This window comes from Rosa rugosa, chromosome 6 (genome assembly GCF_958449725.1).
Source record: "Rosa rugosa chromosome 6, drRosRugo1.1, whole genome shotgun sequence".
Taxonomy (NCBI): Eukaryota; Viridiplantae; Streptophyta; class Magnoliopsida; order Rosales; family Rosaceae; genus Rosa; species Rosa rugosa.
In genome coordinates this window covers 48,295,882-48,357,050 of record NC_084825.1, presented here as the reverse complement: position 1 = coordinate 48,357,050, position 61,169 = coordinate 48,295,882, and the positions used below count along the sequence as shown (strand labels likewise).

Here is a 61,169-nt window from a genome sequence, read left to right as displayed (position 1 = left end):
TCTCCAAATGTGACTGATCCTGTTCTGTTCTCATCTTCAAAAGAAGCAAACCAGGATTTGTCTCCAGTCATGTGTCTAGAGCATCCACTGTCGACATACCAGAAATCTCGTCTCTTGTCAGCTAATGCAGTTAGGGCTACTAAACAAGATGCCTCAATGTAAGAGCTTTGTTGAGTTTTGCTTGCACAAGCAAAGAGACAAGTATGATCAGTTTTATCAATATGAGACTGAAGATATCTACTTTCATTTTTCTTAGTCCAAACAACTTTTCCTTTTTGAGTTGGAGGGTTTCTCTTTGAAACAATTTCTGTTAATTTGTTTATGAGTTCTTTTTGTTCTTTAAGTTCAAAACTTAGAGATTCAACAGTGCATTTTTCTAGAGAGTGCTGTGGTTTTGAAAATCTTTCATTACATCTAGGTCTGATATGGCCTATCTTACCACAGTGATGACATGTAGGAATAAAAGGTCTAGGGTTTGCGTACCTGTTTTGACCGGTGTGAGACTCTTGGTCAAGTTTTACCTGGAAGTTTTGATTTGGTTGACCTTCCTTCACATTTTTGACAGAATCATCAGTGGAGACTTCTTCCTTTTCAGCAGGTGGTCGTGATGCTCTTACGAACTTGGTACATTTGGAATTCTCTCTAGTGTATCCTAACCCACAAGTGTCATGAGGAGCTTTTCCGGATCCGAGTAATTTGGACATGGCAATAGAGCTGACATCGAACTTGGTGAACCTTTCTTGAGTCGATTTTAACTCTTCTTGCAATGTTTCGTTTTTAACCAACAGTTCCAAGTTCAATGCTCGTTGTCCTTTAACATCCAGTTCCAGTAATTTTATCTTGTTGAGATACTCATTCCTTTCAGTCTTCCAAGTCACTATTCCTTGGTCACCTTGTAAATCGGCTGCTTCACCTTGTAAATTTGCTGATTCCAATAATTGCTCCATTTTTTCTTTCTCGATTCTCAGAAAATCAACTTCTTTTTCCAAACTCAAGTTTTTTAGCAGGGTTGCTTTTGAAGCTTTGTAGAGTCGTCTACAGCGGATATTTGTTTCATCATCAGAGAAAAACTCGTCACTATCTGAATCAGGTTCATATGATGATACCAGTGCTACGTTTTCAATTTCTTGAGACTCATCATCACTCCAAGTTGACAGTAGAGACTTGTTGTTGCCATTTTCATGCTTCCTATTTCCACATTCGGTAGAGATGTGACCGTAGCCACCACATTCATAGCACTTTGGCTTTCCTGAGTGATTTCCTTTGAAGTATCCTTTTCCACTCATGTTGGTGTAGTCACTGTGATTGCCACTGCCGGTATAATTATTCTTTCTAGGAGCATTCGAATTTCTAGAGGAGTTCTTGCTTTTGAGAAATCTTTTGAATTCCTTTGTCAGTAGAGCAAGATCTTGTGTTTCCTCTTCCTCTTCTGTTCCTTTCACTGCCTTGAAGGCTACACCCTTGTTTTTCTTCTCAGGTTTTAACCTCATCTCATAGGTTTTAAGATTTCCAATGAGCTCATCAAGTGGGTACTCGTCAATGTCAAACGAGTCCTCTATGCTAGTGACTTTTGAATGAAATTTTTCTGGCAGGGCCCTGAGTATCTTTTTAACTATCTTATCTTCATCAAAAGGTGCTCCCAGACTACGACACTGACCGGAGATTTTAAGAATTCTACCATGAAAATCATCCACGGTTTCATCATCTCCCATAGTCATGGTTTCAAATTCAAATATCAGTGCTTGCAGTTTCTGTGCACGTACCTTCTTATTTCCTTCATACGTAGTCTGTAGAAGATCCCATGCTTGCTTGGCAGTGTCACAGTGACTGATTCTCAATTTTTCTCGTTCAGATAGGGCTGTGAAAATACTGTTCTTAGCCTTGAAATATGCTTGCAAATCACGAATTTCTTCCTCAGTCCAATCCTTCCTTGGTTTGGGAGTGGCAGTGGAGGAGCTTTCTCCTTTTGCTTTTACCATAGGCAAAGTCCAACCATTTTCTACAATATTCCACACATGTTCATCTTGAGCATAGAGATATGATTTCATGTAGATTTTCCACTGAGTATATTTTTCACATCCATCCTCGAACCATGGAGGACTATTTATAGATCCGCCAGCAGCCCTATCACGTGAATGTTCCATCTTTCCTGGGATCACTAGAAGATTCTAGAACCCGCTCTGATGCCAATTGAAAATACTCGATGGAACAAGTGTTGATGAATCACTTTACTTCTATGAATTTATTTAGAGAAAGTACAATTCACAACACGAGATTTGCTAAAGCAGTGTAAACCTCTCCACTGAGGAAACTTCACTGCGTGGCTTTTAACGTTGCCAACACGAATAAACAATCCAATATGAATCAAAGGAGTTTACAATATACAAGTAGTGTTGTTCATAACAAACACTTTCACTTAGCAACAAATGCCAACTTGATTTATAATTGTTCTAACTCCTAACTAACACAATAGACCTTTCTAGACAATCTATCTTCAATCCTTCCCTGCTCTTGATCGAATCACTGATCTTGAGAATGATTTATGAGCATGATTGATTATGCAAATGAACATATGAAACACATAAATGAGAGTTTTCAGAAAACGATTGAAACACGAATACTAATGATTCAATAACCACAATTTTTTCAAATGGAAAATCTCTACATCGAAAATAGTTTTCAAAACCTTTTATAGGGAAGCAAGACTCCCCCTCAATCAAATCTTATCTTAATTACAAAATAAGATAAATATAGAAAGGTTTTTAAAACTGTTTTGAACAAGTAATCGGATATGCATACAAAAAGAGATTTTGAGCATAAGTACAATTAATGCATATCAATTTAGAATCATGCAAATATGATATGAATTAAATACACCTCTATCTCAAGATCAGTGAATCAACCTCTTTGAATCTCTCTTCATGATATGATTCTGCGATCTTCTTTTCCTTGCTTTAGGTCACCGAGCAATTAGGAGAGATAACCTCCTTATTCTTTGCATGTCTGTTTTCCTTGAGATCTTGGGAAAGTCATGTGTTGAGGGGAGTAGTCCAAGTACTTACATCAACCCATAGCGAGCTGGGCTGAAAATGGAGAGCTTCGAAGAGCAGAGGCGGGTCCCACTGGCCCGGGTCATATCGGACTGCTCCAAACGGCGGTTTCAGGACACGCTCAAGGAAGCCAAGGTTGGTGACTCCGCAATGCAGATCTTGGTGGGCCAGATGTATCACAGTGGCTATGATGTTTAGAAAAACCCAAAAAATGGACATGCTTGGATGAGTAGAGCTTCAAGAGTCGAAGATTGGTTTGGAAAGTAAGCTAGAAGCAACCAGGTTACCACGCAAGTGATTCCGATTCGGATGAATTAGAAGAGGATGCAAAGTAAAGGCCAACTACACTTTCGTTTTGAAATTACCACGCCAAGTGATTCTGACTCGGATGAATTGGAAGAGGATGCAAAGTAAAGGCCAACTACACTTTCGTTTTGAAACTACTTTTGAGGTTGGGTTGAATTAATGCTTTCGTTCCTACTGTTATTGAAGAAGCCTTGTGGCTTTGTGGTTTGATTTTGATGTGATCTTGCATAACTCAGCAATATAGGAATTGATATCTACCGTTAAAAAAAAAAAAAAAAAATCCTCAATTAGTTGCTTTGAAAACCTTTCTTCTTCTTCTTGTACAATGAAGGAAGTAGAGAGAGAGAGAGAACGAGCTAATTCATTTTTCTTTTTTTTTAGGAGAATATCACAAATTGTCACTCAACTTTTACCTATTCGATACTTTTGTCACTCACCTTTTAAATATATCACTTTGGTCACTCAACTTTAAATCTATTATTCACTTTTGTCACTTCATTATTTTTTTTCATTAAAAAAAAATTATTTGCTACAATATTAATGATATTTTCATCAAACTAACTGTGAAAAATTGAGAAATCTGTATTAGAATGATTGGGAGAAGTGATTAAAGTGAGATAAAATACCCCTTGGGTGACTAAAGTGATTGACATAATAATAGTTGAGTGACTAAAGTGATATATTTGAAAATTGAGTGACCAAAGTGTCAAATGAGTCATAATGAGTGACCATTTGTGAAATTTTTTTTTTGTCTTCTTTATCAATCCTTGAAAAGACGGATTTGCCCTTACAAGTTTGATTAAAATCATATTGACTAACGATGGATGTAACCGCATGTACATATTTTCGGTTGAGATTATAAGTTCATGTACCGTTTTGATTTGTTTGAAAGAAAATATACCAAACTTCAAAGTCACCCATTTGTCAGGTACTATTGTTAAAAATTTCCCTATTCTCTTTGTTGTTCACATTTAGACTGTGTTAGTGTATCCATATTTATTTCTATAAAAACTCACTGTCAATGAATACAATTGTCGAGAATCCTATATACCAGGCGTCTTAGCAGAATCCTTGCACACAAGAAATCATAACCCTACTGTCAAGATTTTTCCTCCCTCGGTCAATAGTAACCACGATGAATTCAAATCCGACCAACAATCACATTTTAAGCTATTCGTTGGATCACAGTTGCAAGTTGGCTGCTCCCATCAAAGCCAAGACATGTCTTATCATAATCTCCTCGACTTGGTCAAACTGTCACTACTATTTACCATAAATGATGTAAAAAAACTAGTTCATCGACATTTTCTAGTATACAAAAAAATAGAAGTTGGCATGTGATTTAAGGCCTAAGCTCTCCCGATGCTTACGCATCGCAACATGGTTTACGTAGCTCGCATTTGAATATTTGGTTACTAGTTCATCACGAATCAAACCCAAAACCCTTCCTCAACAACAAACAAACAAATCAACAAAACTCTCTGATGTAAACATCTATCTACCCAAGAAAAAACCGCGGACCGCCAATGAATATTTCCTGCAGATATTATGGGATCGGCGAAGAAGAAACTGAAAGAAACCAAAAAAGCATATTCATCACTTTGTTTCCAGTCAGTACTCTGATTTAAAGCCGTGGGTCTCAAGCGCATAACTCAGGGCACAGAAACTGGTGGGAGGTAGTTGTAGGGATTGAATACCAGTATTAGCAGATAAATATTTGTAGCCATTGATCGATGATTGTACAATTTCATGAACCAGGGCTCCACCTGAAATTAACTTCCTTCTCCGTGCAAGAGCGGCACTGTGATTGATTCCGGTCCGGACTGCCATACATGCAAAAGGGAACATAAATTGACTAGTCAATTGTTGCTCAGAGTATCATAAATTAGTCATACACTGGTGGGCAGTGGCGGATATAAGATTCGAAAATGGGGTGGGCTACATATTCAAGTGTCTTTTTTTGGGCGAAGCAAAAAAAAATTTCGGCACAACTATGTACAAATATTGTAAGAAGTATCGTGTTATATTGACGTCGACGAAGGCCGGGAGGTAAGAGTATTTGGAAGAAAACAAGCAGTGACTGATAGGCTATAGAAACGAGAGTGAGAAACCTGAGAGAAGAAGAAAACGAGGACTCAATCGCTGATGAGTGATGGAATAGACGAAGAGGAAACTGGAGACTGGTCCCTAATTATTTTCGGGTGGGCTTCAACATCAAGACGACAACATTTTAATGATATTATATATATAAATATTTTTTTTCTTCAAAATTTTCGGGTGGGCTTGAGCCCTCCCCATATACTATGTGGATCCGCCAGTGCTGGTGGGTGTGAGATTTTACAAGAGAAATGAGGTTGTCTATGGCGTATATATTTGGCAATATATAAATTTACCTTGGAAGGGTTAGAGTTGGTATTTTATCCTGTAAATACACAGATCATGCACACATGCATGCATCACTCGAAATGCATAGGGACGTACGTGATAAGATGAATAGTTGATACTCTGTAAAAACCAGGGTATGAGTTTTGTGGAAGAGACTCCAGCTTATGAGATCTTAATTATTTATTATTCTTATATATTACCCTATACATCCCGTGTAAAAATCTGGTTATTAAGTTTAAAACCAGTTAGCTGTGGACAGACCTAAAATCTTATTTATAATTGTTTTGAAATGTTTAAGTTTTGGGACGTGTGATCTTCAGTTCAACAGGTTATGATGCCATGTAAAAACATGAATATTCAATTCAAAACTAAATTAGAAACCTAAGACATAAAGCATTATTTTGAATGTTCAAATTTTCGATGTGTGATCTATTTTTAACAGAGATGTACGTAAAAGTAGAAAAGAAGACAGCTAGCATGCACACCCTACTCTTTACTCCAAGTATTAATGGCTGTTTATTCTATATATGGTTTTCTTCACAATTCCGGCATTAAAGAGCCATGGAGGGAGAGAGTATATGACTCAGGACAAAGTCTCATTTATGATATAGTGATCGTTCATAACTAGATCCCACACTTTCTCAACTGTTTCTTTTGTTACGATGATATCATTTACTGATAAATGGTCCTGCTAATCCATGTCATCGATCAACCAGCCATTTTAATGAGTCTTCCAAAAACGTACTATTAATTGATTAGGTAGCTGCATGCATGTTGTGCCCGATTGATTCAAGGAAGAAAATTAGAAAAATACCTGAATAGGATCTTTTGCTAATCTTCCAATTTTGTGTTGATGTCCAAATACTGTTTCAACTTTTACATTTGGAAGTTATGTATTTTGTGTTACGGGTTTAAAACTATCATCAGCTACGGGTTTAACGTATAAGATGGGAAATCAACTAATTTTGTAGATACATACCACCTATATAGACTCAGATTAAGTCATATTTCATGACTAATACAACACATATTAAGTTAAATCATGTGTCATATTATTACTACAATATCTTCTTCTTTTTTGACTTTGTCAAGGGGAACTCAAAGACTTCATAGGCCCAAGATAAACCCCTTTGGGGCATGTGAAATGCTCCAACTATGTATTACAGCACAGTGCCTGACCACTTTGACAGCTTCGGGGTTTGAACCTAGGTTGGGGAGCACACCCAACTAGGTAAAAACCACTAGGCCATTTGCAGTGGTTTTTACTACAGTATCTTGATCCAGACTTAAAACAAATAGGATTAAGTTATTAGAGACGGTTAGAGCATTTCACATGCCCCGAAAGAGTTTATCTTGAGCCTAGGAAGCCTTTGGGTTCCCCTTGACAAAATTAAAAAAAAAAAAAAGTTATTAGAGGCGGTCCTCTTCTTCATGTGAGCTCTCTATGATTAGTATTTACGATGTGCATTAGAAAGATAACAAAATCATAATCTAGAACGGAATAGTTTGAAATAAATGATACAATTATAAATTTAGTGAATAATTAAGGTCCAAATTTTAAAAAATTTATTTAAAACAAATTATGTACTAATAAAACAGTTGTTAATAAAACTTTTAAGGTTAGTAAGTATTGAGTAGATATTGAGAATCGAGTTAAGATTAAATTAAGTTAGACTTCGATTTCCTAAAATAGTAGCCGTCAGCAAAGATAATCACTAGGGGTGGGCAGAAACCGAACCGGGAGCAGAAAACCGGCCGAACCGGCCCGGAAAATGGGTTCCGGTTACCGAACCGGAAGAAACAGTTAAGGAAAAAGCATCAAACCGGACCGAACCGGATAGAACCGGGCCTGAACCGGGTTCTTACTCTGAACCGACCGGAATAAACCGAACCGGCCGAATTTATATAAAATATTAATTTTTATTATTTTTAATACGTGTCAACTTCTGATTGGTTTCTGATTGGGTTTCATGTGAACTCGACCTTACCTGATCATAAAGAAAACCCTAACCTATTCCCGTTCTCTCTCTCGATTGATCGATCGACTCTCTCTCATCTCTCTCGGCCTCTCATCTCTCTCTCTCTCTCTCTCTCTCTCTCTCTCTCTCTCTCTCTCTCTCTCTCTCTCTCTCTCTCTCTCTCTCTCTCTCTCTCTCTCTCTCTCTCTCTCTCGGCCTCTCATCAGCCATCTCTCTCGACCAACACTCTCTCTGTCTCTCACAGCCACCGACCAACAACCACCACGCTGCGTCGCCGACCAACGCAGAGCTCGATCCTCAGCCTGCCGACGCCGCCTGCCGATGCCTTCGATCTGTACAACGCCAAGCCCGACTCTTCAACCTTCGATCTGCAACGATGATCCCAACTCTCCAACAACGATGAGCGACGACGCCGACGGCCCGAAACCGAACCGGGCCGACTTGAAAGTTCGGGTCACCCGAATTTTTCGGCCCACTCCATTAACATTCAGTTTCCGGTCTTCATATTTAGCCCACCGAAGAATACGGGTCGGATGCAGTTTTGGCCCAAAACCGGTCCGACCCGACCCGCGCCCACCCCTAATAATCACAATCACCGCTTCATTAACTCTAACCTAAGCTCAAGTCCATGTCCTATTAAGACAAATCCCGGAAATTAGTAATCACCATTTATTATAGATGCTTCTTCTATTATTGTCCCGTTCACTATATATACCTCTTATACGAGCAACTCTACAGTAGTGATGTGTGGATGGACCATAAATTAATGGGAGAGAGATGAGCATAGACTCAACTAACTAACCCACTCAACCATATCAACTAGTCTTTCAAGATATTTTATTCAATTCAAAATCTCCATCTTCGGATCTTGAACTTTCAGATCTGCTCTAGCTAGCTTAACAGACCCAAGGAAGAAAAAGCTCCTCGATCATCAGTTTCAAGTTTTCAACCAAACACAATGATGAAGCACAACGATGATCACAGAAACAACAAGGTCTCCCCCAAGCTCGTGGCCAAGGAGACCTCCGTGGCCAATTCGTCTTGCAGAGTCTACTACGGCGCCGCCGCCGGAGCGGTTCCGTTCGTGTGGGAGTCGCAGCCAGGTACTCCTAAGCACACTCTTTCCGAGACCTCTCTTCCTCCTCTAACTCCTCCTCCTTCATATTCCTTCAACACAACTCCGAAACACTCGTCCTCATCCATGCAAAGAAGCGGCTCTAGAGCTAAAGCGCTTCTGGACTCCATTTTCCCTAGGGTGCTGAAATGGAGGAAGGCCGCCCGGAACATGTCGCCGTCTTCTTCGGTGTCGTGGTCGTCGTCCTCATCCTCATCGTGCTCGTCGACTTCTTCAAAGGGCACCCAGAAACGTTACTCGGTTTCGAGGGTGCCATTTGGCTACGACGACGAGGATGAGGATGAGGATCTAACGAGGTCCGGATCGCCTACTTCGACTTTGTGCTTTGGGATTAAACGCAAAAGTAGTGATTACTTCAGAGGCTGCAATTCGGTGCGGAAGATCAAGTTTGCCTCCATGTCCATTGCTAGTCATGACCAATCACGCCGAGGTCGTACTGCTGAGAATTGATATATTCTATGTATGTTCATCGATTGTGTTAAATCTCTTTTTGTATTAATCTGTGGAACGGTATGTGTGTGTCCATTAATTGATGTCATATATCTCTATGATGTATTAATTCTCGAACATAATCCATGAAATTATTTTTGCACTTCTACATTCTACTGATCGAGAATTGAATCAAACTCTTGTCATAAGCATATATACATTAGCCAAATAATCAGTAATTCGCGATGTAAATCACTAAATCCTACTAGTTATTCAGGAATTAATGATACTAGTACCTTCGTTAGTTTGGAATCAGATATATTTATATACACATTATTTCACTTATAAACGTTTTGTTAAGCACATTGTTGCAGTGGCAGGCGGAAGATCCTATGGGAGAAGGCATATATATAACTAAAATCGTGGCTTAAGTTCGGTATAAAAAATACCCCGAAGATGCGGGTAATTTAGGGGAATGCATATTGTGCACTTTTGCATGTGGATATGAAGCAACCTGAATAGTAAAATTTGATTCTAGCATGAGCTAGCTAATTACTAGTTGTATTATAATACTGTATGTGTAGACTTGCAGAGTACATTGTTAGAGCAACTCCAACAGCTTCTCCATATTTTGATTTTTCCTTATTTTAGGGAAAAATGAGTCTCTTTTGCTCTAACAGATTCCCTATAATTATCTCTATTTTAGAGATAATGAGGAAAGAGAAAACCAAATTCCCTAAATTTACAGTAATTTTTAAAATTTAAGAAAGAATTATGGAGATTCTAGAGATTGCTGTAAAATAAGAAATCTGTTGGAGTTGGAGAAGAAAAAAAAGACTAAAACTTTTACTTTTACTTCCCTATAGTATATGCATAAATTATAGGGAAGCTGTTGGAGTTGTTCTTATAGTCTTTTCAGCGTAAGTAGTTGATTGTTCATGTGCTAGCATTGATGATGCACATGGAGTGTTTGCACTCCTAGTTGCATAGAAGTTATTCTTATGCATTACTATATATGCCAAGACTAAACTGAAGACTAACTTGGAAGAACTTGTACAACCTATACACGTACAGTCGTACACATAGAACTTAGTTTAGCTGCAAACCCTAGTGTTATCAATCCTATTCTCCTAAAAATTCATGGCTTTCAGTCGATTAACCAAACCCTCTGCCAGCCTATGTGCTCTCATCGTCGACGAAATAGCGGGTTCCGGCTGTTGTGTCCGTTGTGGTTCATGCCTTCGAGTAAGGATTTCTTTGCTGAATATTACGTCAAATTTGGAGTCTGTCATATCTTATATAATTAAGCCAATTCTTCAGGAAATGGTTAAATTTTTGAACTACCATATATGCCCTCATATAATATAAATATTAATAAATAATTTATTTCTATATGAGGATAATATAGTCAATACACTATATCATATTTGGGTTTAGGTTGAAGGTGGATGAATATGTTATGTTTGGCTAGAAATTCCTGTTTGTGTTTAAGATTGAAGGTGGATGAATATAGTTTGGGGCATTGATTACCCTAGGCTAAATTGATATGTGGTGTAGCAATCAAATCTTTGGTGCAGCACTCAAAAGGACCACGTTTCAAATGTGAAAATTAAACTAATTAAAGCCTCACGTGACCAACTATTCAGTATTTCATGGAGTCTTTCGGAGAAAGCTAGGAGATCGTTGGACTACATTGGACTACGTTCGAATCAAAACTTTGGGCCTTCTCTGTTGGACTACAATGGACCAATCATTGAAACTTTTTTAGCTCTGTAGGTAGGAAATATGGGATATATGGTTTTCATTTAGATTGATCTCTACTTCTCTAGGCTCCGATACATTTCGAAATTGAGAAAATTCTACTAGGTGCACATATATTAGAAAAACAATGGAAGTGGTGGGAGACTGCAGGGGTTGTCAAAATTCGAAAACAATATGATGCTATGTACATTTTACAACCAAAATTCATTCATAGTTTATAATTTTTTGATTCGACTATTTAGTTAGTCACGTACATGTTTAACCTCATAATTTAAAATCTGAAACCGGAATAAGATCAAACTAATGGATTGAATACCAAAATAAGTTCAGGTAATGGATTGACCAAAATAAGATCAGGTCCTTGATCTATTTCACACACACAAAGAATGAGAAAGAACCAAGTGCAAGTTCTAGGTGTGCGCAATTTTTGGACAAGAAATAGAAGGGAGAGAATTTTGAAAGAATGAGAAAGTAGCTAGGTTGGAGATGAGAGAACATCGGGCGACTTGTTAGCCTTAAAATACGGGTCAAACAAGAGTAATAATCAGATGGTTTTGCCATTTAAATTGCTTGCAATCTAAGCAAAATACCGTTATATACTTATATATGTTACTGTTGTCACACATAAATAAAATACTCTTCCAAATAAATTAGTTATTTTCTCCCTTCCACATCAACCCCCCCACACCACCACCACCCCCCTCTCCCTCCCTTTCACCACCCACTTTGACATAACACACCTCAAAATCACAGCTAAGAAATTCCCCCATCCCTACGGAGTCCTCCTCGATCAACTGATTATTGACGCTTGGTCACCGATTAGATCATTCGAGACTCGTCTTAGTGCATTCTGTGTACAATCTGCATTTTTTCAATTTTAATTAGGACTTAAAGTAGCAGGTTGTACGTACTACTGATGAAGTTAATTACATGCAGTGTAACGTTCGTGTAATCAAGCTAATTCAATCGAGACTTAAACTGATTTAACTTTGTGTACAGTCAAACCTGAGAGTGCCATGTTATAATAGCGCAAAATTCGAAATAAATGCATTAGATTTCTTCTTAAGTATATAATCTGATAGATTAGAAGCTAGCTAGCATCGAACAAAGTGTAATAATTTGAGCTGTTGACAGCAGAATTTAAAATATGGGGGGTTGAAATAAACTGCTATGTATATGTTATATTAATCAGAATACTTTCCTTACATGAAAATGTTGGTGAGCTGTCCAACCTGAAAGAAAATTGAAGCACCTGTATCAATTAGCTCTCAGCTAAAAACGAAAGTCACAGCAGCCTACAATGAAGGATAATAACTTATCTGGAAGGGTACGGTGTCCAGTCTCTTTCTCATGTTGACATCCCAGATGGATCCATCAGCTCCTTGAAGCTAGACTTAATCGATCAAGTGGGAAGTGTTTTTAAAAACAATGGCCAATGACTTGTTCCATGATGATACTTGTACCCATCTTTAAGGAATTACGAGTTTGAAGAGGACAGGAAAAACAAATTAAGTTCACAAGCAAACTTCGAAGAATCAGTTGTTTGTCCCATCAATCAAAATTGAATTGTCCCATTTTCTTGTCTAAATATCAGATAGGAACCCTAGATGACTAGATTGGTAAGTAACTTGGCATCATATATAAACCCTTGATTCTGAATTAGGGTATGTAGATTCTTATTTCTAAGTATTTCATTTTAACACATATATAATGATATTGGAGTGAAATGATAAACTGATGATGTGATATAAACAATAATTTACGTACATGAAACAAAAATAAAAACTCGGATATGTATGTCTGTGTGTATATATATATATATATATTTTTCCAGACAAAGAAAATGTCATTAGTGTAGATTTACAATTTCTCCCACAATGTGACTATCTAGTTTAAGAAGGGGAATAAATTAATCCATAGTTGATAAATTGACCGAGTTATATATGTAGTTAATACGCTACACCAACAAGAAGAATCAGATTGTTAATGCTTGCTTAGTGTAACTAAGTCTTAAATAAGTCTTAGCTACATATCTTACTTCAGGTGCCAAAAATTGCGGTTTTCATACGGTGACACTGATCAAGTGATCATATATGTAAAGTTTTCGTTTTGGGAGCTAGATCCTAGATATGGCTATTTAATCAAAGGTGGGTTCTTGATATTGTAACATGCCCAGTTGCCCTTAAGATTATGCATAATATATGTAACTATCTAGCCTAATACGGTTAATTGCAAAATAAAAAATAAAAGAAAAAGAGAATATTAAATTCATTTTGTAAATCACATATTAAACTTTAATTATCGGAATTACTCATTTAACTAAACCAAGTGCTCCTGAAAGGCTTATGCAAAAACAATCATTCATTAGTGTACGTATAGGCGGTTGCGATCATTGTACAAATCTCTAGTGAGACTAATGGAGAACTGCTCTTTTTTCATTTGCTATTGATTTTGTAAGATTTTGTTTAGCAGTTTTTGGTTCATTGGTTGTCTAAAGTTCTCTAAATAAAAAATTAGAATTTTCGAAACAATCATCATTTTCATAATTTTACCTTATCATTCATTTTCAAAACTAACTTATTGCTCCATTTACCTATTATTCTACCACTACCCAATACTTTTTTCGATATTTTATCAGATATGAATTTTACTAATACCATCTATCAATCTCAATATCTAAAACTTGAGTAAAAAAATGATTGATTAATATATAGGATTCCTGAGAATGAAGCAAAGACTAGCACCACATGCCTGGCATGAAATTGATCAAAATGCTCGAAAAGATTCTGTAAAGTCAAAACCCATTTAAGGGCTCACACGTGAGCGATGGGAAGTCACAGCTATACTACATTACTAGTCTTCTCTCACTATCTCTCTCTCCATTGATCTTGCTTCAGGCTCATCAGAGAGCTCTGTGGAAGAACTATAACTCCTCAAATCCTCGTACATCAACCACTCGTACATCAACCAAACAGATCCGAACCATTATTTCACCACCAACATGTTGAGAATATCACATGGGAAAAATGGGACATTGCTTATGAGTTTATAAGGATTTTGGTCACTCCATCAATTGCCAATAGGTTTTGGATGTGAACCCCAGATTACTTTATTATGGTATCAGAGCGGGTTATCTCATGTGTGCATGCCTCACGGCTACACAGGCACCACGTCACACAAAGTTGTCCACGTGTATGGCTTGAAAATTCGCCACACGTGCAGGGGCGTGTTGAGAATATATACATCCCACATGAAAAAAACGGTACCTTGCATATGGGTTTATAAGGGTTAGGCAAAAACGGGACATTGCATATGAGTTTATAAGAGTTTAGACCACTCCATTCATTACCAATTGATTTTGAATGTAAACCACATATTACTTTTATCAAAACAAATCAAAATTCAATCCTTGATCGACTTCCCCTACTACTACTCGATCAGTCTCTCCAAAATCCATTTTGTCTCTTTCTTTCTTTTATATAAAAAATTAGTGTTAATTTAACACTAGCTATAGATAGTGGACCACTTTTTCTCTTCTCATATCTTGCCTTTGAAGTACACTCTTTTGTACGCCCTTATTTTACAATTCCTACCTTCACAGCCATAGCCCTCCCCTTATTAATCCCCTTCTCCCTCTTTCTCTTTTCTTCTTTAGCAACTCAGACACCGGAGCATGCCTGAATGTCCAGAGAAAGGTTATAACATACTATTATATATTTCTTTCCTTTTGTTTTTCTTCTCATGATGTTGAGGATTTTTGCTGATGGGTTTCGCGGGTTTTACTTGTATGCAGGGAGAGATTTGATTTTGATGAGATAGGGAAGAAGCTGAAGAGAGAAATAGATGCTTCTAATTCTTCTTCTGCTCATCACCATCATCAAATGGGAAGAAGACACATGTTGGGTCCTCCCGGAACCCTAAACACGATCACGCCATGTGCAGCCTGCAAACTCTTGAGAAGAAGATGCGCTCAAGAATGCCCCTTCTCTCCCTACTTCTCTCCCCACGAACCCCAGAAGTTCGCCTCCGTCCACAAAGTGTTTGGCGCCAGCAACGTATCCAAGATGCTTATGGTAATTAAACCACAAAACACTGTCGCATCATTTGGTAAACAAATTTTATTCAGTGAGTCCACACGTATCTATTTACTAGAGTGATTAACGGCAGGGTTTTAATTGTTTAGGAGGTACCGGAGAGTCAAAGAGCAGACGCGGCGAATAGTCTTGTGTATGAGGCGAACGTGAGGCTAAGAGATCCGGTGTACGGATGCATGGGAGCGATTTCGGCTTTGCAGCAGCAAGTTCAATCTTTACAAGCTGAGCTTAATGCTGTGAGGGGTGAGATACTTAAGTACAAATATAGGGAAGCAAATCTCATGGATCCTTCTTCTCATCATCATCATCAAGTGGCAGCTTTGTTCTCTACTACTTCCGGGGGAGCTGTTTCAGTTGCTTCCCTCCCACCGTCCACACAGCCGCCACCGCCACCACCACCGCCGCCTCCTCTCCCTCCTACTTCCTCCTCCTCATCTATGTACACTCAACCCAACAGCGCCGCCGACTATAGCACCCTTTCAAGTGAAAATGTTTCCTACTTTGGTTAATTAAGATTCTAATTAACTAGACTGATCAATTGAATTAAGAGAACGATCCCATTTAATTTTCTTACTATGATGATTCAAGTGGAATAAAATGACATGACAGAATTATATATATTGGTACTCGTCAATGCTTTTGGGGTTTTAATTCTTAGTTTAAGTCCATTCTAAGTAGGTCCATACATGATTGCATATTAATTTGTCTGTGGATGACTCGATATTATGTTGTAATGTTCCTTTCTTCCTGTTCTTTATCAATTAACTTCTTTCATCACTTTTCCTCTACTTATTCCTATATATAGTATCGAACGGCTATGAAATTCTTACTCTTCCATGCAATTATGGAGCTACTGATCTCTGCGGTGATGTTAGGTATTTGAGATTAATGGTACTGCATTTTTGGACCAAAACTTATAATGGTACTCGAAAATAGAAGTGATTTGAACTTATTTTGCACTGTTCTTCGTGCAACGGTAATGTCTAGTATTCTGTGGTTCTCACTTCATTAATTAGTACATTGGGGAACATATAATATGAGATATATACTGTATCATTGATTAGTTTTCATCGGTAGGAAATACTGTTTTAAGGCCAATTAAGCCTAGTATATTAACACTGATCGACATGTATATGTGTGTGTGTGTATATATATATATATATAAATATATATATAATTAAGAATCAAATTATACTCAATTAGATAAGTTGATTAATTTTGGGTTGTCATTACCACGAGTTAATGCCATGGCAGTGGTAGCTAGCTAGTTGGTAGTGGTAGCTACACCTTTTTAATTTGATTTATTAATACAATTAATGTAGGAGTTACACAACAACAAGGGGTTCCTCAAAAACAAATCGAATTAAGAAACATACAGCTACAAGGATAGGTAATCTTCCTCATCAATGCTAGCTAGACTACTCCCATACAAACACCAGAAAAAAAGTGAACTTAAGACCTAGCCTCTTGCCTCTTCCAACAAAATGTAGAGACAATTTAGTAACAGTTCCTGAGGTAGAAATTATTCACGCATTACCATCTGGCATTGGTAGGTAAACCCAAAATTTGTCTCTAACAGTCCTACGAGAGACAAAATTTCTATCGGTAAAAGGAAGATTGACGTAATCCTCTTCGATCTGTCGGAACCCTCTCTAAAAGCCTTTTACCAAGCATATATTGAACTGGCAGTAGGACTACATTCTTATACTTAGAACAGATTGATTATGTCAATGGCTACCTCATTAATTGAGACTTGGTTGATTGAACCCTTTTGGGTGTTAGGTTTGCTAAAGGTTAGTTTTGTAAAAACAAATATGTATAATCCAGACGACAATGCATACAGATATGTTGCTATTTAGTGAAGTTACAGCATATAATTTGTGAAGTAGATCCATGTATGTATTTGTTGGACGGTCAATGGTCTTGCCAGCTAGCTAGCTTAGGCAGATCGATTAATATTTTTCTCAAACCCCTGCAGTTTTAGTTTCCTTGGCGTGAGGATTTCAACCCAAATCGAAGGGCGAAAGATATAGGAACCTGAATTAGTCACATAAGCAAGAAACCGCACAGAATTTCAGTCAACTTTATAAAGATTTAATTATTCTTTCGTCAATATTTATTAAGATATATAGATATATACATTATACAAACTCTTGCTATATATATGCTGAGTTTGGTCTCCTTCATCCAAGTATCTAGAAGAGAGATGGTGATGGAATTTGGTCCTATGTCATGGTTGCTTAGGATAGTGGCTTCTTAATTTGTCTTCATACAACTCCCTCCGTTTCATTGAATCATTTTCTATGTTGAAAATTATTTCAAGGAATAATGTGATCGATCTATCCTTCTATTTGTTTCCAAAATACTGATTTGTATATGCATATGCCCTCCTTAATACAGCAAGATGCTGCAAATAGTTTTGAAACCAAGGGAATCAAGTTAATACTATGATAATGAATTGAAGTCCACTATTGACTATGGCAAATGGACCAGATTAATTATAAGGTATATGAGAGACTACAAATGGGTAGCTTATATCCCTGATATATGATGATCGAGAGCTCTCATTTGTTAATTTCAAGTTTCTCAAACTCGAACCTATCAATATCCATGTGAGTAGAGGATTCCCAGGTACTAACCATGCATGCCATTGTATGCTTAGATCTCACTCAACACCTTTGCAAACAATTTGATGAATGATATTCATCAACTGGTAAATAATCGGTCAATTACGGGTATTTCTTCTGAAAACTCTTTTTCTGTATATCTGATACACTATGTTAGCAATGCATTTTTCATTCAAATGTTGATACGTTTTAACATAGTGATATTTCTCAAAAAGGATGTTATGTGGTACAAAGATGGCAATATATTCATCGTCAGGCCCTTTTTCCGATCGAGTGATTGATTATGAATACTAATTAGCAACCCATGCAAATGAGAAAGTTATGAATACCTTGCTAACTTCGTTTCGACTTTCTATAGATTCGATCATAAGGTCGGTGGAATTTTGCTATATCCAGTAGTGCATGCATCGATCACCCCGGACCAGATAAAACCTAGCTCTCAAATTTTCTCCTTTAATTGAAGCTGTCAGCTTAAGCCAGCTTAATTTATAAGTACTGCATATTAGTTGTTGATATAAAATAGCTCAGATGCTTACGGATGGCTTTAAATTAACTGATAAGTTGCAGGGGCTCTTTAAAATCTATCAGCATGCAGTCTTATATAAAACGCTGGAAATTCAGAAACAAAAGAGTAGCTTATGATAATATACAGTTTTTCTCAAAACATATTCATGAGAAATCATATAAATAATTTGACCCATGTTTCCCTCTCTGTATAACACATGGTTGCCCTCAAATCTCGAGGGTGAAAATTGAAGGATATAATATAGTAGCTAGGCTATAGCTGTAAAAGTCATGCAGAATATTTCGTACACATTAATTAGGTTTATAAGAGATAGCTACAGAGAAATATCGATCACAAAATAATGGAACCCTAGCTAGCCTCTTGGGCATATTGGCAAATTAATTAGACTAGAATACAGTGGACAGAGTTTATATTTTAACATGTTGAAGCACTTTCTTGCACTGAATTTCAAACAAACACACATGATGATCGACTTTGGGAAGTTTGAAGAATATATATGAGTTTCTTGACTGCAGGGTTGACAATGTTCTGTCAACAATATATATATATATATATATATCCAGAGCGATGCCTCGCTCGCTCTGAAATTTCAGAGCGAGGTTAGGGTTCAGGGTCACTTTTCGGTCGCATTTCCACATCTCGACCGTTCAGTTTTTAGCTACTAATGTATAGATCATCTCTGCAAAATTTCAACCAAATTGATGGTCGTTAAGGCATTGATAACTGCCTTAAAGCTAGTACGGTTTAGGTTGGACAGATTCAGTTCGTCCACTGGTTTAAGTGAGTTACATACCTTAAAGATCATCAATTTGGCTGAAATTTTACATAGATGATCTATACATTATTACCTAAAAACTGAACGGTCGAGATGTGGATATGAGACCAAAAAGTTACCCTAAACCCTAACCTCACTCTGAAATTTCAAAGCGAGACCTCGCTCTGGATAAAATATATATATATATATATATATGAGATGAACTTTTTTTTTTTTTTGCGGGTAAAGGTCATCCATTATGCAGCTCAGCAAGCAGTACAAAAACGATCCCCCCCTATGGGGGCGACAGAAAGAACCGTTCCGTAGAAACTACTACAAAGCCACCCCTAAACAGAGTAAACTAAACTAGTAATCTCCTAGCACACCCACCTTCTAGGATTAAGCCCAAACAAAGAAAAGTAGAAGCCCGAGGAATAAAAAATAACGCCTCCAATATAGGGGCTCAACGAGTATCTCTTTTCTTTGTGATATTTCCCACTCAAAGCAAGAAACAAAAAGACCCATTATCTTTTAGAACAAAAAGATAAAGGATCAAAATTAAAATAACAAATAAAACTAGGGTAACTACCAGGGCCCAAATTGGCACCCTAACAGTCAAATTCCAGGCCCAAACCAACCACCTAGGACAAACCCTAAGTGAGCAAGCAGCCCTGCCGCCGCCACCAAACACCCGCCGGAGGACACCGACTGCGCAACCACCACTTTGGAAAGCCTTCACCACTGTTCTCCAAATTTCGTCACCGGAGATGAGGACATCCCAATACCAGTCCATGTCAACCCACCTAGGACAAACACCAAGTGAGAAGACAGCCCTGCCACCGCCACCATGCACCACTCGCCGGAGATCCACGCCCGTGCATCCACCACCACTGGTAGCACGCGGACCCGATTCTTGGTGAAACAGCTCTGATGGCGAGCAGATCCCCATAAGTCCGAGATCACTCCAATTCTGCCAACGTTCTTCGCCGTAATCTGAGCATACACCGATGCCAGACCTTGCCTCCAGCATCCCCAGAGCACTCTGATCTGGATCTGTCATCCATTCAGCAACCCAATCACTAGCGTTGGCCTTTGCAAAACCCATCCATTAAGACCCGTCAGGATGACCCCAGATCGCCTCCGTATCAGCCACACCACCATTGCCGCGAAATCAAATCACGAACGCAGCAAAGAAAATAAGGCCGAAGCCTACAGAATACAGGCATTGTCGAGCACGCCCGCCGTTACCAAGGAACAACCGAGAGGGAGGTGAAGAGACCCCTTTCTTGGGTGAGAGTACAGAGCCGCCACCAGGAAAACCTAGCCGCCGCCAAGCCACCTCTCTTGCGAGAGTCAGAGAGAGAATCATTTTTTTTAGATTAGGTATAAGGAAAGAATATATATGAGATGAACTTAATTACTCCTTAATAGTTTCTTGACTTTCTTCAACATGTGAAAATTCTTCTATGCATTGACGGTGCAAGTAACCCAACACTTGTAAGATGATTTTAACAATTGATATTTATAATCAATATTTTTTTTAATAACCAAAACATGTATTTGTTGTAATCCGGCCATCCATTCATGTTGGTGCAAGTGCATGTCGGTGCTTTGAATCCTCTCATTTTCATGTGATGTCATAGTAATTAAAGTCTTTATGGGATAAGATATAAATTGTTAAACCAAAGGTTGGAAGATTGTCATATTAATTGCCTTTAATTTCAAAATAGGCATCGAAATGTATTTAATTTGGAAAGATCGTATATAATGTCATTAATGTGAGGACAAATTTTTATCTTTCTTTTTCAAGATCATTAACTATTCTTTAGTTTGACACTACAGCGAACTTGTACAGCTTAGAAAATAAAATAAAATTATTTATGGTGCTAATCGAGATTTGTTGTGATCATGTTCTAATGTTCTACTACCGCCCACGCATGAAACCTCATAAAAAAATTAAAAAAATAAAAAGAGAAGAGAAATATGATTTTTTTCTTGAAAAGTCGACCGCGCTCACGGATATAATAAGAAAAAAAAATGTGTTGTTGGTGTCGAAAAATTCCGTAGAGGAGTTTGACTCACCAATGAATGCGGACTGGCGCGGGAGCTGACCGGGAACAATCGAGAAGCTTCCCTCGAGCGTTGACTCGAAGTTTGACTGTTGGCTCGAGGAGGGGGGGTACCTGCAGAAAACTCTCCGATGCCTAAGTCAGTATGTTTCTTAGTAGTGGAGTAGAGTGAATTGGAATTCGATGCATTACCTTTACGTCGAGCAACCTATTTATAGGTGTACCTCGGCGTGGGCTGCAACTAAACTTGCACAGCAAGCCGTAGTGACTTGAGTGGGGGTGGGATGGCGCGACAAAATCGAAGTCTATTTCGACGAGGGTGTCTCGAAATAGAAGTCTATTTCGACGAGGGTGTCTCGAAATCGACACTCCTATGTGCCCCCTTGTACTCCACTCTCCTAGTGGCCCCCTTGTTTTTCTTAGCTGTTCTCGCAGACGCTCAGAAAGAAAAACAAAACAAGAGTAAAATATTCGAGGCATGGAGCTATGCAAAACAATAGAGGAATGGAAACCAAACCGTGATGGCGGGTCCATCCGCCAGGCATCACGTTAACAACATCTGGGGATAGGATTGGCCCCAATTCTTGGACAGGACCGGTTACACACCCTATATCCTGCATGATTAAAATTCGTCGCGCCATCCCACCCCCGCCTGCAGCGAGGGTGTGGTCCATAATAACACCCCCGCCCTCGGCGAGGGGTGAGGCACGCCATCCCACCCCCGCCTGCAGCGAGGGTGTGGTCCATCATCCCACCCCCGCCCTTAGCGAGGGGTGAGGCACGCCATCCCACCCCCCCCCCCCCCCCCCGCCTGCAGTGAGGGTGTGGTCCATCATCCCACCCCCACCCTCGGCGAGGGGTGAGGCACGCCATCCCACCCCCGCCTGCAGCGAGGGTGTGGTCCATCATCCCACCCCGCCGTCGGCGAGGGGTGAGGCACGCCATCCCACCCCCGCCTGCAGCGAGGGTGTGGTCCATCATCCCACCCCCACCCTCGGCGAGGAGTGAGGCACGCCATCCCACCCCCGCCTGCAGCGAGGGTGTGGTCCATCATCCCACCCCCGCCCTCGACGAGGGGTGAGACACGCCATCCCACCCCCGCCTGCAGCGAGGGTGTGGTCCATCATCCCACCCCCGCCCTCGGCGAGGGGTGAGGCACGCCATCCTCCCCGAATCATTAAGGTAACTGTCCTACTCGAGGAAATAGCTCCTATAAATCAAATGTTACTATGCTACTCGAGGAACTAGTTTCGAACCATTAAGGCAACTGTCCTACTCGAGGAACCAGCTCCTATGAATCAAACGTAACTGTCCTACTCGAGGAACCAGTTTCGAACCATTAAGGCAACTGTCCTACTCAAGGAACCAGCTCCTACGCATCAAATCAACTGTCCTACTCGAGGAACCAGTTCCGAACCATTTAGGCAACTGTCCTGCTCGAGGAATCAGCTCCTACGAATCAAAACAACTGACCTACTCGAGGAACCAGTTTCTACAAATTGAATGCAACTGTCCTACTCGAGGAACCAGTCATACATATTAATAGGACTGTCCTACTTGAGGAACCAGTCCCAGTGATATTATTCACTCGAGAAATACAAAATACATAATTTCAATAGTCTCTCGAATGAGATATCAACACGCGCAAAAATCACTTAAACTCTTTTATGTTTCTTACATGAGTTTTACGAGTTGTGCCATCTTTTGATCAAAACGAAGTCACCATATTATCGTACCTTCTCCATTACTTGAGATGAATTTCGGCGCGTGGACTTTTCCATGAACCCTCTGATTGCCTTAATTTATATCATTTTATACTGAAGGAGTTTACCAGCCTTCATTGCTGTAACGATTGCTGGTCGCACTCCCTGACACTTATATATTCCATGCCCCCTTGTCTCGCGGAGCGGGCAATATCGACTTCTTTCAACCTCGTCACTAGCCTCCGGTTGGGGGGGCGGCTTTTCAAATATTCCTTCATGACCGTGTCTTTTGTATATGGTCACGGGGTGAATCGTAAACCATTCTTCAAGGGGATAATCTTGAGGCTTCCCTCCTTTATCACTCTGAATGTCATTCTTTGTGTTATTCCATTCAACTTCTCTCGAGGTGACAACGGCAGTGAGTTGGGCTTCGCGTGCTTCTTTGGCTTTTTCAATTCTGATCTCCCCCTGAACCCTTGTAATGATGTCGTCCATGTCCTTTGGCGGATCACGCAGCAAACTTTCGCATAATGGCATCCCTAAAAGCAATCCTTCTCGGAAGGCGATCGCGGCGAATTGGTGATCACAATTAACATGGAGCATTTCAGTTGTAAACCTTTCGAAAAATTTCCCTACCTTTTCCCTCGGCTTCTGCTTGGTACTAAAAAGAGTCGCCATATCCTTCTTTTGCTTGCGATTGCAGAAGTATTGTGAAATGAAAGCGCGGCTCAATGTGTCGAAATCCGGTATGGAATGCGGCTTGAGATCTTGGAACCACGTCGATGCCGACCCCGTGAGACTGGAAGGGAAGATCTTGCACATTAATTTCTCGTTGGTTGTCTCGATGGACATCTGTTGCTTGTACCCCTTGATATGGTCCACCAGGTCAGTTGTTCCGTCGTATTTGTGGAATACCGGCGTGGTAAACCGGCGAGGTTTTGCCTCATTGAAAATGTCGTCGGTAAACAGAGACTTACTGACGTCCCTTGCGATTTCTGCCGCCAGCTCTCGTGGGCCGGCTCGCTTGCATGCATCAATCATTTTTTCCATCTTCTCACGCCACGATTCGTTGCGCGCCCTTTTGGATTGGCCTAATCCGGCTCCTCCGTTCTGCCCCCCATTTGACGTGCCTCCCACCCCTTCGACGAGGGGTCCGCCAGAGATTCCCCCGATAACGCCGCTGGCGCCTGCGTCTGACGAATCACTGTCAAGTTGTAGGAACCTTTCAAGTTTTCGTCGACGACGAGCCTCGCGGTCCTGCTTTTCCTTCCGAAATTGCTCGAGTTCCTGCCTCAGTCTCTGCGTCTCGTCAGCTGGAGGCAAGTTCAGGTCGCCAATGGGGCTCGGGATGGACCCATACGGCGGCTGGTGGGGAGGAATTTCGTCACTACCAGTCCTCAGTGACAGAAATGGAATCCCGTCAGGGGCAGCTCCCGCCATCACTTTTTAGGGAAAAGTGTTTCCCACAGACGGCGCCACTTGTTGGTGTCAAAAAATTCCGTAGAGGAGTTTGACTCACCAATGAATGCGGACTGGCGTGGGAGCTGACCGGGAACAATCGAGAAGCTTCCCTCGAGTGTTGACTCGAAGTTTGACTGTTGGCTCGAGGAGGGGGGGTACCTGCAGAAAACTCTCCGATGCCTAAGTCAGTATGTTTCTTAGTAGTGGAGTAGAGTGAATTGGAATTCGATGCATTACCTTGACGTCGAGCAACCTATTTATAGGTGTACCTCGGCGTGGGCTGCAAGTAAACTTGCACAGCAAGCCGTAGTGACTTGAGCGGCACGCCACCATTAAGGCCGTATTTACTCCTGCAATAACTGTCACTTATTGGCGGCCATGATTGCCATACTGAGTGTTGCATTTATCGTCGCATTTACAGCTACATTAACCGTTGCATTTACTGTTGCCATTACTTCTCTTTAATTGCCTTGATTGCAGGGTCAAATTTATTGACCACCCCCACATGTGTTGAGAGTATAGATCCCACATGAGAAAATGAAAACCTTACTTACGGGTTTATAAGCTAGGGTTTTAGCCACTCCATCTATTTACAATTGTAAAACAAACAAACAACTATAGGAATTCTAGATAAACTATATAACTGATCATGTAGAGCAAGATATATTGGATAAGAAAACTAGCTTATTAGTTGGAGAAGTTTTGCTATAGTCAAGTGTACTACTTCCAGCAACTAGTTCCTGCCCAATCAACGTAGTGGAAATATCAAAAAAAAAATTTTGGTCTGATGAAAAATCAAGATTTAGGTTTGGTCCTCATTTTCCATGTGAAATTTATACTCTCAACAAAATGGCACATCTTAAAATTTTACTCTCTATAACACACGAAGTTTAATCTAGAGCACCAAGGTTTTTTTTTTTTTTTTTGAAGGGAAGACGACAAGGTTTATTAAGTGAAACTGAAAAATACATGGAGCGATGCAAACACATTGAAAGAAAGCAGTAAAACATAACAAGATGCACAAGTGCATCTAATTTTGAAAAGTAACCAGGATATGACTAAATGCCTTTCGGACATGAGTAGAAGCCGAAAAGCCAAGAACTGCATTGCATATATCAATTCAGCAGCGAAACTGTAGTAGTAACCGTAACCAGAATCGTAACCGTAACTTGGGAGATACACCTCAAGAGAGTGAAGTGAGGCTCCCGAGAGGATGAAGGCGACCAAGGGTGTCAAAAACTTAGACGTTAGCAATCGAACTCTCAAGAACAAGAACCATGAGACCGAGTCTCTAACCCAAAATTGAACTAGAGCCCGGATTAAGCAATAACAACCACCTGGGTCCCAAAAACGAGCCCAAGAGTGCGTAGGCATAGGGAAAGCCCACACACACCCTACAGAGCCCAACATCCAAGCCCACAGAGAGATACTATGGGCACCTAGACCACTCCGATCGGTTTTCCCAGCCCTACGACGGCACCACCCGACCACTGCTGCCAGTACACCAAAGCACGAGGGCAATGAATGGCCGCCATTAGAGGAAGCATAGGTGCGTTGGAAGGAAACGGCGCTCCGAAGACCACCGTCCCAAAGCAACCTTGCTACCCGGATCGGACCCTTATACCAACTGGAGTTCTTTAGCCCCTGCGATCAGATGTATTCCTGATTACACGCATTTTTATGCATGTAATTGTATCTAAAACACTAGAAATAAGTTAATCCTCAAGTCAATTATTATGTAATTAATTCATTTTTATTTATTTTGTAGGAAATAAGTGGAGTCAAAGATATCGGAAGAAAATAATACAAAATCGGAGTAAATGGTAGAGAAATGAAGAAAAGAAAAAGTTGGATTAATTAATTATTGATTCAATTAATTGATCAAGTCATCAAACCATGATTAATTAATCATGTCAGCCACATCCCACAGCCATATTCACGTTTGTTATGTTTAATTAAGTTGTTCTATTAACTTGAGCCAATTAAAGGGTAAAACATGGCAGACCCACTTTCCCTACCTTCTCTCTTATTTTTCCCCGCAACCCAGACTTCATCCTTCCAATCTCTCACAGCCACGTGTCCCTTACCCTTTTCTGAACCAACATCAGCCACTCATCCAACCTATTCCCTCCTCTCTCTTGATATGTATATATAGAATCAGAGAAATTCTTAGGTGGGGGTTTCCCCACCACGTGGTTTTAGGGCCACCCAATCAGAACAAATTTTTTTTTTTTTTTTTTTTCCAAAAATGTCCCTGCTCCCTAAATGTACAATACCCAAAAGACCCCTTGCTAGGCAGTGATTGGTCTGCCGCATTGCCACGTGGTGCGGGTGCCCCACGCAAGTCTTTCTCATAGAACCAACCCTATTCCTCTTGAAGGAAACAGAGCCGCACCACAAAAACAAAGGCAGCCCATTTGGGCTGCTCTCTTTCTCATCCTCTCCTCCTCCCTCTTCATTTTCTTAAGTTTTTTTAGTTTTATTTTGGGAATTTAGAAAGACTCACTCAAGGCTTTAAGAGAATCATCATCAAGAGCACCACACCTCTATTTTGGGTAGTTGGGTGAAGCAATTGCTTGGTCCATACTAGCTCATAGCTAGAAGTGACCAAGTTAACTCTCCCCTCTCTTCCTTATTATCTATTCCATAATTTTATTTGCTATTGATGATGTATTTGACTATGGGTAGTGAGTAGTTCAATTTTAGGAGTTAGGGTTGTGAACCCCTAACTCATCTTGTATAAATTTTGATGTTTTACTTTTAATAAATGCAATTTCCATTGTGTATGCTTTAAATCCGAATTTATTGGTCCTTAGAAGCATGTTTCTAGGTTTTGTCAACCTTTGAAATTATGTTGTGGGCAATTGTGATGAATAGATTGATAAATTGACACCTTATTAGTCTTGTGGCATCTAGGATTTAAGTGTGGTGACCATTAGCTAGCTTAATTGTACCTAAGCTTGCTTGGGTCTCTATTATCTTGCTCTCTAGGCCTCTAATTTTGGATATTGCGGCCTTAACCGGCGTAATGCCCAAATTAGAGAGTTGATTGTGGCCTTAACCGGCATAATCAATACACTGAAATGATAATTAGTTTAGTAGCCTTAACCGGTACTAGATACGGGACTCGACACATATAGGAAATGCATGCATTTGTGAAATTGGCATCGATATTTGCAAGAGAGTTAGTGTGAATCACCCGACACTCCCATGTTCCCATTAATTTGAAAACCCAAATTTAATTTTCTAGTTCGTTAATTAATTGTTTAGTTTACTTTTCGGTTGCGTTTAGTTTAGTTAATTCACAATTCAAAACTTCCTACAATTTTCGACTCATTTGTTTATATCTACCGCTAGGCTCTTAGTTTTGATTAGGCTTTGGTGAAAATCAAAGCCGAGCATTGCTAAGGCTTGGTGCCTTAGATTAGCATTTCTATTTTATTTTCTTTTTCTTTTGCTTTTGTTTGCTTAGTGATTTTAGTTCCGACCACCCAAGGATTGTGGGTTAGCCACTAATCCCCGTGGTACGATAACTTTGGGCATAATATTTCCCTATCTTGACAATGACACGTACGCTTGCGTAAATGTGTATCAAGTCACTTCCCGACCTCCACCATCACCGACTGCCACCAACAGGCCTACCAGATCCCTATCGCAACCACTTCCCCATCCCCGCGAAAGAGACAAAGCAGATCCAGGATCCTACAGACGAATTTTCACCCACAAACTCGCTTTGGAGAAGCACCTCCTCTGGCAAGAATCCCTCGAGCACGTGATCTCTCGAGCAGACTCCCCACGAGCACCTCCGTATAGTTTAGAGCGACAGTCCATGATTACACGTATTTTTATATGTGTAATTATATCTAAAATACTATAATTAAACTAATCCTCAAGTCAATTAATATGTAATTAATCCACTTTTATTTATTTTGTAGGAAATAAGCAGAGTCACGGAAATCAAAAGAAAATGACGCGAAAATGGAGCAATTCAGAGTTTTTAGCAAAAGGACGAAATTGTAGAAATTTTAATTAAGCAATTAAGTTTAATTAGCTGATTATGCAATTAAGCTTAATTGTTAATTAAGCTCACAAACACGTGCAGCATGCAAAGAGTATGGGTTAATCACCCATTGACCAATTCTCCTTTGACACGTGGCGTTCACTCTTCTTTCTTGCCAAACCAAGCAGCACACGTGCCCTTTATCTAATTAACCTCCCGCCCTATTCTCTTCTGGCTCTCACAAACACGTGCAGCTATATATAGAACCAAAAACCACAAATCTGGGCATCACTCTCTCACCAACAGCGCCACACAGCAACTTTGGGGAGGGCTGCTGCCCTCTCCCTCCTTCCCTTCCATTTTTCTTATTTTGTTTAGTTTTCTTTTGGGTATTTGGAGGATTTCTTACTCAAGCTTCAAAGAATCATCATTAAGAGCACCACACCTCTATTTTGGGTAGTTAGGTGAAGAAATTACTTTGTTCATACTAGCTCATAGCTAGAAGTGACCAAACTAACTCTCCCCTCTCTTCCTTATTAGCTATTCCATAATTTTATTTGCTATTGATGATGTATTTGACTATGGATAGTGAGTAGTTCAATTTTGGGAGTTAGGGTTGTGAAGCTCTAGCTAACTCATCTTGTATAAATTTTGATGCTTTACTTTTAATAAATGCAATTTCCATTGTATATGCTTTAAATCCGAATTTATTGGTCCTTAGAAGCATGTTTCTAGACGTTGTCAACCTTTGAAATTATGTTGTGGGCAATTGTGATGAATTGATTGATAAATTGACAACTTATTAGTCTTGTGGCATCTAGGATTTAAGTGTGGTGACCATTAGCTAGCTTAATTGTAGCTAAGCTTGCTTGGGTCTCTATTATCTTGCTCTCTAGGCCTCTAATTTTGGATATTGCGGCCTTAACTGGCGTAATGCCCAAATTAGAGAGTTGATTGTGGCCTTAACCGGCATAGTCAATACACCGAAAGGATAATTAGTTTAGTAGCTTTAACCGGTACTAGATACGGGACTCGACACATATAGGAAATGCATGCATTTGTGAAATTGACATCGATGTTTACAAGATAGTTAGTGTGAATCACCCGACACTCTCATGTTCCCATTAATTTGAAAATTCAAATTTAATTTTCTAGTTCGTTAATTAGTTGTTTAGTTTACTTTTCGGTTGCGTTTAATTTAGTTAATTCACAATTCAAAACTTCCTACAATTTTCGACTCATTTGTGCATATTCACCACTAGGCTCTTAGTTTTGATTAGACTTTGGTGAAAACCAAAGCCGAGCATTGCTAAGGCTTGGTGCCTTAGATTAGCATTTTTATTTGTTTTATTTTCCTTTATTTGCTTAGTGACTTTAGTTCCGACTACCCAAGGATTGTGGGTTAGCCACTAATCCCGGTGGTACGATAATTTTGGGCTTAATATTTCCCTATCTTGACACGATTCGTACGCTTGCGAGAGTATATGAACCAAGTCAATGGCGCCGTTGCTGGGGATTAGGGTTTAATAGCCTTAATCCCTTGGTGAATCGGTTCTTTAGGTCACTTTAGCATATTTTTTGTTTCTTTGAAGAAAAAAAAAAGGGAATATTTGTTTATATATCTAAATAGTTTATTATGTTTTGTGTGGTTATTTTTCTATTTTCTTTTTAAGTTTTGGTTACTTATCTCATTCTTGGGAATTCATAGGTACTTATTTTCTATTACATTGAGCTATGGATTGGTGGAACTATGGATGGGAAGACCCGTGGGGATATGAGCAAGAAAGTTTATATGGTGGAGGTTATCAAGCTTATGAACCTCGGAAGGAATTCGTTGAAGGACTACTAGCTCAATTGCAAGCCTCCAAGCTCGACTGCAAGCTTCTCAAGAGATGCTTATACATTCCAATGAGCAACTTAAGGCCAGTCTTGCACAAGAGCCACCCATCACCATTTATGAGCATGCATCTTTCTTTGACCAAATGGAGCCTAATTCAAGAGAAGAAGTATATTATGTGCATCATGAGCAAGAGTTGCCTATTCAAGATCGAGATGGTGATGTTCATGAACAAGAAAGTGATCTTGGTTATGAAAGTTTCAATGCAAGTGGGGTGAGAGACTACACTTCGGAGAAATGGGTGCAATATTGGAAATCTAAGCTTCCTAATGGAGGGGAGATATTTGAAGATGATTCCGAGGAAGAAGATGTCTTTTCTAGTGAGGAGGATGCAGAGCTTGAAGTCATACACTACAATCCCTTATTCATTGAGGCTGTACTTGAACATGATTTCGATGAGGATGATGTCTTGTCTAGTGAGGAGGATGCGGAGTTTGAAATCATACATCATAATCCCTTATTCATTGAGGCCGATATTCTCATGGAGGAAGATAGTCCTTCAATACTTTGTGATGATGAAGAAGTTGAAGATCCGAGGACTTTCTCTCCTCCCACATCCATGGAGATCCATTATGAGCTTCCCAAGGTGGAGAGTAAAACATTGAGCACTTATGTTCTTAATGAGAGGATTGGAATCAAGGTACTTTTACCTCCCAATCCACCATTAAGTGGTTAATGTTTTTACAATGAGGTGATGGATTGGAAAGGAAATGAAGCATTTGCACTCACCCTTTCCCATTACTCTCAAGAGCTTCTACCACCTATTGTTCCTATGAGCATCATTTCTAAACCACTTGAGAAGGAGAAGGCAAGGATATTGATTCCTAGAAGAAAAATCGAGAAGAAGAGGAAGATTAAGAAGCTCCACTTTTGGTCACCAATTGCAATATTCATGGATAGCTCTTGATCTTATCTCTATGACACATCGAGGAGTCCCTTAGCCCCAAACAATAGGGTGGTCGTACTTGAGAAGTATCCACCTTGACAAGATCATGTTCTATATGGACCGGCAATGAAGTCCTTAAACAAAGCGCTCGCTGGGGAGGCAACCCTAGCACATCATCGGTAGTATTTCTTTCTTTCTTAGTTTATTTTTGTTGTGAATAAAGCTTTTAAGTCATTTTTGGGAGGATGGGAGGTGTATGGAGTTGAAAATGTGAAGGAGAATTAATTTGGTAGTGAGCAGTTTCTGTCCAGAAATTTCAGTTCAATTTGGTTGACTAAAATTTCAGATATACATCCTATTTTGAGTTGAATTTTTCTGGACACATTCCACTGTGTGCCTGCTATGTAATACCAAAATTTTAGCCTTGTTGAATCACTGAAACTCAAGTTATTTAGTGGTCAATGCATGGAGGTCAGAACAGAGACAGTTATTGTAGAGTGACTTTGAGAAGCTACACCCTCTATATATTAAGCAATTTGGAGCTACAATTTTACAGAGATGTATCTTCACATGTCCTCTATATGCTGGAAAAACAGTTTTTAATTTGAACTTTTCTAGCTTCAGATATTGTGTTCCAAGTGACAGAGGTCAGAAACAGGGCACAGCAAAAACTGCAGAACAAATTAGTGAGTTTGGAGGCCAACGATTCTTGACTCAGATATAATTATCCAGTGAAATTTAAACAGAAGCTATCTTCATGAGTCTATTTTCATTTTCAGTTGGTCTCACCCTCTTTTCACCTCCGGAGCTTCAGATATTGTCATTTTGGTGACTGAGGGTCAGCAGAAGTCTTCAAGACAGATCGGCAATTTTGACCAGCTTTGGTTTTCATCTCAGTTGGAGATAGTGGCTCAATTTACATGGATAGAAAGCTCTCTGAGTCTACTTTTTAATTCAAGGGGTCTCATTTCTTTATCAGTTACTGAGTTTGGGATATGAGCATTTAAAGGCAAAAAGGTCATTTGCTGGAAGTTTTCTGCACTCACTAGTTTGTGTTCACTCGGAGTGGTTGGACTTCTTGCACTTCAATTCTTCAATGGAGGTTATTATAGGCAACTGTGAGTTATGTTGGAGGTGGCAAAGCCTATGATCTTAATGGAGGACCTTGTCCTTATTCTTTGATGGGCTATTTGTGACGCATTGCTCTTGGACATGCACTACATATTTTTCAATGGAGTTGATCTTTTCACGAGCACCTTGAGCTATTATGGAGCATACGTAAAGGAAGTCAAGGCCCAAGGCCTTGAGGTTGGTGTCTCATATTTGTCTTCTTCGAAGGTCGTGAGCAATGGAGGTTGACAAAGGGGGTTTTCCGTAACTTTTATCCGCATTTAGATTTTCATTTTCATAGTTAATTTGTGTGCCTTCGCCCGGACTTCACTCTCATGCTTAAATCCAACACGGATTTTAGCTTTCGAGCTCACTTTACAATATTGAGGACAATGTTGGTTTTAAGTGTGGGGGTGAGGGCTCGAACGCCTATGAAAAAAAAAATTAGATTAGCTGTCTGTAATTATATTTTAGTGGTTAATACATTTTTCCAACCCCAATGACGAGACATAGACTTAGCTTGTTATGATTGTGGATATATTTTGTATTGTTGTGTAAGTGTATGCAATCAACTTTTTATGTATTATTCAATTTTAGTGCTTACAATGCCAACAGAGTCTCTTGCTGCAATAGCAACTATATCGGCACTTGAGACTCTGCCCGGGCACACTCTCTCGACGGCGGACTTGATTTGATCAATGACTTCGAATCCACATGCAGAGTTCTTGTTCGGAGGAACATTTTTCTCTCCTATAAAGTTCGACGCATCGTCCAGGAGCAACGACGCATCACATCCCTGGCATTGCCATGAATTAGTATCCGTAAGACAACCAAAACTAACAATCATTAGAGAAGTGCTAAGAACAGTCCCGCGCATGAGTAATTGACATATGCAAGGCCTAAATGTTGCTTGAAATTGTGTGCATATATAAAAATGAATAATGAGAAAAATTTACATTAACAAAACAATCGTGGAAGAATATATAGGCGGAGAAGACAGGCACCCATTCGGGGATTCTTATTGATTGCGGATTGGACTATGGGTTTCACGGTGGAGAAGAGCTTTGGACAAGACGAGGAGTAAAAAGCTGTCGAAAGTCCAGCGCTGTCGGTGCTCGCAGCCAGAGCCAAGGTCATGAAAATGGCCATTAGGGGATAAGAGGATGCCATTGCTGTAGTTATTGTTTAAGACGGTCTAGAATTGGTGTACGTATTATTTATTTTGTTCTTGGCATAGGTAGAACAGAGAAGAGGTTTAAGTCAAACAAAGAAGAGGTTTAATTTGTATGTGGTGAAACCAGCTCCACAAGACATGTAAAAATAATTGCAGCTACTGATGGAGTCAACACAATGAACTAGTTCAAGCTCCATTAGATCCCACTAATTAGCAGTTCGATCCTTCAAAATACGCCGCATATATGCATAACGACCAGAAACATCTTCTTTTGACATAGTTGGCTTGAAATGTTTTTTTTTTAATTTACAGATCACTTATAAATTAATTATGGTTGAAATATAGTGATAAAGGGTAAGTGCATGAATTTTGCTTTAATTTGAGGGGTAAGGTTTTATGTCCCCCCTCTTATGTGTATCTTTTTCTTTCTTTTGAAATACAGGGGAGATGGAGAGCATTGTTGCTCTTCTATCCTCAATCTTAATTATAAAAAAATAAAGTGCATGAATCAATACTTCAATAGTATAGACTTTCATAGATGCTAACAAGATAAAAAAGACAATCATCAAAAAACAAGATAAAAAAGACAGTGTCCAAGATTTCGAACAAACTTCTACATTCTTCCAAGGCCATAGAGTACCTTCTACAGGAGAAATTGACAAAGGCACAACACATACTACTTAATAAAAGAAGATCTCTTAAAACTATTTATTCTTATATGAAGGATCGATGCATAATATTAATTGGGCTTCCTGCAGTTCTTCCTAATCTCTCCATTGGATCCAGTGAGCGGGTTAATGTCTCCCATCTTGATCATTGCGGCCGCAAAGTCAGAAGTGAATGTGCTCTGGCTGTTGCTGTAGCCACGCACTATGGAATCGGTGGAGCCACCATTCAAGAACAACTGCTGATCGGAGTGGAGGAGACCTCTGTTCTGGATAAGGTTCTTGTAGTAGTTGTTGTCGAACGCTGTTGGAGATTGAAGATCAAGTGGAGCCAAGTTGTTGTCTCCTGAGCCAGCGGTCCTTGGGCAGTTTGATTGCCTTGTTTGAGCCAAAGTACTCTCCAAGTTGGTTTCATTGTATATACGAGCCCTGAAGGTTGTGCACCTTGCTTGCCCAATTGTATGTGACCCTGGTCAATTGTACAATAATTGTTCATCTCCAGACAAAAGAATTAATAAAAAAAAACGGCTGTTTCCGTCACATGATAGCGTCGAAGTCTAGTTAAGAGATGATATCCATCAAAAAATTTATGATATATGGCAGACTTTCTTTGTGCATTCAGAACTGTCACGTCTTACGTGTTCATAACACCGGAGATCTTATGTACATACCAGATAAAGCAACCATGTCCTTGGTGGAAAGGCCAAGAGCACTGAATCTGGAGATGAGTTGGTTTAGGTTAGACGTTGGAGGGGGAATGCTGTTATTAGCAGCAGCTTGGCTAGCAGTTCTAGCATCTCTTCTTCCCAATTTAACATTCCAACTAGGTCCTCCAAGCTGCAAACAAGACCCATGTATAGTTAAATCCCGATGTACCTCTAGCTAAAACATGATTAGTGCCCACTTAATTACTAATTACATGGTTGACTTACGATAACAACAGAGTCCCTGGCAGTAATGGCTAAAATATCAGCACATGAGACCACGCCGGGGCACGCCTTCTCGACTGCAGACTTGATGTTATCGATCACGTTGAATCCTCGAACCGAATTCTGATTAGGAACTGCATTTTTCTCTCCCGTAAAGTTTGCTGTGTCATCCAGCAACACCGAGCCATCGCACCCCTGCCAATATTTAGTTAGCAATGATTTATTTATAGTTTAGACGACGACATTAAACATATGTAGACAATCCGTTATTGACCCTTTGGATGACGAAATGTTTGATGACTTTGAATCTCAATTAGGTAAACAAGAAGATTTACGTTGACAAAGCAGTCGTGGAAGTGGAGGCGGAGGAGGGAGGCGCCCATCCGGGCCTCGTTTTTTATTGCAGATTGCACGGTGGATTTCACGGTGGAGAAGAGCCTGGGGCAAGAGTTGGAGTAAAAGTTTGTTGAAAGTTGAGCGCTAGTGGTGCCCAGGAACAGAAGGAAAGCAAAGGTCAAAATGGCAATGAAGGAAGATGAAGCCATTGATAAGAAGCTATAAGTGGAGCTAGCTAGCTAGCTAGTTGGAGAAAGTAGGTACTTGATAGTACTACTTGTGTTGAACTGTTGAAAACAAGACCAGAGATGGTGGTGTTTATATAAGGGTCTTCTCAAGGTGATTAGGGTCGGCAGGTGACCTAACACGTAGAAATCTTAGTGCATGGCAATTGATAATTAACTAGGTTCAGAAAGGGAGTTTGATTGGTACAGAAATGAAAGAAAATCGAAGATAATCAAATAGTAAGATTACGCGGTTGAGATATGCTATAATAGAATGTGCATGCTGAGATTTGTCAAAGGGTTCTAGTATATTAGGTTTAAGTTGCTATATATATGTCTGTCAAAGTGGGAAAGTTAAAGGCCAAAAAGGAAAACATTGACTATTTTGGCTTTTGCTTTCATATGCAGTAATAGAAGGCATGATGATGGAGCTTTAACCGAAAGTGTAGCTACTCTGATTAGCTACTAATTAAAGTGTGGCGACTGCTAAGTCTTCGAGTTCATACTCTTTAAATAGTTAATTACACATAATTAGACAGACTATGCGGGTTTAGGAATGCATGCTTCATTGGACTATTGGAGCATTTGTTTCTTCAATGCTCATTTGTAGGTATTTGGCAATTTGTAATTATGTTACACAAATTTAAATTAGGGATTCTTCGTGGCTCATTATTGAGTATCATGCAAAGGGGCCGGGTTAGTTGTTGGTCGTAGCCCACAATTGAAAGAATTGTGTGGCTTGCATGCTTCACTGACACTCCTATGGTTTATAACTTTATTTATTTTTTTTTTTTTTTGAAAGGATGGTTTATAACTTTATATGGCAGTTAAGGAACAAAGTCAAGTTTGACGGTGTAAAAATTGACGTGGGGAAAGCATGAAAAGCTGATTTCAGGTTAAATTTGTCCTTCTAGTTACATTGTCACTGCTTATTTTGAAGGGGTTTGGTGCCCATTGTAGGCAGTGGAAGGCTCCTCGTATGATTGAAGTTAACTGGCATCCTCCTTTATTTGGTTGCATCAGGATAAACACAAATGGAAAATGGAAAAGTAGTTTAGGCCAAGTAGGACGTTATGGTGGTTTGTTTCGGGACTATGAAGGTGTTGTTTTGGGTGCTTTTTGCTCAAACTTAAAAATGCCCTGTACTGTTGCACTGGAGGTCATGGCGGTTATTAAAGCTGTACAATTAGCGTAGGTTCGAGACTGGAAATTCGTATGGTTGGATGTGGACTCTATAATTGTTCTCAATTTTCTTAAATCTTCTCACCTTGTACCTTGAACTTCATGTGGAATGGGGTAATTGCTTGCATGATATTTCTCAAATATAATTTCGTTCTACTCATATATTTTCAAGGGAATCAAATCACGGACGCATTAGCAGGTTTTGAAACTATTTCCTTATTTAGTTTGGTGGATTTGGCTCCACCTATCACTCATAGTCTTAGTAATCAGGAACGAATGAGTTTTCCTAATTTTGTTTTTGTTGTTGTTGTCGAGAAATTTGGTATAATTTCCTCTCTATGTAATTTACTTCTTTCAATTAAAATAATAATAAAATAGAAAAGACTACGCGCCTTTACTTATAATTGGCCTAGTTGGCTAGTTTATATCATGCGCACTAAAGAAGGTTAAGGACTTCCAAACTCCCATGATTCATATGGAATAGGTAGCTAGTGATAAAATTCAATTCGAACTCGAAACTCAAAGTGATCAAGGCTCCACTCTAAATCGTGTAATTTTTTATTCCGGTTATCCTTAACTTTGAGGTTATGAATTCAAATACTATCATTTCTCACTTGTTAGTTGCACCGAAACATAAAGTTTTTGGGTCTTACAGTAAAGCTATTGATGTTAATAATCTTCTTAGTTAGCAAACAGAAAATATACATATGGGATTTTTCTATTTATTTCTTAACATCAGAAAATGAAACATCGGCCCTATTGGTGTCAAGCATCAAGCATGGACTAATTTTGCCATTTTTTGTTTTCAGTCTCTTTCACATATATATAGATCGATCATTGTGTTATAGGTCAATAGTTTTTTTTGGCTATCATTATAGGTCAAAAGTTTGATGAAATACTTTTGTCAAGTAGTTTAGATGAAATTCAACGTCTGGCTTCAAAAAGAGTCAGATTCATAATAAACATATGGAGCCAAAACATCTTTTGGCAGGTAAGCTACTACAGAAATTTGAAGCACCAATTATCTTTCCGAGTGTTTCTACTTAATTTGTACTCTATGTTGAGTCACAAATTACTTATGCATTTGTGCCCCAAAATTATGAAAATTGATTTGTCTTCCAAGCTATTTTACCTTCTTTAATCCATTTCCTTTTATTTGTAGGAAACCATGCATTGTGAATAAAATGACCATTTGAGGTTTGAAATGCGGAGATTTGAAGCTAAAAGAAGAAGACATGGAATTTAGGCGAAAAATGCGAATCAGATTGTCCGGCAACTTTTCCACTCATGGAGAACCCTTTGTCCAACCAAGGAGGACCATGGTGGTGGAAATTTTCTACCATTTGAAATTCAAATCTCTCCCCACACATTGTCCTTTTAGAGCTTTGCATGCATTTTGGGACCAATTTGGGACCATGGTGTAAGAGCATCTCTTCCATCTTTTATCTCCTAACATAGCTGATTTTGAAGACCCAACATACCTTATCTTCATCATCTCTTGAACCATTCATAAATTCTCACTTCACTTTAGCTCCATCTTCTCTCTGCAACTCCACCTCCCTTAAATTCAAACACCAAACTCCATCTCCACCACTCCCACCACCCATTAATTCCACAACCGTCTCAACACTACAAACCATTACTAGCTACTCAAGGATTCATCATCTCTACATCATTAAGGAGCTTGAGGAGCAAGGAAGATGAGACAACCACCACAACATCACACCATGACATGGGAGACCCATCTCCACCACCACTTCCACCACCATCAATAGTCACTTCTCACTCTCTAATTACTTGATGTATTATAGTATGTTGAAGCTTGTTTGTTTAGTTATGAGTAAGTAGTGAACTTGTTGGGGCTAGGGTTGAAAGCCCTAGCCAACCTTGCTTGTAATTGATGTTTTGTTTATGATTTGATGAAATTCATGCTGTCACCTTCACATGCTAAATCAAAAGTTGAATGCATTTACTTAGACCTAATCAATTTGAGTTAACGTGTTTGTCATGACATGAAGTTTTTGCTAAGAAATTGATTACCTTTAGACAAAAAGAAGCATGAAAGCACCATGTGTGCATGTGAGGGTAGTGAGCTAAAATCACCGAGAGATAAGATTTGTTTGCTTGCTTGGTTATCTAAACTTTAAGCTTTATGCATTTAGGAGCAAATGATTTAGACCTATTTGGTAATTGAATTTGTCCCTAGGTAGTTAACTCTAGACTTATCTGGTTGGAGTTAATATAATCAAAGGAGTTTAGGCCTTAGTAGTCTTATGCGGATGCTAAGAGGGTAATTGGACAATAGGTTTAGCATCATTCATATTCAATATATTGCATTGTTGCATCAATAGAGGTTAGTGGTAGACAATCCAAACCTCAACTCCCATCCCTGTTTCTATAACCTTAGCTTAACTAGTCTTAGTCTACTTTCCTTGCATTTAGTTTAGTCAATCAACCAATCACTCAAACAAACAAACATTCACTATTAGGGGTGGGTTCGCGAAATCGAAAACCGAGCCGAAAGCCGAACCGAAGCCGAAAAACACCGAACCAAAAAAAAACCGCACCAAAATAAAAAAAAAAACCGAACTGAACCGAACCGGTTCGGTTCAATTTTCAGTTTCAGCATGTAAAAAACCGAACCAAACCGGTCAAGTTTTGACGTTTTGACTTTTAAGTAACTATCCGGGTATCCGCGATTCAGTTTCTCTCTTTCTTCTCTGCTGTTTCTTTCTTCTCTCATTTCATTGTGCTTCCACCAAACAAAACACCAACGAATTCAGTTCTCTATCTCATTTCTTCTTCGCAGTCTCACTCAATCCCGTGGATTTCGACTATGGCATTCCCCGAGAGGTCTCCGACGTTCAGAAGCTCCGATCTCAATAGCAGCCGGAGCTTCCTCCTTTCCTTCTCGGTATATCTTCACTCTTACTCTTTTCTTCAATCTTGTTTTCGTCGGTTTGTTTTTGATTTTAATCTTGCTCAGTTATCATCGTCTTTGTTTAATCTTCTTAATTTCAGATCCAGTTATCATTAGATTTGTTGTAAAGATCCAAAGATAGGGGGCTCCAAGTTTGTTAATGAGATGGGGAACAATCATCTAGCAGCACTTAGCAATATCACCAATTTCAAAAGAAAGGCTTTTCTAGGGTATGTGGCTCTTTCTTAGAATCTGATTCTATATCTGGGTTTTTGATTCTTCTAGCTCTAGTTGTCTTCAGGTTTTAACTTTTAAGTAAGGGTTTTGTTAATTGTTATTCAGGAATGATGCGGCTGGTGATAGAAAACTGTCAGTTCTGTTAATCTGGGCCATAGACCCATATCAAGGTTTGAACTCACTCTTATTTGATCTCCATTTTTGGTTAATCCTTCTTGTTTCTCCTCTCAAGATTTTAATTTTTTTTTTGTGCCATGATGTTTGTATAGGAGGTTTGTTGTATATGGTGAAGATCTGAACACTCTTTTGCTGTATAAAAGGTTTGCTGCCATGATCCTTCTCTACATCCATGTTTAAATATGCTCGATGTTGAACACTCTTTTAGTAATAGTTCTTGGTATTGGTGTATTATTTTTGCTTTCCACCAAGGCTTGATTTGTTGTTGCATGTTTTATGTGCAACTAATGGACTGATCTGCATATTGTATTTGTGGATGAACTCGGTTTGTGATAGCATTGATATCTAGTAATATTGATGCTAACAAGATGACTCTGATTGTTGTTGTGATTATCATTAATGAATGATACATATCAATGCTTGATAGACTCTATTTATATGTATATTAAGGTGGAAAGTTGTTGTTGCGTGCAACCCATGGAGATAAGGTTTCATGAGTCTAATTTGAATCACATACTCTGCTGACTTCTCTTTTATCTCCCAAGAATAGCAGATACTATTTAATTGTTTATCTTACAATGTCCTTTCCAGTTTCCATCCCTGCAAGAATTAAGTCAGTAACTAGATTTTACTTTTGTTTTTATGGTAGTTGTAATCCTGATTTCTTGACACAAATGTTAAATTTGTTGAGAACAATGCTTACTGATCTTGATAACTAATATGACCATGAATATTAGTTACTGACCATGAACAAGGCACTTGAAGATCATTACCTTTCTTTGACTCAGAAGATCCTTGCTATTGTTTATATGTTTGTTCTTCTATGGCGTGGGTCTTATACATATAATTAGTTTTTATGCTGCATTGTTTCCTTTTGTCTAATATTTTATGTGGCACAGTTTAATCCATTGCTGCAAGCTGCTCTTGGTATGGAGAAGTTGCCCTGGGAGAGATCCACGAGCTCAAGTAGTGAAGTTTGTGTTTACATGGTAGAAAAGTGATTTGCTCCTTTTTGGTGGTTCTTTCAGTTCTGTATATGGTTAATGGGTTGCTCTTTTAATTTTGTTTTTAGTTTATATTAAAGAAGGCTCCAATGGCCTTTATTATTTTTGAGAGGAAGGCTCCAATGACCTTTATTATTTTTGAGAGGAAGGCTCCAATGGCCTTTGTTCTTAATTTCCAGATTATTGTAAGTGGATGGAATTGAGTCGTGGCTTAAATGGATATAGATAAATATATATAAATGATTAAAAAAACTGAAAAATTAGTATGAAATTTCTTTATTCAGCTAAAATTATTTGTTAAATGATATTAAAAAAAAAACAAATCTGAGCTGAACCGATCGGTACTGAACTGATCGGTTCGGTTTGGTTTCAGTTTTAAATTTTCAAAAACAGAAAACCGAACCGAACTGAATCGAAGTTTAAGTTCGGTTCGGATCTAGCTCAAAACCGAACCGAATGAAACCTAACCCACCCCTATTCACTATCCACTTGTGCATAACATCATTCACTTGCCACAACTTGTAATGAGTTTTGGTTTTGTGAACTTGTAAATTGTGTGCATTCTTTCTAGTTTTCCTTAGGTTTTTCCTAGCTAGGAAAAGATTTGCCAATCCTCGTGGGTTCGACATCCTTATTTAATCCCTCTATTCTGTAACTTGACCCTTATACTTGAGGGTGACTTCAATGCTAACACTCTACAGAAACATATATATATGATGGAGAATTGCGAGAAATATATATCGTCAATTGAGAGTTCTGACTAGCTAAATTTCATGGATGCATGACCTTTCTTTCTAGAGGCCAAATTGGAGATATATAGTTCAGATTACTTAGGCTGGTTCAGGGAGTAAAGAAAATGTCACCAATGAAATGCCTCAAGAAATCATTTTGAGCAAAATGTGTACATACATATACATATATTGTGCATACTAGATTTTTAACACCAAAACTCATTACAGTTGACTTGGCCTTTGATAATGTTTGAAGTCGACCTAAAACATTGCAGGAGATCGATGTCCCATCTGTTAGGCATTGCTTCGTAAAATAGACAAAAACTACAACATAAGTAGAATATTTTTGCTCATAAACTGATAAAATTTTAGTTTCAATCTCAGCATACTCAAATCCAAATACTGTACTGTGTTTGAATTTTCTTTTACTAGAGAAAATTAAACGCACATGCATAATATCGATTTCCTAGAGTTGTGAGCTAGATTAAACTGACATCGAAAGTTTAAGCTCACTTAATTACATATTCCTAGAGGTGTGGTCACTGCTTTGGCTTCAATCAAATCAATGCACCCTTCCTTCACGTATACAGATTCCTTCTTGTATATATATTTGCTTGAAGCCCACAAAAACGCCACCAGGTTTAGGGAAGATATGACCAGAAGAAATCCGTAGTAATAATCCAAGTGACAGTCATTCAAGTTATTCCCAATCCAACTTTTACCCCCATTCCTCCCCGTAATTTTATCCACCATCGTCACTAAAAAGCTGTTCAAGAAGTTACCAATACCAATCCCACTTGTGAAGAAAGTTGTGCCGAGACTCTGCATGTCCTCTGGGGACTGATCGTAGAAAAACTCCAGCAATCCAATGGCATTGAACACATCGGCCACCCCGAGTAGTGTGTACTGAGGGAGTAACCAGAATATGCTCATGGGGACGACCTCTTTAGGCCCCGAAACATGGTGGACTCGAATGACACGCATGCGACGAACCTCAACCGCATAGGCAATTGCAATGGCTATGACTTGGATGACGAATCCAATCCCAAGCCTTTGGAGGAGTGTGATTCCCCTAGGGTTTCCGGTTCTGCCACGCATGAAGGGCACGAAGTAACGGTCATACATGGGCACGGAGAGAAGCATGGAGAGGGTGACGAAGCTCCCTAGAGAAGCTGCTGGGATATGGAAGTGATTCGGGCCCAAGCTTCTGTCTAGTGTGGTGCCTTGCTTGACAAAGAGAGTGTTGATTTGTGCCCAAATGGTGCTTGGAATTAGGGTCACAAACCATATCATTCCCATTCCCAAAATCAGCTTTGTTCCTTCAACTTGAGTCACTGTGCACGGTGGTCTTGATGAGGCATCCGTGTTGGCATTTTTTATAGCAGCCTTGTCCAAGAACCTGAAAAGCGAATATAAGTAGACAGCCGGATGAAACAAATAAGATGTATGTGAACTACTGTTGCTTATTTGATAAACAAATTACAACCTGTTTTTTGACAAAATTTACAACCTAGTTTTTATCTATCCACTAGACTATATATCGTCTTTATTTTTAGATTTTTGCTTCAAATGCTAATTAGAGCGGTTGCTAAGTTAGAAGTATTTCTCATTTTTTTCATTACATGCACCCTCCCCTTTCAGATGTCTGATATTTACTTATACAATATCTTTGAAGGCATTTATACGATCAATTTGTACATGTAATCTTGCAGAACACATACGATAGGAAACGTCTTTCTTCACTTACTAAACTTGAAGCCAAAACAGTTGCCTACAGAATCCGCTCCCCAATGAGATTACTAGTGGAGGCTGTGTTTCTTGTTTATTTTGTCTGGATTTAAGAAATTGGTAGGGTACCTACTGCTCATATATAATTTATCTCATCCTGACATTACCTCTAACAGAGATAACTTGACTGAAATGACTATGACTATTCAAAAATGATGTTAATTGGGGTGGGGGGTACAGTCAACACATGGGGACAATTTATTAGAAGCAACGGCTACTCAAAGCCATATTGGAGCCTGCCTTCGCCTTTGGCACAGTATTTTTCCTAGTTATGCATATAAAATCAATGGGGACCTAGGTCCCTTCACATTTGCTCCACTTCTGCCACCGATGCTTAAAGGAGTAAAGGACCATGGAATATCATATGAGGTCTGATTGACTATCTACTTTGAGTCCATGCCCTATGGAAAAGGGTATCCTTTAATTACGATTCTACCAGCCAGTACATTTCACTTCGTAACCAAACCAGCAATTAGTAGCAAGAAACAGTAACTAATTAAACAAAATTAAGGAATAGTACCAGTCTACAGCTTAATTAGTTACCTGAAAGTTGGGGTGTGATAGACCTGGCGTTTTCCGCAGTCAATGTAATGTTGTGGTGCATACTCATGGAGCTCAGATAGATCATTTGGGAGGGGAAGCTTCCGATTTCTAAAGGCAGCAACGGGAATTTGGATGATGTCCCTAGCTGGGCTCTTGTTCTTGCTAACTTTGTGCCTATACATTGGTGTCCCAATATAGAAGATTAATAAGGATACTACTAGACCAAATGTGGGGATACCATACCCTAACCCCCATCCCACGTTTTCTTGGATGTAGACAAGGCCAAGGGTTGCAATCAGAGCACCTAAGAAAGAGCTGAACATCCACCAGTTGAAGAATGAGGCCTTGATCCTTTTCTCGTGGGGGTTAAAATCATCAAACTGGTCTGCCCCGAAGGTGGATATATTAGGCTTTGTTCCCCCGGAACCGAAAGCAATGGTGTATAGAGAGAGGTAGAAGAAAGCAATCTGTGAGGTAGAGGCCTTGTTGCAAATGCCATTGCTGCAGGTTGGCTTGAAGGTTTTGAGTGAAACAGCCATTGTCAAAAGCATCATTCCCTGTAATTAAAATGAAGTAAATGATGTTATCAAGCTAGGGAATTCTTTTTGGAAATTGCCACTAAAAATTGAATAGGGACCCTCGTTGTTGTTTTGATTGATGAATACAAATTTTTCATGTCTTTATCGATCAGTTGAGTTTCATTTTCTAGCTATCAACGTTGTTACTTGTTAGCATTAATGACGGAGAATGTTATCTCATACCAAAGAAACAAAAATCATTGGGGGTTAATACAAATCCATAATTAGCATGTTCAAATCCAAGGAGTTACCAATCAAACTTTCGTTGGTCCCAAAAGAGAAAAGAAGAATATACTGGATTTGCTTGAGATATAGAATATGGTCCAGTCCAGACTGACCTTGCAGTGTTCTTTTCGAATATATTAATATTGAAAATTAACCTCAATAGCATGTGGAAGTATGAAGTGTCAATCACTATCTTCAGTTGGATGGTAGTTTTCAGATTGAATTATAAAGCTAGGATCATTAAATGAGTGTTTGAGAATTACCATGACGTAAATGAGGGATGAGACAGTGAAAGTCCAGAAACGTCCGAGGTAAGAATCAGCTAGGTAAGCGCCGAGGATCGGAGTGATCCAAACAGCACCGGACCAGTTATTGACATTCCGGACGGAGGAGACGGTGTCTTCATGAAGCTGTGTGGTCAAGTAGTTCACCAAATTTGAAGCTATTCCATAGAAGGCCATCCTCTCAAAAGCTTCGTACCCTGAACCAAAATTTAGTTATAGAAAGATGTAGAAATTACAACTTAACGATATGATTAGAAGAGGTGGTTAATTTGTAAGCTTCGTACCAACAAGGAAAGCGCAGGCTTTCCATTTGCCAGTCTTAGAGGCAAGCACAGGGCGTCCTCGGAGATCGACAGTGCCATCTCCGGTGTACCCAGCTTTGGCAGCTTCCAGTTCCATCGAACACACGTAGGTATATATATATATATACGAAATTAGTTAAATATATCAGAGTTTGATGAGAGATATATAGAAGCAAAACAAAGTAGGAATAGAGTTGGAAAGCTATGAAGCTTCTTTGCGTAGTGAGGGCAGTGGAAGTGGTGGCCCTATATATAGTAGAAAGCTAGCTAGTGAGAGACGACTCTCACACTATGTGGCCTATGCTTAATGCATGGCAAATACATCCTTGCTGTGGGGGAAAATTATAATATGGTTCCGGATTATGGTAGACGTGGTGGTTCGGATAGATGTCATCGGTCTATATAGAGAAAATTAGATAAAAACCCAAAAAACAAAGCTCCTATTAAGAAAATCTCCCCCTATATTTTCTTTTAATCTACACCCAATTCACATAATTGAATATTCCTTATAGGTTTTAAATCTATAATTAAGATTTTTCACGATTTTTAGTTTGACTTTTTTGCCATTCTGATTGAATAAATAAAATATTAATCAAATATAGCTGTTGACTATTTTTTGAATTTAAATATTTAGAATTTAATACAATCAATTTAATTCTTGATTTTTCTCTTATTTAAACGATTAATTGCCTTAATTATCCTATATTTCTTCCTTTCCGATGTGATCCATATATTTGCTATTTTTTAATAAATATGTTTGTGTATCATCAGATTCTGTTATATTCCTATTATATAAATATTTCTCTTTCTCGACATGATTGAACATCCTCTCATTAAGGTATGTTATTTTGCTTATCCGTTCTAATAGGTGTAGTTATACAATCATTCCATATTCATTAATTTTCTAAAATGGTCGAGTTAATGTAATTAGCCCATGTAAAATGTACTTGATGTAGATTGATTGCTTTAAGATTTTTTTTTTCCGCCCCTACATTTTTCTCCACATAGGTGTCTGATTCTATGGGGTGGTCAAGGAGCACATAATAGTTGTGTAACTGTAGAGTTTGCTTAATATATATATAATTATCCCTTAATTTTGGCACATTAAATAATTTTGAATGTGCAAGAGTTTTTGCACTATAATTTAGTAAACTCATTATTATCATTCATTGTTTTACAATTGAAAATGAACTTTACAATATTAAGAAATTTATTTCTAATATCAAGGCAATTTAAATACACATTCTTTTTGAAGGAATAAACCTAAAAATTTATTGAAATAGGGACAATGAGTACAACCGTAAATGATGTTCATCCAGTATTGAAATAAACAATTTTAAATTTGTTTTTACAATTGAAATATAAACTTTACATTTTCGAACCTAATATAAAGAACATTATAACACTTCATCCATCATCTCGACTAGCACTTTGCAATGTAGTCTTCAAAAACCTCCCAACTACTAGTGCCCTGCATGTTGTGATTCCTTATACAATTGCAAATTACCTTCATAGATCTATTTCAAAGGTAAAACTCTATTAGGATTTACATACATATATCCAAAATATATTATCTAAATTATAGGTATATTAATTGTCAATACTATAGGTTATGGAATAAACAACCTATGATATAGAGTCACACAAATAATTTAAAACTACAAAAACAAACATCTAAATCATAGGTATTACATATTAAAGCAATTTAAGTATCTGGTAATTAGAAACAACGATTCTACTTTGAAGGAATGAAACTAAGTTTTGTAACAGATTCATAAATTGAAATTTCTAATTACTAAACATCTATCCAATTCAAGCTTTACACAAAATCAAGAGATTAACAAAGATATTATACTAAATAAATCTGATGAATAGGTAATTTGAATTACGAATATGATATATGTACCTATTTGAAAGAAACTCTCTAACCCATAAGAAAATGATGAAATAAACCTCATCAATAGGTCGTTTGAAATCATCCTTTGAAATCTTATGCAACTTTGTGAAAGGTCTCCACCCAAAGAAAAAATGACGAATGAATTCACTAGTTTCTATATATAGGAAGAAACATACCAAAAATTCATCATTATATGATAATAATGAGATTAATGTAAACATCTAAAATTAAGTACTGATAAAAACCTAAAGTAAAGGTAATACCAACAATAACGTCAATCAAACTCCATAATATTTGCTAGATGATTTTGACTATTAATCATATTTAATAGGTGAATGGGGAATTTGATAGTGGCAGCTTTAGTAATTCTTAACAACATTGAGTTTTAATATTTATCCTATTTAATAGGTTTTTTTATTTTAAATAAACATAATTAATTGGTTTGGGTGTATATTAAAACACTCTTATGGATGAGTTTATTCTAAAAGGGGTGTGTGAATTTGGGTGTAGAATCAAATTCCCCGTCTATATAATTCTTAGGTTCACCCCTAGGGTGAACTAGCATATTCACCCTCATTGTTGATTAGCATACTTTTACTTAATAAATTTATCCAACCATTCATGTTGTATAACGTAATACAAAGATTAGCTCTGTAAAAAATCAATCAAATTGAAGATCTTTTAGTTATTCATTTCTATGAAATACATGGACGGTTCATCATAATAGTAGTGAGTGTTGTTAGAACCATCCATTTGTTTGATTTAATTAGATAATTAAACGATTCTGATTCGATTACTTTTTTACAGAGATGATCTTTAAAGGCTAATTTAAGATATGAACCATTGGATTATAAATTTATTGAATAAAATTATATTAATCGACAATGGGGGTGAATATGCTAGTTCACCCTAGGGGTGAACGGTGAACCTAAGAATTGTCAGGTCTATATTTGATTGGTTCTCTTAATTTTTTTTTTTCATCCCTCTACAAAACCCCACCAAATTTGAGTAATATGATTGATCTAGACCACCACATGACAATGTCACTTGATATTCCGGGACCATAGAATAATTACATTTAATTGTTGGGCCATATCAAAATCGGGGCCCCAAACTGAGTCAGTTGACTATAAAGATGGACTCCTTGATCGAATTTTCATTTACTGCAGAAACAATAAACACCAGAATGAATGAATGAAAATTTTGGAGATTGGAAGCGGTAGTTTCATTTGGCTACCCTTAGAAAGGTATTTAAACATTTGATGAATGAAGGGATAGAGCCCTTGTGGGTATTCAATGAATGAAGGTATTTAAACAACTGGGGGCGGGGCTAGCCATAGCCATACATGGGGATCAAGGGCCAGTCAGTTATGATGAATGAAAGTGGTAGAGCCCTTGTGGCGAGGAATGATGGTGATGGCAGTAGAACACACACTCTGTGAGTCTGTGTTGCTGAGTTGGGTGAGCAAAATCTATTTCTTCACGGTTCGAGTGTTTGGTCTGTTATGTGGAGGTAATTCAGCATACATAATATTTGTTCTAATATTTGGTCCAGGCTATGTGGTGTCCTGTAGACATTGATACTAAGGAACAAATACCGCCTAATCATCTCTTATCTTCTAAGCAAAAATGGCAATGATATGGGGCCTCAATGAGGCTTAAGATTTGTGGCCTTAAATCCTAAATGTCATGTAAGTAAATACAAATTTTATTTTCAATTCTACATAATATATCTTGTCATATCATACTATTGCAACACCAACTTTATCCTTTTACATTTCCTTTTAGATGTTAGGGATTGAATCAATTACATTAATGAATTTAATTAGGTGACAAAAAAATATCAACTATTAATTATGTATTAATTTAAAAGATATGTCTACAGATTCTTTGACCAATATTTTTCTTCATTTAGTTAAATTCTTTCCTTTAATTTTTCTTTCCAAATGGTATTAATATATTGAATTATGTGCCAAGAAATAGACGTTAACTTTTCTTTCCAAATATTGATTAATTTCATCCAAAAAAATAGCATTAATAAATTGAATTTGGGAAATACTTATGTCTAAATTAAGAGGTAAGAAGTTAGCAACTATTAATTAACATCTACAATCTAGATATAAGGCAAAAACAAACAAAAAATAATAAATTCAGATCTAACGTTTAAACACTAGCTACATAAAGAGAAAACAATGAACAAAAGAATACAGGGCCCTTCTAGTGAGGGATCCCTTTTTTTGGTCTTTTCTAGGGATATGGCATTTGACCAACTTTTCGATCATATTTTAATATCTTAACCGTCCAGATTTTAGGTTCAAATGTGTAGATCACTTCTGCAAATTTTCAGCCAAATTGATTATCGTTAAGGCATTCAAAACGGCGACTTAAGATTATAAGTATGAACGGTTCAAGTTTGACAGATTTGGTTCGTTCATTGATTTATTCTAGTTTGATACCTTAACGATCACCGATTTGGCTAAAAATTTGCAGAAATGATCTATACATTAGGACCTAAAAACTGAATGGTTGAGATGCCGAAATATGATCGAAAAGTTGGTCTAATACTCTATCCCTATAAAATACCAAAAAAGGGATCCCTTAGTGGAAGGGCCCTCCAAAAGAATATATACAATCATGGGGATCAAGGGCCAGTCAGTTATGATGAATGAAAGTGGTAGAGCCCTTGTGGCGAGGAATGATGGGGAATGATGGTGATGGCAGTAGAACACACACTCTGTGAGTATGTGCTGCTGAGTTGGGTGAGCAAAATCTATTTCTTCACGGTTCGAGTGTTTGGTCTGTTATGTGGAGGTAATTCAGTATACATAATATTTGTTCTAATATTTGGTCCAGGCTACGTGGTGTCATGTAGACGTTGATACTAAGGAACAAATACCGCCTAATCATCTCTTATCTTCTAAGCAAAAAAGGCAATGGTATGGGGACTCAATGAGGCCTAAGCTTTGTGGCCTCAAATCCTAGATGTCATGCCATGTAAGTAAATACAAATGTTATTTTCAATTCCACATAATATATCTTGCCACATCATACTATTGCAACACCAACTTTACCCTTTTACATTTCCTTTTAGATGTTAGGGATTGAATCAATTACATTAATGAATTTAATAAGGTCTGCTCACCTAAGAGACTGTGAGGGACAAGTGAATCTGACTGTTGAAAATAAATACACAGTTTTAAGTTATTATAATTTCTGCTTTTATATTTAATACATCTGGTTAAGATTCACTTGTCCCTCACAGTTCCTTAAAACTGTCCCTTAGGTGAGCAAATATGTGAATTTAATTAGGTGACAAAAAAAATATCAACTATTAATTATGTATTAATTTAAAAGATATGTCTACAAATTCTTTGACCAATATTTTTCTTCATTTAGGGGTGTGTGTGTTTGGTGGGGTGGTAAGGCTTTGGTCTCATATATAAGAGGTCAGGAGTTCGAGCCCCATCAAGGGTGGGAATGGGGTGGGGTTTTTTTTAAAAAAAAAAAAAAAAAAAAATATTTTTCTTCATTTAGTTAAATTCTTTCCTTTAATTTTTCTTTCCAAATGGTATTAATATATTGAATTATGTGCCAAGAAATAGACGTTAACTTTTCTTTCCAAATATTGATTAATTTCATCAAAAAAAAAATAGCATTAATAAATAGAATTTGGGAAATACTTATGTCTAAATTAAGAGGTAAGAAGTTAGCAGCTATTAATTAACATCTACAATCTAGATATAAGGGATAAACAAACAAAAAAATAATAAATTCAGATCTAACGTTTAAACACTAGCTACATAAAAAGAAAACAATGAACAAAAGAATACAGGGCCCTTCTAGTGAGGGATCCCTTTTTTTGGTATTTTCTAAGGATATGGCATTTGACCAACTTTTCGATCATATTTTAATATGTTAACCGTTCAGATTTTAGATCCAAATGTGTAGATCACTTTTGCAAATTTTCAGCCAAATTAATTATCGTTAAGGTATTCAAAACGGCGACTTAAGATTATAAGTATGAACGGTTCAAGTTTGACAGATTTGGTTCGTTCATTGATTTATTCTAGTTTGATACCTTAACGATCACCGATTTGGCTCAAAATTTACAGAAATGATCTTTACATTAGGACCTAAAAACTGAATGGTTGAGATGCCGAAATATGATCGAAAAGTTGGTCTAATGCCCTATCCCTATAAAATACCAAAAAAGGGATCCCTTAGTGGAAGAGCCCTCCAAAAGAATATATACAATCATACATATTTTTCACATTATATTTCTAAAATTTGCAAGAACCCAACAAAGGTTGAATTCATATACATGTGTTATGCAAATCTATTAATCGAACGTATGTGCAAATCTATTGACTGAATTACATGAAATTTTTTGTACTCTTGATTGAAGAAAAAAAAAATTGTTGTTTAAATCTAAGGATGAGTATAATGAAAAGAAAAAAAAATGAAAGAAAGCCAAAAAAAAATTTCTTTAGAAGAAAGCCAAAATAATTTAGAGTCATTAGATTTTGGAATGATAAGATGATATTTTTCTCAAGAATTACATAGCATGATTTGACAAATAGGTGATGTGTGTGGATGACATGACATGACACTTAAGATTGAGGCCACAAATCATTTTCCAAAGCAAAAATTAATATGAACATAACATAAAATTAGCCTTAGGGAAAATTCTATAATGTGTTAACGTATGACATGCATACAATTGCCTTAAAAGTGGTAAAATGAGTCCTCAAAATAGTAATATTAGTCCTCAAAGTGGTAACATGAGTCCTTAAAGTGGTAAATTTTCTTAGTTACCACATGAGTCCTTAAAATAGTAATAATAGTCCTCAGAGTAGTAACATGAGTCCTTAAAGTGATAAATTTTCTTAGTTTACCATATGAGTCCTCAAAATAGTAATATTAGTCCTCAAAGTGGTAACATGAGTGCTTAAAATGATAAAAATAGTTGATGTATGAGAAATGTTAACATACCATAGCTTTACCCTTAGCCTTACTATCATGATTAGAGCTTATTGACTATAGCCAGCATGCAGCTAGCTAGCACCAAGTACCACATATGATGCATGATGTGGTAGCTACCAATCTTGTTTAAGTCAATTACCACATGCCTAACGTCCTCAATTAATAATTAGGACAAATACCTCAAATTATTGTTTAGCCAAAAGGATGAATCGGAAGAACCCCCACATACATGCCCACTTAAAAACCCACATGCATTGACCAATATATCATTTATTATTAGATCTCAGTATTGAATGTATATGGTCCTCCACCTTGAATAGAAGAAAATGGTTTCAAGTGATTAGCTAGAACGGAAAGTGAAGAAAGTAAAGCTACCTAAGTAACGGTCTAATCCCATAATTGAAGTTGAAGGACTCTTGCGGTTTTTTCTTAATCTAACAAGACTGTAAGAGGTTTTTTTTTTAAAAAAAAAAAAAAACACAACACTATAAGAGGAGAGGGACATTACATGTTTTCCCAAGAACAATTCTTAGGTTCACCCCTAGTGTGAATGAGCATATTCACCCCTATTATCGATTAACATACTTTTATTTAATAAATTTATAATCCAACAGTCCATATCTTAAATTAGCCTTTAAAGATCATCTATGTAAAAAATCAATCGAATCAGAAATCGTTTAATTATCTAATTGAATCAAACAAATGGATAGTTCTAACAACACTTACTACTATTATGATGAACCGTCCATGTATTTCATAGAAATGAATAACTGAAAGGTCTTCAATTTGATTGATTTTTTACAAAGCTAATCTTTGTATTACGTTATACAAAATGAATGGTTGGATTAGAAAATTATAAAGTTATTATGCGCTAATCGACAATGGGGGTGAATATGCTCATTCACCCTAGGGGTGAACCTAATAATTGTTCTTTTCCCAAAGAGAGAAGCTTAACTAATTAACTCATAACTCATTGTATTTAGCCCTTAATTTGGTTTATGACAGGTTCCGCCCCAAATTTCACCATGAAATCTAAGATGGGTTCTGTTACGTCTCATATCTCAATTTACCGGTTTACTAGTCATTTAGACGGTAAACGACAATTACCTTCATCTTTTACTTTGTTTCGATACTTTTAGTGGCCCTAAAAGTTAACTTTTTGTTTGGATCAGTTTTTGAGAATTTTTTTTTTCATCAAAATGGTAGAGGACGTTAAACCGAGTTCGTGAATATGTGGTACATAAAAATCGGAGTTTATATGCGAAAGTTATAGCGGAAAAACTAAAGTTACTGTTTGAGGTAAGTTTCTATATAAATGGAAAGTTACTGTGGTAGGGTTCGATTTTCAATCAAATCAAGTTTCATTACAAAATGGGCAATTAGCTCCGCTTTCTGGTTTTTGTAATAAAAATTATCCGATCACAGTTTTAGTTCGGTCCATATTATTCTTTTTGAGAAGTTTGAATTAATTATCCCTATCTCTCATTTCGTTTTTTTTTTTTTAAATAAATATCATCTCCATAGGTTCACCTAAACCAAAACAAAATGTATATTCACATGTTTGACAATCAAATTCTCTCTCTGAAAAAACCCTAAGGAGGCAGCTTCCAAACTTCCGCAACAATCTCGTCCGGCTGTGGCCCTAGCCTAGGCTGGCCTTTTGACCACTTCGAAGCCATATGGCTTTGCTACCGGGCGGGATTTGATTGATTGCCTGAGTAGCTCTTGGATTGGAGTGGCTGGATCACAGTTTTTGCAGGGTTGTTCTTCGCAGCGATTCCGGTGGTTGCCTCTGTATTCTGGTAGCCGTGTTGCCCGAGATTGGAGGAACTCGTTTTAACAGCGCAGGTTTGCGGTTCGAAGGAGGCGGGGGTCTTGGTGTTGTTTGGAACGGGCAATCTGGCTTTTGGGCGTGGGATGGGTCGCAGCGGCGTGGTCTGGCCCGCAGGGGTCATGACGGCGTGGTCCGGACGGCAGCAAGGCCGCATGTCGATGCATCAGAGGCTTCTGGTACGGCGGTGGTTTGTTGGGGTCATGTCAAGGCTGCCTTAATGGGCCGTGGTTGGGTTACTCATCTTTGGGCTTCTATGGTGGGCTGGGGTGTTTGCCCTAAACCCATCCCTATGTTTTAGCTTTGTCTATTTACAATAAATTCCTTGTCTTTCGGAAGATCCCGGAGGGCAAGAAGAAAATTTAAGGTATTTTTGTTTTTTAGCCTATAGAATAATAGTTAATTCTATACATCTAGGTGAAAAGTTTTTTGGTGTACCGCAATTGAGCGCATTAGCACCGGGGACTCTGTCTGCTATTATTATAGTTTAGAATTTTGTTATTCTGCTAGGCTCCTGCAGAAAGGAGCGGAATTATTTTCAAGTGTAATGGCACCTATCACCCCTGATGGGATCTATGTATCGTGCCATTCTGGGCTATGTTTGCTATGAATGAAATTGTTTCTTCAAAAAAAAAATGTAAAGAATAGGTAAAAGTTGTAGAAGAAGAAAGAACGGTGAAGATCTCAAAATATATCTTCATATTTTCGAATTATGTGTATCATGCATATTTCTACGGAAATCATGCTAATCTTCTAGACAACAACCGATTTTACCGGACCTACGTACTTTGAAAGGAACAATTCTTATATTCACCCTCTCTTGCAATTAAGGCATAATAACTTTATAATTTTCTAATCCGACCATTCATATTGTATAACGTAATATAAAGATTAGCTCGGTAAAAAATCAATCAAATTGAAGACCTTTTAGTTATTCATTGATGTGAAATACATTGACGGTTCATCATAATAGTAGTAAGTGTCGTTAGAACTATCCATTTGTTTGATTCAATTAGATAATTAAACGATTTCTGATGCGATTGATTTTTTACATAAATGATATTTAAAGGCTTATTTAAGATATGAACCGTTGAATTATAAATTTATTAAGTAAAAGTATGTTAATCGACAATATGGGTGAATATGCTCGTTCACCCTCTAAGAATTGTTCCTTTGAAAGCTGATGTGCTGGGATTGGTGATCTTTCGTTTCATACTAATGGGTTGAAGCAATGTATATGTACAGTTCCTGTCATTGTACAAGTGCTCCTCTTAATTAACGAATGGTTCAAACTTCATAGAAGTTCAATTCCTAGCTTAGCTAGGTAGAGTACATATATAGACTTTTTCTTTTTTAAGCTAGTGGTGCATGCTTATCATCTAGATATATATGCTTCAGTGGGGTGAAATTTAGATATTAATTCTCTAGGATGCTGATCTTTTTGGAATCTAGACGACAAGATAATCGATCAACTGAGGGGACGAAGAATCTTGCAGCTTTGATCGAGCAAGCTTGGTCAACTTGGAATGATGAATAGAGCAACAACCTAACCTGTGTACTATAATATCAGTGTGTTATATGAAAGCTTGATGCTTCAGTAACATACCCATCCATGACTATCTACCTGTCTGAATAGCACCGTCCATTGATATTGAATGGAAGCTATTTGAACCGTCCACCCACAAATTGCACCACAAGAGTTTGTGTTTGTTTTGGTCCCCGACTGCTCTTGCTTCATCACTCATGACAGCATAATGTTACAAACATTATATTGCCCATGTACATACTGTCGACGTGATTAGACAGTATTATCCATGAGGCCATGACTCAGGTTAGAATCCGGCAAAACTAAAGCGGAAAAACATACACGCATGTACTTAATAATAAATTACAGAGACTTCACATCTTTAAAATAATGCATGATCCCTAGCCGAGTCTATGAAACTCAAAACTGTTGAAGGAAAATCAAGTTTAGTGTGCCTTATCAAACTAGGAATAGGAATAGGAGAGAAGGTTCTAGATTTCCCAATCCTACACGGATTGGTATTCATTGTATCATTAGAACTAGTACTTTGTAATCCCTATTTATAGGGCTCCTATATATTCTCAATAATATGATTACAATTCTCTCTCGAATCTATTTTACTTAAACACGTTATCAACACGAGTCCTAACCACAAATCAAAAACCAAAAACCTGAAAATCTTCTTCATCACCACAGTTCCTAGCCCACGCTAGCCTCACCTACGCGCCCCTGCGCACGCATCCCTGCTGCACCGCTGCATGTCTGCTGCCCCTGCAGCACCAACGCACACCAACTGCATCCTTCTACTTTCCTGTGCACGTCAGTCTGCTTGCAAGCCACGAAACGTCTAGTTCGGAACCTCAGATCAAAATACTTTCTTCATCAAAGTTGTTCGTCTCTGTCTTTTCCATCTGACATCCAAATTTCAGCCTTATCGGAGTTGTTTTGAGACCGGTACACCAATCGAAGTGCAAGCTGTTCAGAAGAGAATCTGTTCCGAATTTCAACAAGTAAGTTTTTAAATTAAAGTTCCAGCTTTCCGAATTTTAATTTCTCCTTCTTTTTCTTCGGGGACTTGCAACCTCCCTTATTCTACATCCCACCTTTCTTATAACGTGGGTTCGATCATTGAAAAGCGGAATCGTGGGGATTCACGCAATTAACGAAGTAAAAGCGTTCGTAAGCATCGATTTAACGGACTAAGAGCGTTCGTAAGCTACGAACTAAGAGCGTTCGTGAGCATCTATTTTGACCATTCAAACATCACTGTTTCGGTCTAATCCAAATTTCTTGGAAATCGATTTCTTGGTAGCATTAAGGCTCGGAAATCTTAATACTAGTTTTTGTGGAAGCATTGACTCTGAAACTAATCCGTTCTTGTTTCTCCTTTTTGGATATCAAACTTGAACGAGCTCGATTTTACTCCATTGGATTCTACGGGCACGGGATATTTATTTGCCTACAATCCATGAGCCATGTTCTAAAGGAACCGCTCAAGACTCACAAACTGAGATGGAAAATTCCAGGGCATTTACCCTGATGAAGCGCCACATGAAGATGGCCCTCCAGTTTGAGTACATGAATGAGGATAACGCTAACAACCTTTGGGTTGCGCCTAGTGAACGTTTTAGTAACATTCACAACTTTCCGAACATGGAAGCACGATGGAATAATATCTGCTTCACTAAAACTTTGAAAGAGTTATGAAATATTGTTCAGAGGCTCTCTACATCATATTATTTATGCATGATTGTGCAAAACACAAAAGAACAAATTGATTGAGAAAACCCTAACATGACCATAGGAGTCATGACGTTGAGGGTATAAGGTTGGACACCATGACGCCACTTTTGGCCATGGTAGCACTATTTCCAACGCCATTGGTCCTATGGACCATATGTATTGTGTCAATACATCTCAATCAAGAGAGCATCCTCTTCATGGTATTTTATGGAGTACCTGATAAATGGTAATCATGATATCGAGCTATAAAAGACTTTAAATCTGGCGATGAATATAGAATGCCGCAGATTTTTATTTAGAATAGTCTTTTAATTTCCAAGAATTATGTAATGGCAATATGCCTTAGTCAATAAATGACATTTTGTATTAATTCTATCTTATGTGGCGCATCGAATTAAGTATGATGTCTAGGAAAGTAATTGAGATTAGTGGTACTTAAGAGAGCCTCGCTCCACCGACATCTCTCTACTTCCCTGGTCATATTTGATTAGAGTTACCAAACGGATAGAGTGACTACGATTTTTCTACGATTTGATTTTTATATTGGATTAGATTTTGGTCACGAAACTTTGATGTAATCATTGGCTATTATTAATAAAGTATCGATTTATTTTATCTCATGTCGTAGACATATTTTTCGAACTTTATTACTTCAAAGATATAAGAGCCAATGGTTTTCAGGTGGAAACACATTGTGAGAATGGACAAGAGTTCCTTTGCATCACCTCTAATGACTACGGATATAAAAGAGTCTTAGAGAAACTTATGTATCAATCTAGTAGGTTGTATGCAACCACTATTCGAATTATTGAATCCAATCATGTTATGAGAGATGATTTATGGGATTCTGACACATATAGGATTTGGCATGACCGTTTGGGACTCCCAGGTCGTGATATGATGATTCGTATATTAAAGACTTCACACGGACATCCATTTTTCAGAACGAAAAGAAGTAAAACTCGGTTTTTGGACACCGAATGAGCCCCTGCGCCTCACGGCGCCGTTCACCCCCAAATCTGGCCATCCTTGGCCGGCGCCGCCATCCCCCTGCGGCCTCAGGGTGGCATTGACGCCACCAAGGCTCCTTTGTCTCCAAAATTTACTTCTAAAGTCCATTGTGACTTCATGGCTCAACCAAAATTCTCATTGGTTGTTTCTAAAGCCCATCACTCGTTCTGCAAAGCCTGCTCTTTAGCAAAATTAGGATCGAGACCATCCTATGTAAAGGACACTAAAGAAAATATACCATTCTTGCAAAGAATCCAAGGTGATATTTGTGGACCTATTCAACCACCATGCGGACCATTTAGATATTTTATGGTGTTGGTTGATGCATCGACACGCTGGTCACATGTCATGCTATTGTCCACTAGGAACGCTGCATTTGCTAAACTCCTAGCACAAATTATTAAGTTAAGGGCTCACCACCCTGATCATCCTATTAAGTCTATAAGGTTAGACAATGCTGGGGAGTTTACATAAAAAACTTTTGATGATTATTGCATATCCATTGGGATTGAAGTTGAACATCCAGTTCCTCATGTTCACACCCAAAATGGTCTCGCAGAAGCCGTCATTAAACGACTCCAAATGGTCGCTAGGGCATTGGTAATGCACACCAATCTTCCTATTTCTGCTTGGGGCTATGCAATATTGCATGCAGCTGTGCTTATTCGTCTGAGGCCTACTGCCACTCAACCCTTTTCTGCGTCCCAGATGGTGACTGGGTATGAGCCTGATGTCTCACACTTACGCATATTTGAGTGTGCAGTTTATGTGCCAATTGCGCCGTCACAGCGCACCAAAATGGGTCCTCAACGACGATTAGGCGTTTACGTTGGGTATGATTCTCCAACAATTGTCCACTACTTAGAACCCTTGACAGGCGATCTCTTTACCGCAAGATTTGCGGATTGTCACTTCGATTAGACAGTCTTCCCATCGTTAGGGGGAGATAAGAACACGAATGTTCAACAGGAACGACAGGAATTGTCGTGGTCTGTCCCCACTCTGTCTCATCTTGATCCCCGAACCGCACAGTCCGAAATTGAAGTGCGGAAAATTCTCGATCTTCAGAACGTAGCAGAATCGATGCTTGATGCGTTTTCTGATATCGCTAAAGTGACGAGATCACACATACCTGCTGCAAACGTGCCTGCAAGGATTGATGTCCCTAAAATTAGAGGACATGACGCCATCTCAAGGTTACCAGAGCATGGCGCCAACGTCCCCACTCACAGTGATGGTGACATTGTGGCTAGGCCCATGGCTCCTGCCAGGAAGCGCGGGAGGCCTATAGGTTCGATGGATTCTCGCCCAAGAAAGAAAGCGAGTTTGACACAAAATAATCCATTAGTCATCGATGTAAATAATCCATCTCATGAGAATATTCCGGATTATGATTATGTCCAAGAGACATCATTGGGGGACGCTCCAATGTCAGAACCAACTACAGAGAATAGAGATATATCCATAAATTACACTAGTGTACATGAGATGATGGATAGAAATTCCATGGCAATTGATGATGCATTTGCATATCATGTTGCAAAAGGAATTATAGAATATGATGATATCGAACCTCGCTCTATCGAAGAATGTCAACGAAGAGCGGATTGGCCTAAATGGAAAGATGTGATCCAGGCTGAATTAGATTCACTAGCAAAGAGACAGGTATTTGGGCCCATAACGCAGACACCCCCATATGTAAAACCTGTTGGCCACAAATGAGTCTTTGTTAGAAAGCGTAATGAGAAAAACGAGGTGGTTAGATATAAAGCCCGTCTCGTGGCGCAAGGTTTCTCACAACGCCCTGGAATCGACTACGAGGCGACATATTCTCCCGTAATAGACGTTATAATGTTCCGCTACCTTGTCAGTTAGGTAGTTTCTGAAAAACTTGACATGCAGCTTATGGATGTGGTTACAACATATCTCTATGGGGATCTAGATTCAGAGATATATATGAAGGTTCCAGATGGACTTCAATTACCCAAATCAAGTGGCTCTAAACCACGGAGCGTGTTTTCAATAAGATTAAAACGCTCACTATATGGATTAAAACAATCCGGACGGATGTGGTATAACCGTCTAAGTGACTACTTGATTGGGAAGGGATATATTAATAACGAAATATGCCCATGCGTGTTCATTAAAGGAACAAGTTCCGGATTTGCAATCGTAGCAGTTTATGTCGATGACATGAACCTTATTGGAACTCTAGATGAGTTAAAGGAGACTGCTACATATTTGAAATCCGAATTTGAGATGAAAGATCTTGGGAAAACACGGTTTTGTCTCGGTTTAGAACTCGAGCACCGTAGTTATGGGATTTTGATCCATCAGTCTGCATATACTCAGAAAATCCTAAGGCGCTTTAATGAAGATAAAGCAAAGCCTGTGAGTAGTCCCATGATTGGTCGTAGTCTTGAGCCTGGAAAAGATCCGTTTCGCCCAAAGGATGAGGACGAAGAACCATTAGAGGCCGAAGTGCCCTATTTAAGTGCAATAGGCGCATTATTGTACTTAGCTCAATGCACAAGACCAGATATCTCATTCGCAGTGAACTTGTTAGCTCGACATAGCTCTGCGCCAACACGCCGCCATTGGATTGGTGTAAAGACAATCTTTCGATACCTAAGAGGTACGATTGATATGAGCCTATTTTATCCCTACTGAGAGAAGAGGAATGATGGAAGAATGGGATCGGACCCCAT

The 61,169-nt window shown here is 38.4% G+C and overlaps 4 protein-coding genes and 1 long non-coding RNA gene across 8 annotated transcripts; 3 read left to right on the top strand and 2 right to left on the bottom strand.

Moving 5' to 3' along the window:
- Positions 1–8,465: 8,465 nt before the first annotated feature.
- On the top strand, positions 8,466–9,427 carry LOC133717222 (uncharacterized). The gene has a single exon (XM_062143902.1). The coding sequence runs from the start codon at positions 8,679–8,681 to the stop codon at positions 9,303–9,305; it is 627 nt and encodes a 208-aa protein (XP_061999886.1). The 5' UTR covers positions 8,466–8,678; the 3' UTR covers positions 9,306–9,427.
- Positions 9,428–14,588: 5,161 nt separating this feature from the next.
- Positions 14,589–15,833, top strand: LOC133717159 (LOB domain-containing protein 15). 2 transcript variants are annotated; one of them, XM_062143819.1, is made up of 3 exons: positions 14,589–14,740; positions 14,839–15,118; positions 15,232–15,833. In XM_062143819.1, the coding sequence occupies exons 1-3, from the start codon at positions 14,727–14,729 to the stop codon at positions 15,646–15,648; spliced, it is 711 nt and encodes a 236-aa protein (XP_061999803.1). In that variant the 5' UTR covers positions 14,589–14,726; the 3' UTR covers positions 15,649–15,833. The 2 variants fall into 2 exon arrangements, with proteins under 2 accessions (XP_061999803.1, XP_061999802.1); XM_062143818.1 differs by having other exon boundaries at positions 15,229–15,825.
- Positions 15,834–33,943: 18,110 nt separating this feature from the next.
- LOC133715160 (peroxidase P7) lies at positions 33,944–35,576 on the bottom strand. The gene is made up of 4 exons (XM_062141538.1): positions 35,276–35,576; positions 34,944–35,135; positions 34,683–34,848; positions 33,944–34,480 (listed from the first exon to the last, which is right to left on the bottom strand). The coding sequence occupies exons 1-4, from the start codon at positions 35,483–35,485 to the stop codon at positions 34,086–34,088; spliced, it is 963 nt and encodes a 320-aa protein (XP_061997522.1). The 5' UTR covers positions 35,486–35,576; the 3' UTR covers positions 33,944–34,085.
- A 2,503-nt stretch (positions 35,577–38,079) lies between these two features.
- On the top strand, positions 38,080–41,129 carry LOC133717056 (uncharacterized). Of its 3 annotated transcripts, none has more exons than XR_009849388.1 (6): positions 38,080–38,492; positions 39,492–39,596; positions 39,704–39,832; positions 39,945–40,009; positions 40,109–40,159; positions 40,916–41,129. It is a non-coding gene; the product is annotated as an uncharacterized LOC133717056 (long non-coding RNA). The 3 variants fall into 3 exon arrangements; XR_009849387.1 differs by having other exon boundaries at positions 38,080–38,522; XR_009849386.1 differs by lacking the exon at positions 38,080–38,492 and having other exon boundaries at positions 38,628–39,596.
- Positions 41,130–42,083: 954 nt separating this feature from the next.
- LOC133718434 (protein NRT1/ PTR FAMILY 5.1) lies at positions 42,084–45,797 on the bottom strand. The gene is made up of 4 exons (XM_062145268.1): positions 45,454–45,797; positions 45,149–45,366; positions 44,083–44,639; positions 42,084–43,150 (listed from the first exon to the last, which is right to left on the bottom strand). The coding sequence occupies exons 1-4, from the start codon at positions 45,566–45,568 to the stop codon at positions 42,265–42,267; spliced, it is 1,776 nt and encodes a 591-aa protein (XP_062001252.1). The 5' UTR covers positions 45,569–45,797; the 3' UTR covers positions 42,084–42,264.
- Positions 45,798–61,169: the final 15,372 nt, after the last annotated feature.

Coding starts and splice junctions, on each gene's coding strand:
- LOC133717222 (XM_062143902.1), top strand. CDS start 8,679: ATGATGAAGCACAACGATGATCACAGAAACAACAAGGTCTCCCCCAAG.
- LOC133717159 (XM_062143818.1), top strand. Junction 15,119..15,228: donor ACGTATCCAAGATGCTTATG/GTAATTAAACCA, acceptor TTAATTGTTTAG/GAGGTACCGGAGAGTCAAAG.
- LOC133715160 (XM_062141538.1), bottom strand. CDS start 35,485: ATGGCTTCATCTTCCTTCATTGCCATTTTGACCTTTGCTTTCCTTCTG. Junction 35,136..35,275: donor TCCACGACTGCTTTGTCAAC/GTAAATCTTCTT, acceptor AAATATTGGCAG/GGGTGCGATGGCTCGGTGTT. Junction 34,481..34,682: donor GGACATGGTTGCTTTATCTG/GTATGTACATAA, acceptor ACAATTGACCAG/GGTCACATACAATTGGGCAA.
- LOC133718434 (XM_062145268.1), bottom strand. CDS start 45,568: ATGGAACTGGAAGCTGCCAAAGCTGGGTACACCGGAGATGGCACTGTC. Junction 45,367..45,453: donor AGCCTGCGCTTTCCTTGTTG/GTACGAAGCTTA, acceptor ATTTTGGTTCAG/GGTACGAAGCTTTTGAGAGG. Junction 43,151..44,082: donor TATCACACCCCAACTTTCAG/GTAACTAATTAA, acceptor TTCGCTTTTCAG/GTTCTTGGACAAGGCTGCTA.